Raw genomic sequence first — 70,828 nt, 5'->3', positions numbered from 1 at the left:
CAGCAGCACCTAGAGGAGAGTGTGAGAGGAGGACCCTGGGACAGTCAGCAGCACCTAGAGGAGAGTGTGAGAGGAGGACCCTGGGACAGTCAGCAGCACCTAGAGGAGAGTGTGAGAGGAGGACCCTGGGACAGTCAGCAGCACCTAGAGGAGAGTGTGAGAGGAGGACCCTGGACAGACAGTCAGCAGCACCTAGAGGAGAGTGTGAGAGGAGGACCCTGGGACAGTCAGCAGCACCTAGAGGAGAGTGTGAGAGGAGGACCCTGGGACAGTCAGCAGCACCTAGAGGAGAGTGTGAGAGGAGGACCCTGGGACAGTCAGCAGCACCTAGAGGAGAGTGTGAGAGGAGGACCCTGGGACAGTCAGCAGCACCTAGAGGAGAGTGTGAGAGGAGGACCCTGGGACAGTCAGCAGCACCTAGAGGAGAGTGTGAGAGGAGGACCCTGGGACAGTCAGCAGCACCTAGAGGAGAGTGTGAGAGGAGGACCCTGGGACAGTCAGCAGCACCTAGAGGAGAGTGTGAGAGGAGGACCCTGGGACAGTCAGCAGCACCTAGAGGAGAGTGTGAGAGGAGGACCCTGGGACAGTCAGCAGCACCTAGAGGAGAGTGTGAGAGGAGGACCCTGGGACAGTCAGCAGCACCTAGAGGAGAGTGTGAGAGGAGGACCCTGGGACACAGTCAGCAGCACCTAGAGGAGAGTGTGAGAGGAGGACCCTGGGACAGTCAGCAGCACCTAGAGGAGAGTGTGAGAGGAGGACCCTGGGACAGTCAGCAGCACCTAGAGGAGAGTGTGAGAGGAGGACCCTGGGACAGTCAGCAGCACCTAGAGGAGAGTGTGAGAGGAGGACCCTGGGGACAGTCAGCAGCACCTAGAGGAGAGTGTGAGAGGAGGACCCTGGGACAGTCAGCAGCACCTAGAGGAGAGTGTGAGAGGAGGACCCTGGGACAGTCAGCAGCACCTAGAGGAGAGTGTGAGAGGAGGACCCTGGGACAGTCAGCAGCACCTAGAGGAGAGTGTGAGAGGAGGACCCTGGGACAGTCAGCAGCACCTAGAGGAGAGTGTGAGAGGAGGACCCTGGGACAGTCAGCAGCACCTAGAGGAGAGTGTGAGAGGAGGACCCTGGGACAGTCAGCAGCACCTAGAGGAGAGTGTGAGAGGAGGACCCTGGGACACAGTCAGCAGCACCTAGAGGAGAGTGTGAGAGGAGGACCCTGGGACAGTCAGCAGCACCTAGAGGAGAGTGTGAGAGGAGGACCCTGGGACAGTCAGCAGCACCTAGAGGAGAGTGTGAGAGGAGGACCCTGGGACAGTCAGCAGCACCTGGGACAGTCAGCAGCACCTAGAGGAGAGTGTGAGAGGAGGACCCTGGGACAGTCAGCAGCACCTAGAGGAGAGTGTGAGAGGAGGACCCTGGGACAGTCAGCAGCACCTAGAGGAGAGTGTGAGAGGAGGACCCTGGGACAGTCAGCAGCACCTAGAGGAGAGTGTGAGAGGAGGACCCTGGGACAGTCAGCAGCACCTAGAGGAGAGTGTGAGAGGAGGACCCTGGGACAGTCAGCAGCACCTAGAGGAGAGTGTGAGAGGAGGACCCTGGGACAGTCAGCAGCACCTAGAGGAGAGTGTGAGAGGAGGACCCTGGACAGACAGTCAGCAGCACCTAGAGGAGAGTGTGAGAGGAGGACCCTGGGACAGTCAGCAGCACCTAGAGGAGAGTGTGAGAGGAGGACCCTGGGACAGTCAGCAGCACCTAGAGGAGAGTGTGAGAGGAGGACCCTGGGACAGTCAGCAGCACCTAGAGGAGAGTGTGAGAGGAGGACCCTGGGACAGTCAGCAGCACCTAGAGGAGAGTGTGAGAGGAGGACCCTGGGACAGTCAGCAGCACCTAGAGGAGAGTGTGAGAGGAGGACCCTGGGACAGTCAGCAGCACCTAGAGGAGAGTGTGAGAGGAGGACCCTGGGACAGTCAGCAGCACCTAGAGGAGAGTGTGAGAGGAGGACCCTGGGACAGTCAGCAGCACCTAGAGGAGAGTGTGAGAGGAGGACCCTGGGACAGTCAGCAGCACCTAGAGGAGAGTGTGAGAGGAGGACCCTGGGACAGTCAGCAGCACCTAGAGGAGAGTGTGAGAGGAGGACCCTGGGACAGTCAGCAGCACCTAGAGGAGAGTGTGAGAGGAGGACCCTGGGACAGTCAGCAGCACCTAGAGGAGAGTGTGAGAGGAGGACCCTGGGACAGTCAGCAGCACCTAGAGGAGAGTGTGAGAGGAGGACCCTGGGACAGTCAGCAGCACCTAGAGGAGAGTGTGAGAGGAGGACCCTGGGACAGTCAGCAGCACCTAGAGGAGAGTGTGAGAGGAGGACCCTGGGACAGTCAGCAGCACCTAGAGGAGAGTGTGAGAGGAGGACCCTGGGACAGTCAGCAGCACCTAGAGGAGAGTGTGAGAGGAGGACCCTGGGACAGTCAGCAGCACCTAGAGGAGAGTGTGAGAGGAGGACCCTGGGACAGTCAGCAGCACCTAGAGGAGAGTGTGAGAGGAGGACCCTGGGACAGTCAGCAGCACCTAGAGGAGAGTGTGAGAGGAGGACCCTGGGACAGTCAGCAGCACCTAGAGGAGAGTGTGAGAGGAGGACCCTGGGACAGTCAGCAGCACCTAGAGGAGAGTGTGAGAGGAGGACCCTGGGACAGTCAGCAGCACCTAGAGGAGAGTGTGAGAGGAGGACCCTGGGACAGTCAGCAGCACCTAGAGGAGAGTGTGAGAGGAGGACCCTGGGACAGTCAGCAGCACCTAGAGGAGAGTGTGAGAGGAGGACCCTGGGACAGTCAGCAGCACCTAGAGGAGAGTGTGAGAGGAGGACCCTGGGACAGTCAGCAGCACCTAGAGGAGAGTGTGAGAGGAGGACCCTGGGACAGTCAGCAGCACCTAGAGGAGAGTGTGAGAGGAGGACCCTGGGACAGTCAGCAGCACCTAGAGGAGAGTGTGAGAGGAGGACCCTGGGACAGTCAGCAGCACCTAGAGGAGAGTGTGAGAGGAGGACCCTGGGACAGTCAGCAGCACCTAGAGGAGAGTGTGAGAGGAGGACCCTGGGACAGTCAGCAGCACCTAGAGGAGAGTGTGAGAGGAGGACCCTGGGACAGTCAGCAGCACCTAGAGGAGAGTGTGAGAGGAGGACCCTGGGACAGTCAGCAGCACCTAGAGGAGAGTGTGAGAGGAGGACCCTGGGACAGTCAGCAGCACCTAGAGGAGAGTGTGAGAGGAGGACCCTGGGACAGTCAGCAGCACCTAGAGGAGAGTGTGAGAGGAGGACCCTGGGACAGTCAGCAGCACCTAGAGGAGAGTGTGAGAGGAGGACCCTGGGACAGTCAGCAGCACCTAGAGGAGAGTGTGAGAGGAGGACCCTGGGACAGTCAGCAGCACCTAGAGGAGAGTGTGAGAGGAGGACCCTGGGACAGTCAGCAGCACCTAGAGGAGAGTGTGAGAGGAGGACCCTGGGACAGTCAGCAGCACCTAGAGGAGAGTGTGAGAGGAGGACCCTGGGACAGTCAGCAGCACCTAGAGGAGAGTGTGAGAGGAGGACCCTGGGACAGTCAGCAGCACCTAGAGGAGAGTGTGAGAGGAGGACCCTGGGACAGTCAGCAGCACCTAGAGGAGAGTGTGAGAGGAGGACCCTGGGACAGTCAGCAGCACCTAGAGGAGAGTGTGAGAGGAGGACCCTGGGACAGTCAGCAGCACCTAGAGGAGAGTGTGAGAGGAGGACCCTGGGACAGTCAGCAGCACCTAGAGGAGAGTGTGAGAGGAGGACCCTGGGACAGTCAGCAGCACCTAGAGGAGAGTGTGAGAGGAGGACCCTGGGACAGTCAGCAGCACCTAGAGGAGAGTGTGAGAGGAGGACCCTGGGACAGTCAGCAGCACCTAGAGGAGAGTGTGAGAGGAGGACCCTGGGACAGTCAGCAGCACCTAGAGGAGAGTGTGAGAGGAGGACCCTGGGACAGTCAGCAGCACCTAGAGGAGAGTGTGAGAGGAGGACCCTGGGACAGTCAGCAGCACCTAGAGGAGAGTGTGAGAGGAGGACCCTGGGACAGTCAGCAGCACCTAGAGGAGAGTGTGAGAGGAGGACCCTGGGACAGTCAGCAGCACCTAGAGGAGAGTGTGAGAGGAGGACCCTGGGACAGTCAGCAGCACCTAGAGGAGAGTGTGAGAGGAGGACCCTGGGACAGTCAGCAGCACCTAGAGGAGAGTGTGAGAGGAGGACCCTGGGACAGTCAGCAGCACCTAGAGGAGAGTGTGAGAGGAGGACCCTGGGGACAGTCAGCAGCACCTAGAGGAGAGTGTGAGAGGAGGACCCTGGGACAGTCAGCAGCACCTAGAGGAGAGTGTGAGAGGAGGACCCTGGGACAGTCAGCAGCACCTAGAGGAGAGTGTGAGAGGAGGACCCTGGGACAGTCAGCAGCACCTAGAGGAGAGTGTGAGAGGAGGACCCTGGGACAGTCAGCAGCACCTAGAGGAGAGTGTGAGAGGAGGACCCTGGGACAGTCAGCAGCACCTAGAGGAGAGTGTGAGAGGAGGACCCTGGGACAGTCAGCAGCACCTAGAGGAGAGTGTGAGAGGAGGACCCTGGGACAGTCAGCAGCACCTAGAGGAGAGTGTGAGAGGAGGACCCTGGGACAGTCAGCAGCACCTAGAGGAGAGTGTGAGAGGAGGACCCTGGGACAGTCAGCAGCACCTAGAGGAGAGTGTGAGAGGAGGACCCTGGGACAGTCAGCAGCACCTAGAGGAGAGTGTGAGAGGAGGACCCTGGGACAGTCAGCAGCACCTAGAGGAGAGTGTGAGAGGAGGACCCTGGGACAGTCAGCAGCACCTAGAGGAGAGTGTGAGAGGAGGACCCTGGGACAGTCAGCAGCACCTAGAGGAGAGTGTGAGAGGAGGACCCTGGGACAGTCAGCAGCACCTAGAGGAGAGTGTGAGAGGAGGACCCTGGGACAGTCAGCAGCACCTAGAGGAGAGTGTGAGAGGAGGACCCTGGGACAGTCAGCAGCACCTAGAGGAGAGTGTGAGAGGAGGACCCTGGGACAGTCAGCAGCACCTAGAGGAGAGTGTGAGAGGAGGACCCTGGGACAGTCAGCAGCACCTAGAGGAGAGTGTGAGAGGAGGACCCTGGGACAGTCAGCAGCACCTAGAGGAGAGTGTGAGAGGAGGACCCTGGGACAGTCAGCAGCACCTAGAGGAGAGTGTGAGAGGAGGACCCTGGGACAGTCAGCAGCACCTAGAGGAGAGTGTGAGAGGAGGACCCTGGGACAGTCAGCAGCACCTAGAGGAGAGTGTGAGAGGAGGACCCTGGGACAGTCAGCAGCACCTAGAGGAGAGTGTGAGAGGAGGACCCTGGGACAGTCAGCAGCACCTAGAGGAGAGTGTGAGAGGAGGACCCTGGGACAGTCAGCAGCACCTAGAGGAGAGTGTGAGAGGAGGACCCTGGGACAGTCAGCAGCACCTAGAGGAGAGTGTGAGAGGAGGACCCTGGGACAGTCAGCAGCACCTAGAGGAGAGTGTGAGAGGAGGACCCTGGGACAGTCAGCAGCACCTAGAGGAGAGTGTGAGAGGAGGACCCTGGGACAGTCAGCAGCACCTAGAGGAGAGTGTGAGAGGAGGACCCTGGGACAGTCAGCAGCACCTAGAGGAGAGTGTGAGAGGAGGACCCTGGGACAGTCAGCAGCACCTAGAGGAGAGTGTGAGAGGAGGACCCTGGGACAGTCAGCAGCACCTAGAGGAGAGTGTGAGAGGAGGACCCTGGGACAGTCAGCAGCACCTAGAGGAGAGTGTGAGAGGAGGACCCTGGGACAGTCAGCAGCACCTAGAGGAGAGTGTGAGAGGAGGACCCTGGGACAGTCAGCAGCACCTAGAGGAGAGTGTGAGAGGAGGACCCTGGGACAGTCAGCAGCACCTAGAGGAGAGTGTGAGAGGAGGACCCTGGGACAGTCAGCAGCACCTAGAGGAGAGTGTGAGAGGAGGACCCTGGGACAGTCAGCAGCACCTAGAGGAGAGTGTGAGAGGAGGACCCTGGGACAGTCAGCAGCACCTAGAGGAGAGTGTGAGAGGAGGACCCTGGGACAGTCAGCAGCACCTAGAGGAGAGTGTGAGAGGAGGACCCTGGGACAGTCAGCAGCACCTAGAGGAGAGTGTGAGAGGAGGACCCTGGGACAGTCAGCAGCACCTAGAGGAGAGTGTGAGAGGAGGACCCTGGGACAGTCAGCAGCACCTAGAGGAGAGTGTGAGAGGAGGACCCTGGGACAGTCAGCAGCACCTAGAGGAGAGTGTGAGAGGAGGACCCTGGGACAGTCAGCAGCACCTAGAGGAGAGTGTGAGAGGAGGACCCTGGGACAGTCAGCAGCACCTAGAGGAGAGTGTGAGAGGAGGACCCTGGGACAGTCAGCAGCACCTAGAGGAGAGTGTGAGAGGAGGACCCTGGGACAGTCAGCAGCACCTAGAGGAGAGTGTGAGAGGAGGACCCTGGGACAGTCAGCAGCACCTAGAGGAGAGTGTGAGAGGAGGACCCTGGGACAGTCAGCAGCACCTAGAGGAGAGTGTGAGAGGAGGACCCTGGGACAGTCAGCAGCACCTAGAGGAGAGTGTGAGAGGAGGACCCTGGGACAGTCAGCAGCACCTAGAGGAGAGTGTGAGAGGAGGACCCTGGGACACAGTCAGCAGCACCTAGAGGAGAGTGTGAGAGGAGGACCCTGGGACAGTCAGCAGCACCTAGAGGAGAGTGTGAGAGGAGGACCCTGGGACAGTCAGCAGCACCTAGAGGAGAGTGTGAGAGGAGGACCCTGGGACAGTCAGCAGCACCTAGAGGAGAGTGTGAGAGGAGGACCCTGGGACAGTCAGCAGCACCTAGAGGAGAGTGTGAGAGGAGGACCCTGGGACAGTCAGCAGCACCTAGAGGAGAGTGTGAGAGGAGGACCCTGGGACAGTCAGCAGCACCTAGAGGAGAGTGTGAGAGGAGGACCCTGGGACAGTCAGCAGCACCTAGAGGAGAGTGTGAGAGGAGGACCCTGGGACAGTCAGCAGCACCTAGAGGAGAGTGTGAGAGGAGGACCCTGGGACAGTCAGCAGCACCTAGAGGAGAGTGTGAGAGGAGGACCCTGGGACAGTCAGCAGCACCTAGAGGAGAGTGTGAGAGGAGGACCCTGGGACAGTCAGCAGCACCTAGAGGAGAGTGTGAGAGGAGGACCCTGGGACAGTCAGCAGCACCTAGAGGAGAGTGTGAGAGGAGGACCCTGGGACAGTCAGCAGCACCTAGAGGAGAGTGTGAGAGGAGGACCCTGGGACAGTCAGCAGCACCTAGAGGAGAGTGTGAGAGGAGGACCCTGGGACAGTCAGCAGCACCTAGAGGAGAGTGTGAGAGGAGGACCCTGGGACAGTCAGCAGCACCTAGAGGAGAGTGTGAGAGGAGGACCCTGGGACAGTCAGCAGCACCTAGAGGAGAGTGTGAGAGGAGGACCCTGGGACAGTCAGCAGCACCTAGAGGAGAGTGTGAGAGGAGGACCCTGGGACAGTCAGCAGCACCTAGAGGAGAGTGTGAGAGGAGGACCCTGGGACAGTCAGCAGCACCTAGAGGAGAGTGTGAGAGGAGGACCCTGGGACAGTCAGCAGCACCTAGAGGAGAGTGTGAGAGGAGGACCCTGGGACAGTCAGCAGCACCTAGAGGAGAGTGTGAGAGGAGGACCCTGGGACAGTCAGCAGCACCTAGAGGAGAGTGTGAGAGGAGGACCCTGGGACAGTCAGCAGCACCTAGAGGAGAGTGTGAGAGGAGGACCCTGGGACAGTCAGCAGCACCTAGAGGAGAGTGTGAGAGGAGGACCCTGGGACAGTCAGCAGCACCTAGAGGAGAGTGTGAGAGGAGGACCCTGGGACAGTCAGCAGCACCTAGAGGAGAGTGTGAGAGGAGGACCCTGGGACAGTCAGCAGCACCTAGAGGAGAGTGTGAGAGGAGGACCCTGGGACAGTCAGCAGCACCTAGAGGAGAGTGTGAGAGGAGGACCCTGGGACAGTCAGCAGCACCTAGAGGAGAGTGTGAGAGGAGGACCCTGGGACAGTCAGCAGCACCTAGAGGAGAGTGTGAGAGGAGGACCCTGGGACAGTCAGCAGCACCTAGAGGAGAGTGTGAGAGGAGGACCCTGGGACAGTCAGCAGCACCTAGAGGAGAGTGTGAGAGGAGGACCCTGGGACAGTCAGCAGCACCTAGAGGAGAGTGTGAGAGGAGGACCCTGGGACAGTCAGCAGCACCTAGAGGAGAGTGTGAGAGGAGGACCCTGGGACAGTCAGCAGCACCTAGAGGAGAGTGTGAGAGGAGGACCCTGGGACAGTCAGCAGCACCTAGAGGAGAGTGTGAGAGGAGGACCCTGGGACAGTCAGCAGCACCTAGAGGAGAGTGTGAGAGGAGGACCCTGGGACAGTCAGCAGCACCTAGAGGAGAGTGTGAGAGGAGGACCCTGGGACAGTCAGCAGCACCTAGAGGAGAGTGTGAGAGGAGGACCCTGGGACAGTCAGCAGCACCTAGAGGAGAGTGTGAGAGGAGGACCCTGGGACAGTCAGCAGCACCTAGAGGAGAGTGTGAGAGGAGGACCCTGGGACAGTCAGCAGCACCTAGAGGAGAGTGTGAGAGGAGGACCCTGGGACAGTCAGCAGCACCTAGAGGAGAGTGTGAGAGGAGGACCCTGGGACAGTCAGCAGCACCTAGAGGAGAGTGTGAGAGGAGGACCCTGGGACAGTCAGCAGCACCTAGAGGAGAGTGTGAGAGGAGGACCCTGGGACAGTCAGCAGCACCTAGAGGAGAGTGTGAGAGGAGGACCCTGGGACAGTCAGCAGCACCTAGAGGAGAGTGTGAGAGGAGGACCCTGGGACAGTCAGCAGCACCTAGAGGAGAGTGTGAGAGGAGGACCCTGGGACAGTCAGCAGCACCTAGAGGAGAGTGTGAGAGGAGGACCCTGGGACAGTCAGCAGCACCTAGAGGAGAGTGTGAGAGGAGGACCCTGGGACAGTCAGCAGCACCTAGAGGAGAGTGTGAGAGGAGGACCCTGGGACAGTCAGCAGCACCTAGAGGAGAGTGTGAGAGGAGGACCCTGGGACAGTCAGCAGCACCTAGAGGAGAGTGTGAGAGGAGGACCCTGGGACAGTCAGCAGCACCTAGAGGAGAGTGTGAGAGGAGGACCCTGGGACAGTCAGCAGCACCTAGAGGAGAGTGTGAGAGGAGGACCCTGGGACAGTCAGCAGCACCTAGAGGAGAGTGTGAGAGGAGGACCCTGGGACAGTCAGCAGCACCTAGAGGAGAGTGTGAGAGGAGGACCCTGGGACAGTCAGCAGCACCTAGAGGAGAGTGTGAGAGGAGGACCCTGGGACAGTCAGCAGCACCTAGAGGAGAGTGTGAGAGGAGGACCCTGGGACAGTCAGCAGCACCTAGAGGAGAGTGTGAGAGGAGGACCCTGGGACAGTCAGCAGCACCTAGAGGAGAGTGTGAGAGGAGGACCCTGGGACAGTCAGCAGCACCTAGAGGAGAGTGTGAGAGGAGGACCCTGGGACAGTCAGCAGCACCTAGAGGAGAGTGTGAGAGGAGGACCCTGGGACAGTCAGCAGCACCTAGAGGAGAGTGTGAGAGGAGGACCCTGGGACAGTCAGCAGCACCTAGAGGAGAGTGTGAGAGGAGGACCCTGGGACAGTCAGCAGCACCTAGAGGAGAGTGTGAGAGGAGGACCCTGGGACAGTCAGCAGCACCTAGAGGAGAGTGTGAGAGGAGGACCCTGGGACAGTCAGCAGCACCTAGAGGAGAGTGTGAGAGGAGGACCCTGGGACAGTCAGCAGCACCTAGAGGAGAGTGTGAGAGGAGGACCCTGGGACAGTCAGCAGCACCTAGAGGAGAGTGTGAGAGGAGGACCCTGGGACAGTCAGCAGCACCTAGAGGAGAGTGTGAGAGGAGGACCCTGGGACAGTCAGCAGCACCTAGAGGAGAGTGTGAGAGGAGGACCCTGGGACAGTCAGCAGCACCTAGAGGAGAGTGTGAGAGGAGGACCCTGGGACAGTCAGCAGCACCTAGAGGAGAGTGTGAGAGGAGGACCCTGGGACAGTCAGCAGCACCTAGAGGAGAGTGTGAGAGGAGGACCCTGGGACAGTCAGCAGCACCTAGAGGAGAGTGTGAGAGGAGGACCCTGGGACAGTCAGCAGCACCTAGAGGAGAGTGTGAGAGGAGGACCCTGGGACAGTCAGCAGCACCTAGAGGAGAGTGTGAGAGGAGGACCCTGGGACAGTCAGCAGCACCTAGAGGAGAGTGTGAGAGGAGGACCCTGGGACAGTCAGCAGCACCTAGAGGAGAGTGTGAGAGGAGGACCCTGGGACAGTCAGCAGCACCTAGAGGAGAGTGTGAGAGGAGGACCCTGGGACAGTCAGCAGCACCTAGAGGAGAGTGTGAGAGGAGGACCCTGGGACAGTCAGCAGCACCTAGAGGAGAGTGTGAGAGGAGGACCCTGGGACAGTCAGCAGCACCTAGAGGAGAGTGTGAGAGGAGGACCCTGGGACAGTCAGCAGCACCTAGAGGAGAGTGTGAGAGGAGGACCCTGGGACAGTCAGCAGCACCTAGAGGAGAGTGTGAGAGGAGGACCCTGGGACAGTCAGCAGCACCTAGAGGAGAGTGTGAGAGGAGGACCCTGGGACAGTCAGCAGCACCTAGAGGAGAGTGTGAGAGGAGGACCCTGGGACAGTCAGCAGCACCTAGAGGAGAGTGTGAGAGGAGGACCCTGGGACAGTCAGCAGCACCTAGAGGAGAGTGTGAGAGGAGGACCCTGGGACAGTCAGCAGCACCTAGAGGAGAGTGTGAGAGGAGGACCCTGGGACAGTCAGCAGCACCTAGAGGAGAGTGTGAGAGGAGGACCCTGGGACAGTCAGCAGCACCTAGAGGAGAGTGTGAGAGGAGGACCCTGGGACAGTCAGCAGCACCTAGAGGAGAGTGTGAGAGGAGGACCCTGGGACAGTCAGCAGCACCTAGAGGAGAGTGTGAGAGGAGGACCCTGGGACAGTCAGCAGCACCTAGAGGAGAGTGTGAGAGGAGGACCCTGGGACAGTCAGCAGCACCTAGAGGAGAGTGTGAGAGGAGGACCCTGGGACAGTCAGCAGCACCTAGAGGAGAGTGTGAGAGGAGGACCCTGGACAGACAGTCAGCAGCACCTAGAGGAGAGTGTGAGAGGAGGACCCTGGGACAGTCAGCAGCACCTAGAGGAGAGTGTGAGAGGAGGACCCTGGGACAGTCAGCAGCACCTAGAGGAGAGTGTGAGAGGAGGACCCTGGGACAGTCAGCAGCACCTAGAGGAGAGTGTGAGAGGAGGACCCTGGGACAGTCAGCAGCACCTAGAGGAGAGTGTGAGAGGAGGACCCTGGGACAGTCAGCAGCACCTAGAGGAGAGTGTGAGAGGAGGACCCTGGGACAGTCAGCAGCACCTAGAGGAGAGTGTGAGAGGAGGACCCTGGGACAGTCAGCAGCACCTAGAGGAGAGTGTGAGAGGAGGACCCTGGGACAGTCAGCAGCACCTAGAGGAGAGTGTGAGAGGAGGACCCTGGGACAGTCAGCAGCACCTAGAGGAGAGTGTGAGAGGAGGACCCTGGGACAGTCAGCAGCACCTAGAGGAGAGTGTGAGAGGAGGACCCTGGGACAGTCAGCAGCACCTAGAGGAGAGTGTGAGAGGAGGACCCTGGGACAGTCAGCAGCACCTAGAGGAGAGTGTGAGAGGAGGACCCTGGGACAGTCAGCAGCACCTAGAGGAGAGTGTGAGAGGAGGACCCTGGGACAGTCAGCAGCACCTAGAGGAGAGTGTGAGAGGAGGACCCTGGGACAGTCAGCAGCACCTAGAGGAGAGTGTGAGAGGAGGACCCTGGGACAGTCAGCAGCACCTAGAGGAGAGTGTGAGAGGAGGACCCTGGGACAGTCAGCAGCACCTAGAGGAGAGTGTGAGAGGAGGACCCTGGGACAGTCAGCAGCACCTAGAGGAGAGTGTGAGAGGAGGACCCTGGGACAGTCAGCAGCACCTAGAGGAGAGTGTGAGAGGAGGACCCTGGGACAGTCAGCAGCACCTAGAGGAGAGTGTGAGAGGAGGACCCTGGGACAGTCAGCAGCACCTAGAGGAGAGTGTGAGAGGAGGACCCTGGGACAGTCAGCAGCACCTAGAGGAGAGTGTGAGAGGAGGACCCTGGGACAGACAGTCAGCAGCACCTAGAGGAGAGTGTGAGAGGAGGACCCTGGGACAGTCAGCAGCACCTAGAGGAGAGTGTGAGAGGAGGACCCTGGGACAGTCAGCAGCACCTAGAGGAGAGTGTGAGAGGAGGACCCTGGGACAGTCAGCAGCACCTAGAGGAGAGTGTGAGAGGAGGACCCTGGGACAGTCAGCAGCACCTAGAGGAGAGTGTGAGAGGAGGACCCTGGGACAGTCAGCAGCACCTAGAGGAGAGTGTGAGAGGAGGACCCTGGGACAGTCAGCAGCACCTAGAGGAGAGTGTGAGAGGAGGACCCTGGGACAGTCAGCAGCACCTAGAGGAGAGTGTGAGAGGAGGACCCTGGGACAGTCAGCAGCACCTAGAGGAGAGTGTGAGAGGAGGACCCTGGGACAGTCAGCAGCACCTAGAGGAGAGTGTGAGAGGAGGACCCTGGGACAGTCAGCAGCACCTAGAGGAGAGTGTGAGAGGAGGACCCTGGGACAGTCAGCAGCACCTAGAGGAGAGTGTGAGAGGAGGACCCTGGGACAGTCAGCAGCACCTAGAGGAGAGTGTGAGAGGAGGACCCTGGGACAGTCAGCAGCACCTAGAGGAGAGTGTGAGAGGAGGACCCTGGGACAGTCAGCAGCACCTAGAGGAGAGTGTGAGAGGAGGACCCTGGGACAGTCAGCAGCACCTAGAGGAGAGTGTGAGAGGAGGACCCTGGGACAGTCAGCAGCACCTAGAGGAGAGTGTGAGAGGAGGACCCTGGGACAGTCAGCAGCACCTAGAGGAGAGTGTGAGAGGAGGACCCTGGGACAGTCAGCAGCACCTAGAGGAGAGTGTGAGAGGAGGACCCTGGGACAGTCAGCAGCACCTAGAGGAGAGTGTGAGAGGAGGACCCTGGGACAGTCAGCAGCACCTAGAGGAGAGTGTGAGAGGAGGACCCTGGGACAGTCAGCAGCACCTAGAGGAGAGTGTGAGAGGAGGACCCTGGGACAGTCAGCAGCACCTAGAGGAGAGTGTGAGAGGAGGACCCTGGGACAGTCAGCAGCACCTAGAGGAGAGTGTGAGAGGAGGACCCTGGGACAGTCAGCAGCACCTAGAGGAGAGTGTGAGAGGAGGACCCTGGGACAGTCAGCAGCACCTAGAGGAGAGTGTGAGAGGAGGACCCTGGGACAGTCAGCAGCACCTAGAGGAGAGTGTGAGAGGAGGACCCTGGGACAGTCAGCAGCACCTAGAGGAGAGTGTGAGAGGAGGACCCTGGGACAGTCAGCAGCACCTAGAGGAGAGTGTGAGAGGAGGACCCTGGGACAGTCAGCAGCACCTAGAGGAGAGTGTGAGAGGAGGACCCTGGGACAGTCAGCAGCACCTAGAGGAGAGTGTGAGAGGAGGACCCTGGGACAGTCAGCAGCACCTAGAGGAGAGTGTGAGAGGAGGACCCTGGGACAGTCAGCAGCACCTAGAGGAGAGTGTGAGAGGAGGACCCTGGGACAGTCAGCAGCACCTAGAGGAGAGTGTGAGAGGAGGACCCTGGGACACAGTCAGCAGCACCTAGAGGAGAGTGTGAGAGGAGGACCCTGGGACAGTCAGCAGCACCTAGAGGAGAGTGTGAGAGGAGGACCCTGGGACAGTCAGCAGCACCTAGAGGAGAGTGTGAGAGGAGGACCCTGGGACAGTCAGCAGCACCTAGAGGAGAGTGTGAGAGGAGGACCCTGGGACAGTCAGCAGCACCTAGAGGAGAGTGTGAGAGGAGGACCCTGGGACAGTCAGCAGCACCTAGAGGAGAGTGTGAGAGGAGGACCCTGGGACAGTCAGCAGCACCTAGAGGAGAGTGTGAGAGGAGGACCCTGGGACAGTCAGCAGCACCTAGAGGAGAGTGTGAGAGGAGGACCCTGGGACAGTCAGCAGCACCTAGAGGAGAGTGTGAGAGGAGGACCCTGGGACAGTCAGCAGCACCTAGAGGAGAGTGTGAGAGGAGGACCCTGGGACAGTCAGCAGCACCTAGAGGAGAGTGTGAGAGGAGGACCCTGGGACAGTCAGCAGCACCTAGAGGAGAGTGTGAGAGGAGGACCCTGGGACAGTCAGCAGCACCTAGAGGAGAGTGTGAGAGGAGGACCCTGGGACAGTCAGCAGCACCTAGAGGAGAGTGTGAGAGGAGGACCCTGGGACAGTCAGCAGCACCTAGAGGAGAGTGTGAGAGGAGGACCCTGGGACAGTCAGCAGCACCTAGAGGAGAGTGTGAGAGGAGGACCCTGGGACAGTCAGCAGCACCTAGAGGAGAGTGTGAGAGGAGGACCCTGGGACAGTCAGCAGCACCTAGAGGAGAGTGTGAGAGGAGGACCCTGGGACAGTCAGCAGCACCTAGAGGAGAGTGTGAGAGGAGGACCCTGGGACAGTCAGCAGCACCTAGAGGAGAGTGTGAGAGGAGGACCCTGGGACAGTCAGCAGCACCTAGAGGAGAGTGTGAGAGGAGGACCCTGGGACAGTCAGCAGCACCTAGAGGAGAGTGTGAGAGGAGGACCCTGGGACAGTCAGCAGCACCTAGAGGAGAGTGTGAGAGGAGGACCCTGGGACAGTCAGCAGCACCTAGAGGAGAGTGTGAGAGGAGGACCCTGGGACAGTCAGCAGCACCTAGAGGAGAGTGTGAGAGGAGGACCCTGGGACAGTCAGCAGCACCTAGAGGAGAGTGTGAGAGGAGGACCCTGGGACAGTCAGCAGCACCTAGAGGAGAGTGTGAGAGGAGGACCCTGGGACAGTCAGCAGCACCTAGAGGAGAGTGTGAGAGGAGGACCCTGGGACAGTCAGCAGCACCTAGAGGAGAGTGTGAGAGGAGGACCCTGGGACAGTCAGCAGCACCTAGAGGAGAGTGTGAGAGGAGGACCCTGGGACAGTCAGCAGCACCTAGAGGAGAGTGTGAGAGGAGGACCCTGGGACAGTCAGCAGCACCTAGAGGAGAGTGTGAGAGGAGGACCCTGGGACAGTCAGCAGCACCTAGAGGAGAGTGTGAGAGGAGGACCCTGGGACAGTCAGCAGCACCTAGAGGAGAGTGTGAGAGGAGGACCCTGGGACAGTCAGCAGCACCTAGAGGAGAGTGTGAGAGGAGGACCCTGGGACAGTCAGCAGCACCTAGAGGAGAGTGTGAGAGGAGGACCCTGGGACAGTCAGCAGCACCTAGAGGAGAGTGTGAGAGGAGGACCCTGGGACAGTCAGCAGCACCTAGAGGAGAGTGTGAGAGGAGGACCCTGGGACACAGTCAGCAGCACCTAGAGGAGAGTGTGAGAGGAGGACCCTGGGACAGTCAGCAGCACCTAGAGGAGAGTGTGAGAGGAGGACCCTGGGACAGTCAGCAGCACCTAGAGGAGAGTGTGAGAGGAGGACCCTGGGACAGTCAGCAGCACCTAGAGGAGAGTGTGAGAGGAGGACCCTGGGACAGTCAGCAGCACCTAGAGGAGAGTGTGAGAGGAGGACCCTGGGACAGTCAGCAGCACCTAGAGGAGAGTGTGAGAGGAGGACCCTGGGACAGTCAGCAGCACCTAGAGGAGAGTGTGAGAGGAGGACCCTGGGACAGTCAGCAGCACCTAGAGGAGAGTGTGAGAGGAGGACCCTGGGACACAGTCAGCAGCACCTAGAGGAGAGTGTGAGAGGAGGACCCTGGGACAGTCAGCAGCACCTAGAGGAGAGTGTGAGAGGAGGACCCTGGGACAGTCAGCAGCACCTAGAGGAGAGTGTGAGAGGAGGACCCTGGGACAGTCAGCAGCACCTAGAGGAGAGTGTGAGAGGAGGACCCTGGGACAGTCAGCAGCACCTAGAGGAGAGTGTGAGAGGAGGACCCTGGGACAGTCAGCAGCACCTAGAGGAGAGTGTGAGAGGAGGACCCTGGGACAGTCAGCAGCACCTAGAGGAGAGTGTGAGAGGAGGACCCTGGGACAGTCAGCAGCACCTAGAGGAGAGTGTGAGAGGAGGACCCTGGGACAGTCAGCAGCACCTAGAGGAGAGTGTGAGAGGAGGACCCTGGGACAGTCAGCAGCACCTAGAGGAGAGTGTGAGAGGAGGACCCTGGGACAGTCAGCAGCACCTAGAGGAGAGTGTGAGAGGAGGACCCTGGGACAGTCAGCAGCACCTAGAGGAGAGTGTGAGAGGAGGACCCTGGGACAGTCAGCAGCACCTAGAGGAGAGTGTGAGAGGAGGACCCTGGGACAGTCAGCAGCACCTAGAGGAGAGTGTGAGAGGAGGACCCTGGGACACAGTCAGCAGCACCTAGAGGAGAGTGTGAGAGGAGGACCCTGGGACAGTCAGCAGCACCTAGAGGAGAGTGTGAGAGGAGGACCCTGGGACAGTCAGCAGCACCTAGAGGAGAGTGTGAGAGGAGGACCCTGGGACAGTCAGCAGCACCTAGAGGAGAGTGTGAGAGGAGGACCCTGGGACAGTCAGCAGCACCTAGAGGAGAGTGTGAGAGGAGGACCCTGGGACAGTCAGCAGCACCTAGAGGAGAGTGTGAGAGGAGGACCCTGGGACAGTCAGCAGCACCTAGAGGAGAGTGTGAGAGGAGGACCCTGGGACAGTCAGCAGCACCTAGAGGAGAGTGTGAGAGGAGGACCCTGGGACACAGTCAGCAGCACCTAGAGGAGAGTGTGAGAGGAGGACCCTGGGACAGTCAGCAGCACCTAGAGGAGAGTGTGAGAGGAGGACCCTGGGACAGTCAGCAGCACCTAGAGGAGAGTGTGAGAGGAGGACCCTGGGACAGTCAGCAGCACCTAGAGGAGAGTGTGAGAGGAGGACCCTGGGACAGTCAGCAGCACCTAGAGGAGAGTGTGAGAGGAGGACCCTGGGACAGTCAGCAGCACCTAGAGGAGAGTGTGAGAGGAGGACCCTGGGACAGTCAGCAGCACCTAGAGGAGAGTGTGAGAGGAGGACCCTGGGACAGTCAGCAGCACCTAGAGGAGAGTGTGAGAGGAGGACCCTGGGACAGTCAGCAGCACCTAGAGGAGAGTGTGAGAGGAGGACCCTGGGACAGTCAGCAGCACCTAGAGGAGAGTGTGAGAGGAGGACCCTGGGACAGTCAGCAGCACCTAGAGGAGAGTGTGAGAGGAGGACCCTGGGACAGTCAGCAGCACCTAGAGGAGAGTGTGAGAGGAGGACCCTGGGACAGTCAGCAGCACCTAGAGGAGAGTGTGAGAGGAGGACCCTGGGACAGTCAGCAGCACCTAGAGGAGAGTGTGAGAGGAGGACCCTGGGACAGTCAGCAGCACCTAGAGGAGAGTGTGAGAGGAGGACCCTGGGACAGTCAGCAGCACCTAGAGGAGAGTGTGAGAGGAGGACCCTGGGACAGTCAGCAGCACCTAGAGGAGAGTGTGAGAGGAGGACCCTGGGACAGTCAGCAGCACCTAGAGGAGAGTGTGAGAGGAGGACCCTGGGACAGTCAGCAGCACCTAGAGGAGAGTGTGAGAGGAGGACCCTGGGACAGTCAGCAGCACCTAGAGGAGAGTGTGAGAGGAGGACCCTGGGACAGTCAGCAGCACCTAGAGGAGAGTGTGAGAGGAGGACCCTGGGACAGTCAGCAGCACCTAGAGGAGAGTGTGAGAGGAGGACCCTGGGACAGTCAGCAGCACCTAGAGGAGAGTGTGAGAGGAGGACCCTGGGACAGTCAGCAGCACCTAGAGGAGAGTGTGAGAGGAGGACCCTGGGACAGTCAGCAGCACCTAGAGGAGAGTGTGAGAGGAGGACCCTGGGACAGTCAGCAGCACCTAGAGGAGAGTGTGAGAGGAGGACCCTGGGACAGTCAGCAGCACCTAGAGGAGAGTGTGAGAGGAGGACCCTGGGACAGTCAGCAGCACCTAGAGGAGAGTGTGAGAGGAGGACCCTGGGACAGTCAGCAGCACCTAGAGGAGAGTGTGAGAGGAGGACCCTGGGACACAGTCAGCAGCACCTAGAGGAGAGTGTGAGAGGAGGACCCTGGGACAGTCAGCAGCACCTAGAGGAGAGTGTGAGAGGAGGACCCTGGGACAGTCAGCAGCACCTAGAGGAGAGTGTGAGAGGAGGACCCTGGGACAGTCAGCAGCACCTAGAGGAGAGTGTGAGAGGAGGACCCTGGGACAGTCAGCAGCACCTAGAGGAGAGTGTGAGAGGAGGACCCTGGGACAGTCAGCAGCACCTAGAGGAGAGTGTGAGAGGAGGACCCTGGGACAGTCAGCAGCACCTAGAGGAGAGTGTGAGAGGAGGACCCTGGGACAGTCAGCAGCACCTAGAGGAGAGTGTGAGAGGAGGACCCTGGGACAGTCAGCAGCACCTAGAGGAGAGTGTGAGAGGAGGACCCTGGGACAGTCAGCAGCACCTAGAGGAGAGTGTGAGAGGAGGACCCTGGGACAGTCAGCAGCACCTAGAGGAGAGTGTGAGAGGAGGACCCTGGGACAGTCAGCAGCACCTAGAGGAGAGTGTGAGAGGAGGACCCTGGGACAGTCAGCAGCACCTAGAGGAGAGTGTGAGAGGAGGACCCTGGGACAGTCAGCAGCACCTAGAGGAGAGTGTGAGAGGAGGACCCTGGGACAGTCAGCAGCACCTAGAGGAGAGTGTGAGAGGAGGACCCTGGGACAGTCAGCAGCACCTAGAGGAGAGTGTGAGAGGAGGACCCTGGGACAGTCAGCAGCACCTAGAGGAGAGTGTGAGAGGAGGACCCTGGGACAGTCAGCAGCACCTAGAGGAGAGTGTGAGAGGAGGACCCTGGGACAGTCAGCAGCACCTAGAGGAGAGTGTGAGAGGAGGACCCTGGGACAGTCAGCAGCACCTAGAGGAGAGTGTGAGAGGAGGACCCTGGGACAGTCAGCAGCACCTAGAGGAGAGTGTGAGAGGAGGACCCTGGGACAGTCAGCAGCACCTAGAGGAGAGTGTGAGAGGAGGACCCTGGGACAGTCAGCAGCACCTAGAGGAGAGTGTGAGAGGAGGACCCTGGGACAGTCAGCAGCACCTAGAGGAGAGTGTGAGAGGAGGACCCTGGGACAGTCAGCAGCACCTAGAGGAGAGTGTGAGAGGAGGACCCTGGGACAGTCAGCAGCACCTAGAGGAGAGTGTGAGAGGAGGACCCTGGGACAGTCAGCAGCACCTAGAGGAGAGTGTGAGAGGAGGACCCTGGGACAGTCAGCAGCACCTAGAGGAGAGTGTGAGAGGAGGACCCTGGGACAGTCAGCAGCACCTAGAGGAGAGTGTGAGAGGAGGACCCTGGGACAGTCAGCAGCACCTAGAGGAGAGTGTGAGAGGAGGACCCTGGGACAGTCAGCAGCACCTAGAGGAGAGTGTGAGAGGAGGACCCTGGGACAGTCAGCAGCACCTAGAGGAGAGTGTGAGAGGAGGACCCTGGGACAGTCAGCAGCACCTAGAGGAGAGTGTGAGAGGAGGACCCTGGGACAGTCAGTCAGCACCTAGAGGAGAGTGTGAGAGGAGGACCCTGGGACAGTCAGCAGCACCTAGAGGAGAGTGTGAGAGGAGGACCCTGGGACAGTCAGCAGCACCTAGAGGAGAGTGTGAGAGGAGGACCCTGGGACAGTCAGCAGCACCTAGAGGAGAGTGTGAGAGGAGGACCCTGGGACAGTCAGCAGCACCTAGAGGAGAGTGTGAGAGGAGGACCCTGGGACAGTCAGCAGCACCTAGAGGAGAGTGTGAGAGGAGGACCCTGGGACAGTCAGCAGCACCTAGAGGAGAGTGTGAGAGGAGGACCCTGGGACAGTCAGCAGCACCTAGAGGAGAGTGTGAGAGGAGGACCCTGGGACAGTCAGCAGCACCTAGAGGAGAGTGTGAGAGGAGGACCCTGGGACAGTCAGCAGCACCTAGAGGAGAGTGTGAGAGGAGGACCCTGGGACAGTCAGCAGCACCTAGAGGAGAGTGTGAGAGGAGGACCCTGGGACAGACAGTCAGCAGCACCTAGAGGAGAGTGTGAGAGGAGGATTCTGGGACAGTCCGCAGCACCTAGAGGAGAGTGTGAGAGGAGAACCCTGGGACAGTCAGCAGCACTTAGAGGAGAGTGTGAGAGGAGGACCCTGGGACAGTCAGCAGCACCTAGAGGAGAGTGTGAGAGGAGGGCCCTGGGACAGTCAGCAGCACCTAGAGGAGAGTGTGAGAGGAGGATCCTGGGACAGTCAGCAGCACCTACAGGAGAGTGTGAGAGGAGGACCCTGGGACAGTCAGCAGCACCTAGAGGAGAGTGTGAGAGGGGGGCCCTGGGACAGTCAGCAGCACCTAGAGGAGAGTGTGAGAGGAGGACCCTGGGTCAGTCAGCAGCACCTAGAGGAGAGTGTGAGAGGAGGACCATGGGACAGTCAGCAGCACCTAGAAGAGAGAGTGAGAGGAGGACCCTGGGACAGTCAGCAGCACCTAGAGGAGAGTGTGAGAGGAGGACCCTGGAACAGTCAGCAGCACCTAGAGGAGAGTGTGAGAGGAGGGCCCTGGGACAGTCAGTCAGCAGCACCTAGAGGAGAGTGTGAGAGGAGGACCCTGGGACAGTCAGCAGCACCTAGAGGAGAGTGTGAGAGGAGGACCCTGGGACAGTCAGCAGCACCTAGAGGAGAGAGTGACAGGAGGACCCTGGGACAGACAGTCACCAGCACCTAGAGGAGAGTTTGAGAGGGGGGCTCTGGGACAGTCAGCAGCACCTAGAGGAGAGTGTGAGAGGAGGACCCTGGGACAGTCAGCAGCACCTAGAGGAGAGTGTGAGAGGAGGACCCTGGGACAGTCAGCAGCACCTAGAGGAGAGTGTGAGAGGTGGGCTCTGGGACAGTCAGCAGCACCTAGAGGAGAGTTTGAGAGGAGGGCCCTGGGACAGTCAGTCAGCAGCACCTAGAAGAGAGTGTGAGAGGAGGACCCTGGGACAGTCAGCAGCACCTAGAGGAGAGTGTGAGAGGAGGACCTTGGGACAGTCAGTCAGCAGCACCTAGAGGAGAGTGTGAGAGGAGGACCCTGGGACAGTCAGCAGCACCTAGAGGAGAGTGTGAGAGGAGGACCCTGGGACAGACAGTCAGCAGCACCTAGAGGAGAGTGTGAGAGGAGGGCTCTGGGACAGTCAGCAGCACCTAGAGGAGAGTGTGAGAGGAGGACCATGGGACAGACAGTCAGCAGCACCTAGAGGAGAGTGTGAGAGGAGGACCCTGGGACAGTCAGCAGCACCTAGAGGAGAGTGTGACAGGAGGGCCCTGGGACAGTCAGCAGCACCTAGATGAGAGTGTGAGAGGGGGGCCCTGGGACAGTCAGCAGCACTTAGAGGAGAGCGTGAGAGGAGGGCCCTTGGACAGTCAGCAGCACCTAGAGGAGAGTGTGAGAGGAGGGCCCTGGGACAGTCAGCAGCACCTAGAGGAGAGTGTGAGAGGAGGACCCTGGGACAGTCAGCAGCACCTAGAGGAGAGTGTGAGAGGAGGGCCCTGGGACAGTCAGCAGCACCTAGAGGAGAGTGTGAGAGGAGGACCCTGGGACAGTCAGCAGCACCTAGAGGAGAGCGTGAGAGGGGGGCCCTGGGACAGTCAACAGCACCTAGAGGAGAGTGTGAGAGGAGGACCCTGGGACAGACAGTCAGCAGCACCGAGAGGAGAGTGTGAGAGGAGGACCCTGGGACAGTCAGCAGCAGCACCTAGAGGAGAGTGTGAGAGGAGGACCCTTGGACAGTCAGCAGCACCTAGAGGAGAGTGTGAGAGGAGGGCCCTGGGACAGTCAGCAGCACCTAAAGGAGAGTGTGAGAGGAGGACCCTGGGACAGTCAGCAGCACCTAGAGGAGAGTGTGAGAGGAGGACCCTGGGACAGTCAGCAGCACCTAGAGGAGAGTGTGAGAGGAGGACCCTGGGACAGTCAGCAGCACCTAGATGAGAGTGTGAGAGGGGGGCCCTGGGACAGTCAGCAGCACCTAGAGGAGAGTGTGAGAGGGGGGCCCTGGCTTAGTCAGCAGCACCTAGAGGAGAGAGTGAGAGGAGGACCCTGGGACAGTCAGCAGCACCTAGAGGAGAGTGTGAGAGGAGGACCCTGGGACAGACAGTCATCAGCACCTAGAGGAGAGTGTGAGAGGAGGATCCTGGGACAGGCAGTCAGCAGCACCTAGAGGAGAGTGTGAGAGTAGGATCCTGGGACAGTCAGCAGCACCTAGAGGAGAGTGTGAGAGGAGGATCCTGGGACAGTCAGCAGCACCTAGAGGAGAGTGTGAGAGGAGGACCCTGGGACAGTCAGCAGCACCTAGAGGAGAGTGTGAGAGGAGGACCCTGGGACAGTCAGCAGCACCTAAAGGAGAGAGTGAGAGGGGGACCCTGGGACAGTCAGCAGCACCTAGAGGAGAGTGTGAGAGGAGGACCCTGGGACAGTCAGTCAGCAGCACCTAGAGGAGAGTGTGAGAGGAGGACCCTGGGACAGTCAGCAGCACCCAGAGGAGAGTGTGAGAGGAGGACCCTGGGACAGACAGTCAGCAGCACCTAGAGGAGAGTGTGAGAAGAGGATTCTGGGACAGTCCGCAGCACCTAGAGGAGAGTGTGAGAGGAGGGCCCTGGGACAGAGAGTCAGCAGCACCTAGAGGAGAGTGTGAGAGGAGGACCCTGGGACAGTCAGCAGCACCTAGAGGAGAGTGTGAGAGGAGGGCCCTGGGACAGTCAGCAGCACCTAGAGGTGAGTGTGAGAGGAGGATCCTGGGACAGTCAGCAGCACCTAGAGGAGAGTGTGAGCGGAGGACCCTGGGACAGTCAGCAGCACCTAGAGGAGAGTGTGAGAGGGGGGCCCTGGGACAGTCAGCAGCACCTAGAGGAGAGTGTGAGAGGAGGACCCTGGGTCAGTCAGCAGCACCTAGAGGAGAGTGTGAGAGGAGGACCATGGGACAGTCAGCAGCACCTAGAAGAGAGAGTGAGAGGAGGACCCTGGGACAGTCAGCAGCACCTAGAGGAGAGTGTGAGAGGAGGACCCTGGAACAGTCAGCAGCACCTAGAGGAGAGTGTGAGAGGAGGGCCCTGGGACAGTCAGTCAGCAGCACCTAGAGGAGAGTGTGAGAGGAGGACCCTGGGACAGTCAGCAGCACCTAGAGGAGAGTGTGAGAGGAGGACCCTGGGACAGTCAGCAGCACCTAGAGGAGAGAGTGACAGGAGGACCCTGGGACAGACAGTCAGCAGCACCTAGAGGAGACTGTGAGAGGAGGACCCTGGGACAGACAGTCAGCAGCACCTAGAGGAGAGTGTGAGAGGGGGGCTCTGGGACAGTCAGCAGCACCTAGAGGAGAGTGTGAGAGGAGGACCCTGGGACAGTCAGCAGCACCTAGAGGAGAGTGTGAGAGGAGGACCCTGGGACAGTCAGCAGCACCTAGAGGAGAGTGTGAGAGGTGGGCTCTGGGACAGTCAGCAGCACCTAGAGGAGAGTTTGAGAGGAGGGCCCTGGGACAGTCAGTCAGCAGCACCTAGAAGAGAGTGTGAGAGGAGGACCCTGGGACAGTCAGCAGCACCTAAAGGAGAGAGTGAGAGGGGGACCCTGGGACAGTCAGCAGCACCTAGAGGAGAGTGTGAGAGGAGGACCTTGGGACAGTCAGTCAGCAGCACCTAGAGGAGAGTGTGAGAGGAGGGCCCTGGGACAGTCAGCAGCACCTAGAGGAGAGTGTGAGAGGAGGACCCTGGGACAGTCAGCAGCACCTAGAGGAGAGTGTGAGAGGAGGGCCCTGGGACAGTCAGCAGCACCTAGAGGAGAGTGTGAGAGGAGGACCCTGGGACAGTCAGCAGCACCTAGATGAGAGTGTGAGAGGGGGGCCCTGGGACAGTCAGCAGCACCTAGAGGAGAGTGTGGGAGGGGGGCCCTGGCTTAGTCAGCAGCACCTAGAGGAGAGAGTGAGAGGAGGACCCTGGGACAGTCAGCAGCACCTAGAGGAGAGTGTGAGAGGAGGACCCTGGGACAGACAGTCTTCAGCACCTAGAGGAGAGTGTGAGAGGAGGATCCTGGGACAGGCAGTCAGCAGCACCTAGAGGAGAGTGTGAGAGGAGGATTCTGGGACAGTCAGCAGCACCTAGAGGAGAGTGTGAGAGGAGGACCCTGGGACAGTCAGCAGCACCTAGAGGAGAGTGTGAGAGGAGGACCCTGGGACAGTCAGCAGCACCTAGAGGAGAGAGTGAGAGGAGGACCCTGGGACAGACAGTCAGCAGCACCTAGAGGAGAGTGTAAGAGGAGGACCCTGGGACAGTCAGCAGCACCTAGAGGAGAGTGTGAGAGGAGGATCCTGGGACAGTCAGCAGCACCTAGAGGAGAGTGTGAGAGGAGGGCCCTGGGACAGTCAGCAGCACCTAGAGGAGAGAGTGAGAGGAGGACCCTGGGACAGACAGTCAGCAGCACCGAGAGGAGAGTGTGAGAGGAGGACCCTGGGACAGACAGTCAGCAGCACCTAGAGGAGAGTGTGAGAGGAGGACCCTGGGACAGACAGTCAGCAGCACCTAGAGGAGAGTGTGAGAGGAGGACCCTGGGACAGACAGTCAGAAGCACCTAGAGGAGAGTGTGAGAGGAGGACCCTGGGACAGTCAGCAGCACCTAGAGGAGAGTGTGAGAGGAGGACCCTGGGACAGTCAGCAGCACCTAGAGGAGAGTGTGAGAGTAGGACCCTGGGACAGTCAGCAGCACCTAGACGAGAGTGTGAGAGGTGGGCTCTGGGAGAGTCAGCAGCACCTAGAGGAGAATGTGAGAGGAGGACCCTGGGACAGTCAGCAGCACCTAGAGGAGAGTGTGAGAGGAGGGCCCTGGGACAGTCAGCAGCACCTAGAGGAGAGTGTGAGAGGAGGACCCTGGGACAGTCAGCAGCTCCTAGAGGAGAGCGTGAGAGGGGGTCCCTGGGACAGTCAACAGCACATAGAGGAGAGAGTGAGAGGAGTACCCTGGGACAGTCAGCAGCACCTAGAGGAGAGTGTGAGAGGGGGGACCTGGGACAGTCAACAGCACCTAGAGGAGAGAGTGAGAGGAGGACCCTGGGACAGTCAGCAGCACCTAGAGGAGAGTGTGAGAGGAGGACCCTGGGACAGTCAGCAGCACCTAGAGGAGAGTGTGAGAGGAGGACCCTGGGGCAGTCAGCAGCACCTAGAGGAGAGTGTGAGAGGAGGACCCTGGGGCAGTCAGCAGCACCTAGAGGAGAGTGTGAGAGGAGGGCCCTGGGACAGTCAGCAGCACCTAGAGGAGAGTGTGAGAGGAGGACCCTTGGGACAGGGAGTCAGCAGCACCTAGAGGAGAGTGTGAGAGGAGGACCCTGGGACAGTCAGCAGCACCTAGAGGAGAGTGTGAGAGGGGGGCTCTGGGACAGTCAGCAGCACCTAGAGGGGACAGTCAGCAGCACCTAGAGGAGAGTGTGAGAGGAGGGCCCTGGGACAGTCAGCAGCACCTAGAGGAGAGAGTGAGAGGAGGACCCTGGGATAGTCAGCAGCACCTAGAGGAGAGTGTGAGAGGGGGACCCTGGGACCGTCAGCAGCACCTAGAGGAGAGTGTGAGAGGGGGACCCTGGGACAGTCAGTCAGCAGCACCTAGAGGAGAGTGTGAGAGGAGGGCCCTGGGACAGTCAGCAGCACCTAGAGGAGAGAGTGAGAGGAGGACCCTGGGATAGTCAGCAGCACCTAGAGGAGAGTGTGAGAGGAGGGCCCTGGGACAGTCAGCAGCACCTAGAGGAGAGTGTGAGAGGGGGACCCTGGGACAGTCAGTCAGCAGCACCTAGAGGAGAGTGTGAGAGGAGGGCCCTGGGACAGTCAGCAGCACCTAGAGGAGAATGTGAGAGGAGGACACTGGGAGAGACAGTCAGCAGCACCTAGAGGAGAGTGTGAGAGGAAGTCCCTGGGACAGTCAGCAGCACCTAGAGGAGAGTGTGAGAGGAGGACCCTGGGACAGTCAGCAGCACCTAGAGGAGAGTGTGAGAGGAGGGCCCTGGGACAGACAGTCAGCAGCACCTAGAGGAGAATGTGAGAGGAGGACCCTGGGAGAGACAGTCAGCAGCACCTAGAGGAGAGTGTGAGAGGAGGGCCCTGGGACAGGCAGTCAGCAGCACCTAGAGGAGAGTGTGAGAGGAGGACCCTGGGACAGTCAGCAGCACCTAGAGGAGAATGTGAGAGGAGGACACTGGGAGAGACAGTCAGCCGCACCTAGATGAGAGTGCGAGAGGAGGACCCTGGGAGAGACAGTCAGCAGCACCTAGAGGAGAGTGTGAGAGGAGGACCCTGGGACAGTCAGCAGCACCTAGAGGAGAGTGTGAGAGGAGGACCCTGGCACAGTCAGCAGCACCTGGAGGTGAGAGAGAGAGGGGGGCCCTGGGACAGTCAGCAGGACCTAGAGGAGAGTGTGAGAGGAGGACCCTGGGACAGACAGCAGCACCTAGAGGAGAGATTGAGAGGAGGACCCTGGGAGAGACAGTCTGCAGCACCTAGAGGAGAGAGTGAGAGGAGGATCCTGGGTCAGGCAGTCAGCAGCACCTAGAGGAGAGTGTGAGAGGAGGACCCTGGGACAGACAGCAGCACCTAGAGGAGAGTGTGAGAGGAGGACCCTGGGACAGGCAGTCAGCAGCACATAGAGGAGAGTGTGAGAGGAGGACCCTGGGACAGTCAGTCAGCAGCACCTAGAGGAGAGTGTGAGAGGAGGACCCTGGGACAGACAGTCAGCAGCACCTAGAGGAGAGTGTGAGAGGAGAGCCCTGGGACCGGGAGTCAGCAGCACCTAGAGGAGAGAGTGAGAGGAGGGCCCTGGGACAGACAGTCAGCAGCACCTAGAGGAGAGAGTGAGAGGAGGGCCCTGGGACAGACAGTCAGCAGCACCTAGAGGAGAGAGTGAGAGGAGGACACTGGGAGAGACAGTCAGCAGCACCTAGAGGAGAGTGTGAGAGGAGGACCCTGGGGCAGTCAGCAGCACCTAGAGGAGAGTGTGAGAGGAGGGCCCTGGGACAGTCAGGAGCACCTAGAGGAGAGTGTGAGAGGACGACCCTGGGATAGACAGTCAGCAGCACCTAGAGGAGAGTGTGAGAGGAGGACCCTTGGGACAGGGAGTCAGCAGCACCTAGAGGAGAGTGTGAGAGGAGGACCCTGGGACAGTCAGCAGCACCTAGAGGAGAGTGTGAGAGGGGGGCTCTGGGACAGTCAGCAGCACCTAGAGGGGACAGTCAGCAGCACCTAGAGGAGAGTGTGAGAGGAGGGCCCTGGGACAGTCAGCAGCACCTAGAGGAGAGAGTGAGAGGAGGACCCTGGGATAGTCAGCAGCACCTAGAGGAGAGTGTGAGAGGGGGACCCTGGGACCGTCAGCAGCACTTAGAGGAGAGTGTGAGAGGAGGGCCCTGGGACAGTCAGCAGCACCTAGAGGAGAGTGTGAGAGGGGGACCCTGGGACAGTCAGTCAGCAGCACCTAGAGGAGAGTGTGAGAGGAGGGCCCTGGGACAGTCAGCAGCACCTAGAGGAGAATGTGAGAGGAGGACACTGGGAGAGACAGTCAGCAGCACCTAGAGGAGAGTGTGAGAGGAAGTCCCTGGGACAGTCAGCAGCACCTAGAGGAGAGTGTGAGAGGAGGACCCTGGGACAGTCAGCAGCACCTAGAGGAGAGTGTGAGAGGAGGGCCCTGGGACAGACAGTCAGCAGCACCTAGAGGAGAATGTTAGAGGAGGACCCTGGGAGAGACAGTCAGCAGCACCTAGAGGAGAGTGTGAGAGGAGGGCCCTGGGACAGGCAGTCAGCAGCACCTAGAGGAGAGTGTGAGAGGAGGACCCTGGGACAGTCAGCAGCACCTAGAGGAGAATGTGAGAGGAGGACACTGGGAGAGACAGTCAGCCGCACCTAGATGAGAGTGCGAGAGGAGGACCCTGGGAGAGACAGTCAGCAGCACCTAGAGGAGAGTGTGAGAGGAGGACCCTGGGACAGTCAGCAGCACCTAGAGGAGAGTGTGAGAGGAGGACCCTGGGACAGTCAGCAGCACCTGGAGGTGAGAGTGAGAGGGGGGCCCTGGGACAGTCAGCAGGACCTAGAGGAGAGCGTGAGAGGAGGACCCTGGGACAGACAGCAGCACCTAGAGGAGAGTGTGAGAGGAGGACCCTGGGACAGGCAGTCAGCAGCACATAGAGGAGAGTGTGAGAGGAGGACCCTGGGACAGTCAGTCAGCAGCACCTAGAGGAGAGTGTGAGAGGAGGACCCTGGGACAGACAGTCAGCAGCACCTAGAGGAGAGTGTGAGAGGAGAGCCCTGGGACAGGGAGTCAGCAGCACCTAGAGGAGAGAGTGAGAGGAGGGCCCTGGGACAGACAGTCAGCAGCACCTAGAGGAGAGAGTGAGAGGAGGGCCCTGGGACAGACAGTCAGCAGCACCTAGAGGAGAGAGTGAGAGGAGGGCCCTGGGACAGTCAGCATCACCTAGAGGAGAGTGTGAGAGGAGGACCCTGGGACAGTCAGCAGCACCTAGAGGAGAGTGTGAGAGGAGGACCCTGGGACAGTCAGTCAGCAGCACCTAGAGGAGAGTGTGAGAGGAGGACCCTGGGACAGACAGCAGCACCTAGAGGAGAGTGTGAGAGGAGGACCCTGGGACAGTCAGCAGCACCTAGAGGAGAGTGTGAGAGGAGGACCCTCGGACAGGGCAGTCAGCAGCACCTAGAGGAGAGTGTGAGAGGAGGACCATGGGACAGTCAGCAGCACCTAGAGGAGAGTGTGAGAGGAAGGCCTTGGGAGAGACAGTCAGCAGCACCTAGAGGAGAATGTGAGAGGAGGACACTGGGAGAGACAGTCAGCAGCACCTAGAGGTGAGTGTGAGAGGAGGATCCTGGGACAGTCAGCAGCACCTACAGGAGAGTGTGAGAGGAGGACCCTGGGACAGTCAGCAGCACCTAGAGGTGAGTGTGAGAGGAGGACCCTGGGACAGTCAGTCAGCAGCACCTAGAGGAGAGTGTGAGAGGAGGACCCTGGGACAGTCAGCAGCACCTAGAGGAGAGTGTGAGAGGAGGACCCTGGGACAGACAGTCAGCAGCACCTAGAGGACAGTGTGAGAGGAGGACCCTGGGACAGTCAGCAGCACCTAGAGGTGCGTGTGAGAGGAGGACCCTGGGACAGTCAGTCAGCAGCACATAGAGGAGAGTGTGAGAGGAGGGCCCTGGGACAGTCAGCAGCACCTAGAGGAGAGTGTGAGAGGAGGACCCTGGGACAGACAGTCAGCAGCACCTAGAGGAGAGTGTGAGAGGAGGACCCTGGGACAGACAGTCAGCAGCACCTAGAGGAGAGTGTGAGAGGAGGACCCTGGGACAGTCAGCAGCACCTAGAGGAGAGTGTGAGAGGAGGACCCTGGGACAGTCAGCAGCACCTAGAGGAGAGTGTGAGAGGAGGACCCTGGGACAGTCAGCAGCACCTAGAGGAGAGTGTGAGAGGAGGTCCCTGGGACAGTCAGTCACCAGCACCTAGAGGAGAGTGAGAGAGGAGGACCCTGGGACAGTCAGCAACACCTAGAGGAGAGTGTGAGAGGGGGGCTCTGGGACAGTCAGCAGCACCTAGAGGAGAGTGTGAGAGGAGGACCCTGGGACAGTCAGTCACCAGCACCTAGAGGAGAGTGTGAGAGGAGGACCCTGGGACAGTCAGTCACCAGCACCTAGAGGAGAGTGAGAGAGGAGAACCCTGGGACAGTCAGCAGCACCTAGAGGAGAGTGTGAGAGGGGGGCTCTGGGACAGTCAGCAGCACCTAGATGAGAGTGTGAGAGGAGGACCCTGGGACAGGGAGTCAGCAGCACCTAGAGGAGAGTGTGAGAGGAGGACCCTGGGACAGTCAGCAGCACCTAGAGGAGAGTGTGAGAGGAGGGCCCTGGGACAGTCAGCAGCACCTAGAGGAGAGTGTGAGAGGAGGACCCTGGGATAGACAGTCAGCATCACCTAGAGGAGAGTGTGAGAGGAGGACCCTTGGGTCAGGGAGTCAGCAGCACCTAGAGTAGAGTGTGAGAGGAGGACCCTGGGACAGTCAGCAGCACCTAGAGGAGAGTGTGAGAGTGGTGCTCTGGGACAGTCAGCAGCACCTAGAGGGGACAGTCAGCAGCACCTAGAGGAGAGTGTGAGAGGAGGGCCCTGGGACAGTCAGCAGCACCTAGAGGAGAGAGTGAGAGGAGGACCCTGGGATAGTCAGCAGCACCTAGAGGAGAGTGTGAGAGGGGGATCCTGGGACCGTCAGCAGCACTTAGAGGAGAGTGTGAGAGGAGGGCCCTGGGACAGTCAGCAGCACCTAGAGGAGAGTGTGAGAGGGGGACCCTGGGACAGTCAGTCAGCAGCACCTAGAGGAGAGTGTGAGAGGAGGGCCCTGGGACAGTCAGCACCTAGAGGAGAATGTGAGAGGAGGACACTGGGAGAGACAGTCAGCAGCACCTAGAGGAGAGTGTGAGAGGAAGTCCCTGGGACAGTCAGCAGCACCTAGAGGAGAGTGTGAGAGGAGGACCCTGGGACAGTCAGCAGCACCTAGAGGAGAGTGTGAGAGGAGGGCCCTGGGACAGACAGTCAGCAGCACCTAGAGGAGAATGTGAGAGGAGGACACTGGGAGAGACAGTCAGCAGCACCTAGAGGAGAGTGTGAGAGGAAGTCCCTGGGACAGTCAGCAGCACCTAGAGGAGAGTGTGAGAGGAGGACCCTGGGACAGTCAGCAGCACCTAGAGGAGAGTGTGAGAGGAGGGCCCTGGGACAGACAGTCAGCAGCACCTAGAGGAGAATGTGATAGGAGGACCCTGGGAGAGACAGTCAGCAGCACCTAGAGGAGAGTGTGAGAGGAGGGCCCTGGGACAGGCAGTCAGCAGCACCTAGAGGAGAGTGTGAGAGGAGGACCCTGGGACAGTCAGCAGCACCTAGAGGAGAATGTGAGAGGAGGACACTGGGAGAGACAGTCAGCCGCACCTAGATGAGAGTGCGAGAGGAGGACCCTGGGAGAGACAGTCAACAGCACCTAGAGGAGAGTGTGAGAGGAGGACCCTGGGACAGTCAGCAGCACCTAGAGGAGAGTGTGAGAGGAGGACCCTGGGACAGTCAGCAGCACCTGGAGGTGAGAGTGAGAGGGGGGCCCTGGGACAGTCAGCAGGACCTAGAGGAGAGTGTGAGAGGAGGACCCTGGGACAGACAGCAGCACCTAGAGGAGAGAGTGAGAGGAGGACCCTGGGAGAGACAGTCTGCAGCACCTAGAGGAGAGAGTGAGAGGAGGATCCTGGGTCAGGCAGTCAGCAGCACCTAGAGGAGAGTGTGAGAGGAGGACCCTGGGACAGTCAGCAGCACCTAGAGGAGAGTGTGAGAGGAGGACCCTGGGACAGGCAGTCAGCAGCACATAGAGGAGAGTGTGAGAGGAGGACCCTGGGACAGTCAGTCAGCAGCACCTAGAGGAGAGTGTGAGAGGAGGACCCTGGGACAGACAGTCAGCAGCACCTAGAGGAGAGTGTGAGAGGAGGGCCCTGGGACAGGCAGTCAGCAGCACATAGAGGAGAGTGTGAGAGGAGGACCCTGGGACAGTCAGTCAGCAGCACCTAGAGGAGAGTGTGAGAGGAGGACCCTGGGACAGACAGTCAGCAGCACCTAGAGGAGAGTGTGAGAGGAGGGCCCTGGGACAGGGAGTCAGCAGCACCTAGAGGAGAGAGTGAGAGGAGGGCCCTGGGACAGACAGTCAGCAGCACCTAGAGGAGAGTGTGAGAGGAGGACCCTGGGACAGTCAGTCAGCAGCACCTAGAGGAGAGTGTGAGAGGAGGACCCTGGGACAGACAGCAGCACCTAGAGGAGAGTGTGAGAGGAGGACCCTGGGACAGTCAGCAGCACCTAGAGGAGAGTGTGAGAGGAGGACCCTGGGACAGTCAGCAGCACCTGGAGGTGAGAGTGAGAGGGGGGCCCTGGGACAGTCAGCAGGACCTAGAGGAGAGTGTGAGAGGAGGACCCTGGGACAGACAGCAGCACCTAGAGGAGAGAGTGAGAGGAGGACCCTGGGAGAGACAGTCTGCAGCACCTAGAGGAGAGAGTGAGAGGAGGATCCTGGGTCAGGCAGTCAGCAGCACCTAGAGGAGAGTGTGAGAGGAGGACCCTGGGACAGTCAGCAGCACCTAGAGGAGAGTGTGAGAGGAGGACCCTGGGACAGGCAGTCAGCAGCACATAGAGGAGAGTGTGAGAGGAGGACCCTGGGACAGTCAGTCAGCAGCACCTAGAGGAGAGTGTGAGAGGAGGACCCTGGGACAGACAGTCAGCAGCACCTAGAGGAGAGTGTGAGAGGAGGACCCTGGGACAGGCAGTCAGCAGCACATAGAGGAGAGTGTGAGAGGAGGACCCTGGGACAGTCAGTCAGCAGCACCTAGAGGAGAGTGTGAGAGGAGGACCCTGGGACAGACAGTCAGCAGCACCTAGAGGAGAGTGTGAGAGGAGGGCCCTGGGACAGGGAGTCAGCAGCACCTAGAGGAGAGAGTGAGAGGAGGGCCCTGGGACAGACAGTCAGCAGCACCTAGAGGAGAGTGTGAGAGGAGGACCCTGGGACAGTCAGTCAGCAGCACCTAGAGGAGAGTGTGAGAGGAGGACCCTGGGACAGACAGCAGCACCTAGAGGAGAGTGTGAGAGGAGGACCCTGGGACAGTCAGCAGCACCTAGAGGAGAGTGTGAGAGGAGGACCCTGGGACAGGGCAGTCAGCAGCACCTAGAGGAGAGTGTGAGAGGAGGACCCTGGGACAGTCAGCAGCACCTAGAGGAGAGTGTGAGAGGAGGGCCTTGGGAGAGACAGTCTGCAGCACCTAGAGGAGAATGTGAGAGGAGGACACTGGGAGAGACAGTCAGCAGCACCTAGAGGAGAGTGTGAGAGGGGGGCCCTGGGACAGACAGTCAGCAGCACCTAGAGGAGAGTGTGAGAGGAGGACCCTGGGAAAGTCAGCAGCACCTAGAGGAGAGTGTGAGAGGAGGACCCTGGGACAGTCAGCAGCACCTAGAGGAGAGTGTGAGAGGAGGACCCTGGGACAGTCAGCAGCACCTAGATGAGAGTGTGAGAGGGGGGCCCTGGGACAGTCAGCAGCACCTAGAGGAGAGCGTGACAGGAGGGCCCTGGGACAGTCAGCAGCACCTAGAGGAGAGTGTGAGAGGAGGACCCTGGGACAGGCAGTCAGCAGCACCTAGAGGAGAGTGTGAGAGGAGGACCCTGGGACAGTCAGTCAGCTGCACCTAGAGGAGAGTGTGAGAGGAGGACCCTGGGACAGACAGTCAGCAGCACCTAGAGGAGAGTGTGAGAGGAGGGACCCTGGGAGAGGACAGTCAGCAGCACCTAGAGGAGAGAGTGAGAGGAGGGCCCTGGGACAGACAGTCAGCAGCACCTAGAGGAGAGTGTGAGAGGAGGACCCTGGGACAGTCAGCAGCACCTAGAGGAGAGTGTGAGAGGAGGACCCTGGGACAGTCAGCAGCACCTAGAGGAGAGTGTGAGAGGAGGACACTGGGAGAGACAGTCAGCAGCACCTAGAGGAGAATGTGAGAGGAGGACACTGGGAGAGACAGTCAGCAGCACCTAGAGGAGAGTGTGAGAGGAGGATCCTGGGAGAGACAGTCAGCAGCACCTAGAGGAGAGTGTGAGAGGAGGGCACTGGGAGAGACAGTCAGCAGCACCTAGATGAGAGTGCGAGAGGAGGACACTGGGAGAGACAGTCAGCAGCACCTAGAGGAGAGAGTGAGAGGAGGACCCTGGGACAGTCAGCAGCACCTAGAGGAGAGTGTGAGAGGAGGACCCTGGGACAGTCAGCAGCACCTAGAGGAGAGTGTGAGAGGAGGACCCTGGGACAGTCAGCAGCACCTAGAGGAGAGAGTGAGAGGAGGACCCCGGGACAGTCAGCAGCACCTAGAGGAGAGAGAGAGAGGAGGACCCTGGGACAGTCAGTCAGCACCTAGAGGAGAGTGTGAGAGCAGGACACTGGGAGAGACAGTCAGCAGCACGCTGCACCTAACATCACAGAAAAATCAGAAGTCCATTTGTTGCTGAGAAACTGTGTTTGGGAGTGTCATCAAGTAGCTGAGAGTTAGGAAAAATCTTCTTTTAAAAACCAGGGCTACCTAACTGGGATTTGGACTGCAGCGGTGGCTGGTGTCACTGTCGCCCCTTTGCGAGGCTCAGAGCTATCTGAATAGCACGTTCAGAGAGGACAGCTTCGGAAGCAGAAAGGGCCTGGGTCACTGCCTGGCAGTCAAATAAAATTAGGCAGGTGGTGCTGGAGTCCCACTCACCAATCAGTTTTCTGTTTTGGATACCAGCGAGGGTGTTGGTTCCTTGGAGGAGTGCAGTCAGAGCCAGGTTTGTGGCACCTCATGCAGCTCTGCTGTACAGGAGGGGAGAAAGAAGAGGGGAAGAGCAGTAGAAATAGGGGATTTGTTAGTTAGGGGATCAGACAGGTGTTTCTGTGATCATAGATGTGACTCCAGGATGGTATGTTGCCTCTCTGGTGCCAGGGTCAAGGATGTCACAGAGTGGCTGCAGGACATTCTTCTGGGGGATGGTGATCAGCCCGAGATTGTGGTCCACATTGGGACCAGTGACTTAGGTAGGAAGAGGGATGAGGTCCTTAAAGCAGGCTTTAGGGAGGTGGGAAGGAGATTGAAAAGCAAGACCTCGAAAGCAGTTATCTCAGGATTACTCCCAGTCCCACGTGCTAGAGAGTATAGAAATAAGAAAATTGAGTGAATTAACATGTGGCTGGAAAGCTGGTCCTGGAGGGAGGGCATCATATTTCTGAGGCACTGGGACCAGTTCTGGGGAATGTGGTACCTGTACAAGCTGGATGGTCTACGCCTGAACAGGACTGGGATGAATATCCTCACAGGGAGATTTGCTAATGCCAACGGGGGCGATTTAAAATAGATAGCCAGGGGAACAATATTCCAGCAATGTGCTGAAGATTTGTGCTCCAGAACTTGCCGGGCCCCTAGCCAAGCTGTTCCAGTACAGCTACAACACTGGCATCTACCCGGCTATGTGGAAGATTGCCCAGTATGTCCTGTTCACACAAAGCAGGATAAACCCAACCCAACCAATCGCTGACCCATCAGTCTACACTCGATCATCAGTAAAATGATGGAAGGGGTCATCAACAGTGCTATCAAGCAGCACTTGCTTAGCAATAACCTGCTCACTGATGCCCAGTTTGAGTTCCGTCTGGGTCATTCAGCTCCTGACTTCATTACAGCCTTGGTTCAAACATGGACAAATGAGCTGAACTCCTGAGGTGAGGTGAAAGTGACTGCCCTTGACATCAAGGCAGTATTTGACCAAGCATTGCATCAAAGAGACCGAGCCAAACTGGAGTCAATGGGAATCAGGGGAAAACTCTCCACTTATTGGAGTCATACCTAGCAGAAAGGAAGATGGTTGTGGTTGTTGGAGGTCAGTCATCTCAGCTCCAGGACATCACTGCAGGAGTTCCTCAGGGTAGTGTCCTAGGCCCAACCATCTTCAGCTGCTTCATCAATGACCTTCCTTCCATCATAAGGTCAGAAGTGGGGATGTTCGCTGATGACTGCACAATGTTCAGCACCATTCGCGACTCCTCAGATACTGAAGCAGTCCATGTCCAAATGCAGCAAGACTTGAACAATATCCAGACTTGGGCTGACAAGTGGCAAGAAACATTCGCACCATACAAGTGCCAGGCAATGGCCACCTTCAACAAAAGAGAATTCAACCCTTGATGTTCAATGGCATTACCATCACTGAATCCTGCACTATCAACATTGTGGGGGTTACCATTGACCAGAAACTGAACTGAACTAGCCATGTAAATACTGTGGCTACAAGAACAGGTCAGAGGCTAGGAATCCTGCGATGAGTAACTCATCTCCTGACTCCCCAAAGCCTGTCCACCATCTACAAGGCACAAGTCAGGAGAGTGATGGAATACTCTCCACTTGCCTGGATGAGTGCAGCTCCCACAACACTCAAGAAGCTTGATATCATCCAGGACAAAGCAGCCCACTTGATTGGCACGACATCCACAAACATTCACTCCCTCCACCACCAATGCACAGTAGCAGCAGTGTGTACCATCTACAAGATGCACTGCAGGAACTCACTAAGGCTCCTTAGGCAGCATCTTCCAAACCCACAACCACTACCAGCTAGAAGGACAAGGGCAGCAGGTACATGTGAACACCAACACCTGGAAGTTCCTCTTCATGTCACTCACCATCCTGACTTGGAAATATATCGCCGTTCCTTTACTGTCACTGGGTCAAAATCCTGGAACTCCCTCCCTAACAGCACTGTGGGTGTACCTACACCACATGGACTGCAGCGGTTCAAGAGGGCAGCTCACCACCACCTTCTCAAGGGCAACTAGAGATAGGCAATAAATGCTGGCCCAGCCAGTGAAGCCCACATCCCACAAATGAATAATTAAAAAAAATTGGGAACCTGAGGGTAAATTCAAACAGGGAACAGGAGATGGAGGATTAGTGAGTGACTCTGAAAGGCAGGAGCAGCACAGGTTAAGAAGTGTACAGCACAGGAATTTGGCAGTGTTAAAAGGTATATAGGTCAATGCAAGGAAATAAAGCCGCTGAGCTGAGGCCTCAGACAGACCCATGGCAAAATGATATCATCGCTACAGAAACAGAAACTAGGGAGAGACAAAAATGGCAGCTCAACATCCCTGGATATGGCATTTTAAGGCAGGATAGGGAGGGGGATAAAAAAGTGAGGGTGTGGCATTATTGGGTAAATAATCAATTACAGCTGTGAGGAGGGATGATCTACCAAATGAAGCATCATATGGGCTGAGCTCAGAAATAAAAAATAGGAGTGTATAATAGGCCCCCAAATAGTGAGAGGGAGTTAGAAGAGCAAACATAGAGGCACATTTCAGAGTGAAAAAACAATAGGGCAGTAATAGTTGCGGACTTGAATGACCCTAATATCAATCGGGCTATTAACAGTGTGAAGGGCACAGAGGGTGCAAAATTCTTGAACTGCGTTCAAGAGAACTTATCAGCCGGCATGTAACAAAGCCAATGAAAGGGGGACAAAACTAGAAAATGCTGGAAAAGCTCAGCAGGTCTAACAGCATCTGTGGAGAGAGAAACAGAGTTAATGTTTTGAGTCCGTATGACTCTTCTTCAGAGCTAAAGAGAAGTAAAACTGTAATGAAATTGATACTGTTTAAGGGGGGGTGGGGCAGGTGAAGCTGGATAGGAGGCCGGCGGTAGGTGGAGGCAAAGGAGGGATTGACAAAGATATCATGAACAAAAGGACAAAGGGAGTGTTAATGGTAGTGGTAAGGGCTAAAGGAGGTGCTGATGGTGGCATTAAGGTCAGAAAGCAGAATGTGGTAATAGCCGGGCAAGGGTAAGCACTCTGAAAAGAACAACATGAACATGTGACAGATGGCCCAAGTGGGCGTGGGTGGGGGCCGGGGACGGCAGTGGGAAAAACAATCGGAAATAGGATAAAAGGTGGGATAAAAGGGCCATCTGTCACTTGTTCATGTTGTTCTTTCCAGAATGCTTACCCTTGTCCTGCTATTGCCACATTCTGTTAGCTTTTTGTGATTCATGCACGAGGACCCCCAAATCCCTCTGTGCTGCAGCTTTCTGCAGTCTTTCTCCATTTAAATAATATTCAGCTCCTCTATTCTTCCTGCCAAACTGCATAACCTCACATTTTCCCACATTATATTCCATCTGCCAAGTTTTTGCCCACTCACTTAACTTGCCTATATCCCTCTGTAGACTACTTGCCTTCCCATCTATTTTTGTGTCATCCACAAATTTGTTGATAGTACATTCACTTTCCCATCATTAATATATATTGTAAATAATTGTGGCCCCAGCACTGATCCCTGTGGCACTCCACTAGTTACAGGTTGCCATCCTGAAAATGCCCCCCTTACCCCAACTCTCTGTCTTCCATTAGTTAGCCAATCCTCTATCCATGCTAATATACTACCCCCAACACCAGGGGCTCATATCTTATTAAGCAGCCTTATGTATGGTACCTTATCGAATGCCTTTAGGAAATCCAAATATATTGCATCTACTGGTTCCCTTTATCTATCCTGCTTGTTACTTCTTCAAAGAATTCTAATACATTTGTCAGGCATGATTTCCCTTTCATGCTGACTCTGCTTGATTATATTATGTATTTCTAATTGCTCTGCTGTTACATCCTTTATAATAGACTCCAACATTTTCCCAATGACAGATGTTAAACTAACTGGCCTATAGTTACCAATAATTTTTTTCTCCCTCCCTTTTTGAATAAAGGTGTTGCATTGGCAGTTAGTGATATTGCCTTGCTGGTTAGTGATGTTGCTAGTGTTGTTAATGATCTTTTCTGCTCTTCCAGCTCAGGTGTAGGCTGTATACGGACTCTGTTCTTTCTCATTTGCTCACCAGCTTAGTTCTCAATGATGTATGACCGTGGAATCTCGAGCTTCGCTGACAACTTTTGCTGGACTCCAGGTTTTCATGATTGGATCCTGTACCTGTGTAGTGTGTCCTTTCAACAGCTCAGGCTGGTTTTTAACATACTCGTTGAAGTCTTGATCTCTTTCTACCTGCACATCAGTGAGTTATTGTCTTCCTTCCTTCAGGGCACTCAGACGGAGTGTCTTGCTTGGCAGAGCTGTCTTATGTCTTCTTCCATTCTGCAACCCTCTAAGTGATCTCGTGTCAGCCTTGAGAGGTGTGAATCGAAGTGACAGTAAAACAAAGCTTGGGGCTTTCTTTGTCTCTTGGCATTTCATGAAGATTTTCTTGACCATCTGGACATATCTTTCCATAAACCCACGTCCCCTTGGTTGATGTGGTGATGGGGTATTGCTGTTGAATCCATACAGTTCAGTGAATTCCTTAAATTCTCTGGAGGTGAATTGGGAGCCATTGTCATGTTTCAGGAATCCCTTGCTCAGTGAACTGAATTTGTACAGCTGGCGTGAATGCTGCAGCTCTCAAAGCTTTCACTTTTTGTATAAATGGGAACTTTGAGTAGTAGTCAGTGACTACGAGATACCATTCTTGATTGTGTGTGAATGAATCAGCTCTCGCAGAATGCCAAGATAAAATCAAAACACTGCTGGTGCTGGAAATCTGAAGCAAACTCAGCAGGTCTGACAGCATCTGTGGAGAGAGAAACAGTTAATGTTTCAAGTCTGTTTGACTCTTCCTCTTCACAGGATGCCACATGGTTTCTGAATCAAAACGTTAACGCTGCATTCCTTTCCACAGATGCTGTCAGACCTGCTGAGTTTTTCCAGCAATTTTTGTTTTTGTTTCAGGTTTCCAGCATCCGCAGTATTTTGCTTTTATCTTTTATTTTGCCACATGTTCTTGGTGGTTCTTCAGTAGCTATCATCTCTTCCTTATGCTGTGTGTTTCTGTACTTCTGGCATACATTTTATGTAGACACTATTCTTTCAATGTCTTTGTAGATGCCTATCCAGCACACAGCTAATCTCAACATCCTTAGGGTTACCATTGACCAAAAACTGAACTGGACTAGCCATATAAATACTGTGGCTACAAGAGCAGGTCAGAGGCTAGGAACCTGCAGCAAGTAACTCCCCTCCTGACTCCCCAAAGCCTGTCCACCATCTACAAGGTACAAGTCAGGAGTGTGATGGAATACTCTCCACTTGCCTGGATGAGTGCAGCTCCCACAACACTCAAGAAGCTCAACACCAGGACAAAGCAGCCCCACTTGATTGGCACAACATTCAACACCTTCAACATCCACTTCCTCCATTACACACCACACACCATCCTGACCTGGAAATATATTGCCGTTCCTTCACTGTCGCTGGGTCAAAATCCTGGAACTCCCTCCCTAACAGCACTGTGGGTGTACCTACACCACATGGACTGCAGCAACTCAAGAGGGCAGCTCACCACCACCTTCTCAAGGGCAATTGGGATGGACAAGATAAATTTGGCCTAGCCAGCGACACTCACATACCCCTCAGCCATATCCCATGAAAGAATTAAAACAACAAGCTGGTGTTCTGAGAGCTAAATCTTCATGGATTCTGACTCGGTTCACAGTGTGTTATGTTTCAAGAATCCTATTTATTAGATTGAGTCATTAATGCACTGAAAGAGGTCAAGTAAATACAGAGCTTCCACATGGAGGGTTCTGTACTAGAGGCATCTTTTTAGTGACTCACACTGTGGTGACAGGAAATTAAACAAACACAGTGAATTACAATAACTCAGGGTCAGAGGCAAGGTCAAGAGTAGATTGATAAAGCAGGGATAATGGAAATCTCAGACACACTGGCTTGGATTATCCTTTCTCCTGATTAATCTTTTAGTCATTCTCTTTATATCCTGACCAATCAGCTGTCCTGCCACTCATCTTTGCGCAGTTATATGCTTTTTCTTTATGTTTCACAGAATCACAGTGCAGAAGAGGCCCTTCGGCCCATCGAGTCTGCACCAACACGTGAGAAACACCTCACCTACCTACCTAATCCCGCTTACCAACAACGTCTGATGCTTTCCCTAACTTCTTTAGTTAACCACGGGTGGTGGGTCCACTGTTTAGAATTTTTCTTTATAGTAGGAACATACTTATGCTGAGTATTCTGAAATATCCCCTTAAATGTCTGCTGTAAGATTTCTGACTTGGGGCCCACAGATACCTAACTAGGCAGTCGGCTATTCATATGAAATTTTAAGATAGTTTATTAAGAAACAACAGATATGATACATGAACTAATTAGACAGAGAAAGGCAGACAACCGGTAACAGCTTGTGATAACAGCACTCCGGTCTCCAGTCGAAGTGTTCAGAAACTCTGCCTTCGATCTCTCGATCCTCCTCCTCCTCCTCCTCTGATCCATCTTCCATCTGAAGAAGGCAGCTGTCCAATGAGCGATGTCACCTCACCGGCAGCTCACCAGACCCTCAGCCCCTACCACAGTATGACACCAACCTATATACCCTTTTTTGGGGGGGCTTGTGGTTTACCAGTGTGAATCATCTATCTAACTATTCTGACAAATGGATACAGGACAGGCACTCAAAACATCAGGATGCTTACCACCCCTCCTTGTACGTCACCCCACTTGAGGTCAGCTTTTTAGTTTACGTCTTGCTGAAGGTCATATCCTGGTCCTTTTTAAACAATTGCATAGATACGAGGGTACAGAAGACACCATCTTAACTTAGGAATGACAACATGAACTAAATGATCTTGCCTGTTTCCACAGACTTTTTAAAAGTTGTTGCCTCTTTAGAAAGCTTTTCAGGGGGTATTATACAGAAAATATCTATTCATTCAAGACCCCAATTTCTTACACTGCTACTGCTTCTCCATTGATCTATCCCCTGGCCTAGTATCCCAGTTCGCTTCAGCTAGCTCAGCCTTCTTGCCCACGTAGTTGCCCTTATTTAAGTTTAAAATGCCAGCCTTAGACCCAAACTTCTCCTTTTTAAACTGGATGTAAAATTCAATCATATTGTGGTCACTGCTACCTCGGGGTGCCTTCACTCTGAGGTCATTATTAATCCTGTCACATTACACAATACCAAATCTAATATAACCTGCTCTCTGGTTGGTTCCAGAACATGCTGCCCTAAGAAGCTTTCTATTCTATGAACTCCTCATCCAGGCTACTACTGCCAATCTGATTTTTCCAGTTTATATGTAGATTAAAGTCACTCATGATTATTGCCAGCACTTTATCACAAGCACCAGGTATTTCTTCTTGTATACTTTGTCCTACATTGTGGTTACTGTTAAGGGGCCTGAAGATGACTCCCCACTAGTGACTTCTTTCCCCTACTATTCCTCACCTCCACCCAAACCTATTCTACATCCTGATCTCCTGAACCAAGGTCACCTCTAACTATTGCACTAATGCCCTCCTAGATTAACAGTGCTACCCCTCCACCTTTACCTAGTTTCTCATTCTTCTTGAATTTTATATACCCTTCAATATTCAGGACCCAATCCTTGTCATTCTGCAGCCACGCCTCTATAATGACTATCATATTATATTTATTTACTTCAATATGCACTATCAATTCATTGACTTTGTCATGAATGTGATGTATCATGACTCACTGGGGATAGTGCACTGCAATATCAAGCCTCACTACTCCCCGAGCCCCGACAAGTGTGAAAAGTTTGATCAACCCACCTAATTGTTGAATTTAGATTAACAAAATACAAGCACCAGGTTTGTAAACTTGATAAGTAAATAACTGTTTATTGAACAAACTGTCGTTAACCAGTGGCAAAAGAAAGAAATATGAACTGGAAAAACTCAGCAGGTCTGGCAGCATCGGTGGAGAAGAAAAGAGTTGATGTTTCGAGTCCTCATGAACCTTCAACAGAACTGATTTTTCTTTACAAGGAAAGGGGTGAAATATAAGCTGGTTTAAGGTGGGGGGGGGGGGGGGTGGGGGAGAGAAGTGGAGGGGAGGGTGTGGTTGTAGGGACAAGCAAGCAGTGAAAGGAGCAGATAATCAAAAGATGTCACAGACAAAAGAACACAGAGGTGTTGAAGTTGGTGATATTATCTAAATGAATGTGCTAATTAAGAATGGATGGTAGGGCACTCAAGGTATAGCTCTAGTGGGGGTGGGGGGGGGCATAAAAGATTTAAAAATAATGGAAATAGGTGGGAAAAGAAAAATCCATATAAATTATTGGAAAACAAAAGGAAGGGGGAAGAAACAGAAAGGGGGTGGGGATGGAGGAGAAAGTTCAAGACCTAAAGTTGTTGAATTCAATATTCAGTCCGGAAGGCTGTAAAGTGCCTAGTCGGAAGATGAGGTGCTGTTCCTCCAGTTTGTGTTGGATAAGTAAATAACTGTTTTTAAATAACACATTCCAACATGCTGCAGCCTCGACACGTCACCTGTCCTACCAGCATTACCGTGTTTTAAATAATTATTAATTATATTATTCACTTATTTATGTCGCTTATTTATATATAATATTAACTTTGCCACCAATTTGTATACTATTGTAAACTTTAGGAATAGAATAGACCTTAGCCACTCAGCAGATACTCACCAAACAACTATCTCCTTTCCCTGTGGTAGAGCAAGAATCAGTTCCTGCAGGGTGAGAAAGATAGAGAGAAGAAGTGAATACAGTCAGGTTGGGAGGGTCCAAACATCAGCAAAAAAATCTAAAGATTTGTTGTGTAAAATGTTATCATTGGAAATAAAAACGTTCTCCATGGTTCCTCTGGCTCCATCTAAACTTTATTATCCCTCCCCCCACCACCATCTCCTCTTCACTACCCCTCCCCCCACCACCGTCTCCTCTTCACTACCCCTCCCCCCACCACCGTCTTCTCTTCACCACCCCTCCCCCCACCACCATCTCCTCTTCACTACCCCTCCCTCCACCACCGTCTCCCCTTCACTACCCCTCCCCCCACCACTGTCTACTCTTCACCGCCCCTCTCCCAACCACCGTCTACTCTTCACTATCCTTCCCCCCACCACCGTCTCCCCTTCACTACCCCTCCCCCCACCACTGTCTACTCTTCACCACCCCTCTCCCAACCACCGTCTACTCTTCACTATCCCTCCCCCCACCACCGTCTCCCCTTCACTACCCCTCCCCCCACCACCGTCTACTCTTCACCACCCCTCCCCCCACCACCATCTCCTCTTCACTACCCCTCCCTCCACCACCGTCTCCCCTTCACTACCCCTCCCCCCACCACTGTCTACTCTTCACCACCCCTCTCCCAACCACCGTCTACTCTTCACTATCCCTCCCCCCACCACCGTCTCCCCTTCACTACCCCTCCCCCCACCACTGTCTACTCTTCACCACCCCTCTCCCAACCACCGTCTCCCCTTCACTACCCCTCCCCCCACCACTGTCTACTCTTCACCACCCCTCTCCCAACCACCGTCTACTCTTCACTATCCCTCCCCCCACCACCGTCTCCCCTTCACTACCCCTCCCCCCACCACTGTCTACTCTTCACCACCCCTCTCCCAACCACCGTCTACTCTTCACTATCCCTCCCCCCACCACCGTCTCCCCTTCAATACCCCTCCCCCCACCACCGTCTACTCTTCACCACCCCTCCCCCCCACCACCATCTCCTCTTCACTACCCCTCCCTCCACCACCGTCTCCCCTTCACTACCCCTCCCCCCACCACTGTCTACTCTTCACCACCCCTCTCCCAGCCACCGTCTACTCTTCACTATCCCTCCCCCCACCACCGTCTCCCCTTCACTACCCCTCCCCCCACCACTGTCTACTCTTCACCACCCCTCTCCCAACCACCGTCTCCTCTTCACCACCCCTCCCCCCACCACCATCTCCTCTTCACTACCCCTCCCTCCACCACCGTCTCCCCTTCACTACCCCTCCCCCCACCACTGTCTACTCTTCACCACCCCTCTCCCAACCACCGTCTACTCTTCACTATCCCTCCCCCCACCACCGTCTCCCCTTCACTACCCCTCCCCCCACCACTGTCTACTCTTCACCACCCCTCTCCCAACCACCGTCTACTCTTCACTATCCCTCCCCCCACCACCTTCTCCCCTTCAATACCCCTCCCCCCACCACCGTCTACTCTTCACCACCCCTCCCCCCACCACCATCTCCTCTTCACTACCCCTCCCTCCACCACCGTCTCCCCTTCACTACCCCTCCCCCCACCACTGTCTACTCTTCACCACCCCTCTCCCAACCACCGTCTACTCTTCACTATCCCTCCCCCCACCACCGTCTCCCCTTCACTACCCCTCCCCCCACCACTGTCTACTCTTCACCACCCCTCTCCCAACCACCGTCTCCTCTTCACCACCCCTCCCCCCACCACCGTCTCCTCTTCACCACCCCTCCCCCCACCACCGTCTCCTCTTCACCACCCCTCCCCCCACCACCGTCTACTCTTCATCATCCTTGCACGCTCCACCTGCTCCTCTTTGTTCCCTCACCCCCCTCTGAATCCCCGACCTCTAGACTGAGACGGTCAGTGGCGTGGACGGATGGAGAGAGAGAGAGAGAGACAGTCAGACGGACAGGCAGAGAGTCAGATTTCCAGATGGATGGAGAGATGGATGGATGGATAGAGAAAAAGATGGAGAGTGGAATAGTCCGCTCCTGCCAGCCGGGGCAGTCTTGGGGGCTGGGAGTGTACGATTCAGCGCGTTGGCAAAAATAATTTATCTGCTGGAATAAGTTGGAATTTTCTCCTCTGGAATTGAATCGTGGGTAGAGTTTCCCGCTGCTCCTTGTTGGGAGCCACATTTGCATCCCTTTGCACTGTAATAATTCTCATTACAATCTGTCATGTTTACACCCCGAATCTAATTGCCCCAGCAGCGGGCAATGCGACCAGTCCGACTCGCAACCCGACATAAGTGGCGTGCGCCTGGCAACCTGCTCTTCACTCGTGTCTTCGAGGGATTGTCCTCACAGCATTCGCCAGCCTCTCGCTGAGCTGCTCCCCTCGGGCTGCTCAGGTGAGACCACCGAGAAGGGAAGGTCTTGAAGGCAGACACTCGACTTGGGGAGGGGGATTGACTGGTCTTGGTTGGTGACAGGCCAGGGTTGGAAGCTGGCTTCAAAATGGAATGGGAGGTGCACCATCTGGACAGCCGATGGAACGACGCAGTTCAAAATAACCTTGGATAGACATCACGAGGGGAGGGGGCCTGAGGGCTGTTGGGAGGAGTTGGCCTTTGGGCTGATTGCAGGGGCACCCTGATCATTACATTACTGCTCAGGACATGGAGAGCAAGGTTCAGTGCAGACTGGTTAGGAACATTCAAAGCCAATGGAAGGATTTAGGCACCTTCCCTCATGGCGCGCTTTCTTGTGAGAATCCGTTAGAGTTTGAGCAACGTTTGGTTTGGTCTGATTGGCCATTTGTCCCTCAGAGAGGGATGTGGAAAGGTCAGAAGGATTGAACTATTCAGGGGCCACAGCCACAGGACATTTATGACCTGCTCCAGACAACCCTACACATTGCAGCTGAGGGGTTCAGGTCTTACCCAGCCCAGCGCTTGCTGGGCATTAGAGCCAGGCTGGGCTCCAGTCTACTTCAGAGAAGGCAGCCTGGCAGTACCCTGACTGAGGCTGTACTCACCCAGACCCAACCCCCTTTGTCAATGCGCTGTCATGTTTGGGGCGTTGAGGGGGGGGGTTGATGGGTGGGTGTGGGTGAGGGGGAGGGGAGCCTGGCCGGTGGGGGGGGGGGCTTGTCGTTGGTGAGGTGGGGGGGTGGGGGGTGAAGCTCAGCTACCTGTGATCCCCCAGGATCTGCTTCAGCTGCAAGGGAGGAGCTGGGGATGCAACGTCTGGAATGAGAGCAGCCCCAGCGTTTCACAATGACTCTCTAGCTTGGTGATGGTAGGTGACCATCGCAGGGTAAGGTCCCATCATATCCCTCAGCTGTTCTTTCCCAGTCACGAGGAGGAGTGCAGAACGCAGGCAGCAGGTAACTCTGCCCTCTTCGTGGCTGAAGAGGAGAAGATGGGCCCATCACCGTCTGGCCGGGCAAAGGCAAGAGCCACATCCTGAGGAACATGGGCTAGTGGGGCCCCATGAAGAAGCTGAGGAGAAGGCCAACTCCATGGAGACACTTGGCATGACGCAGGGTATGCAGAAGATGCCCCTCATACTTGGAGATGAGGAGAGACAGTGCAGCAGACGCCTTCGCTTGTCAAGGGATGTGGTGTCTCACACCTGCTACGTTCTTCAGGAGGATCTGATGCTGTTCAGCCTGGGAGGCCATCCATTGCCAGTGGTTCGACAGGTGACTGCTGCGCTGAACTCTTTTGCAAGTGGCCCATCCCAGGGCTCCACTGGGGACAGAGCAGTGGAATTTGCAATGATCTCTGGTTTTCCACAAATGCAGAGCACCGTCAACTGCACACATGTGGCCTTGAGAGCTCCTTGGCAGCAGCCAGTAAGATTTATCGATAGACTTATTAATCCTGAAGGGATGAGCAAAAAGCGGGCGAGGATGTTGAAGATCTCACACAGGAAGAGGCCGTTGCATGGGCCAAGTAGAGTAGACATGCCCCATGAGCGCCTTACAATACCAAGGTTCCAGGATGATGAAGACTAGTAGCAAGCTAGCTCATATGAGTGCATTTCACCTGTCCCTTCGATGCAGGGTAGACAGCAACACATTCTTTATTATCCTCAACATCTCAATGAAGGGCATCAATCTCAGAATGACGATAGCCGCATCCTTGGAAAGCTAGGCAGACTGTGGAGCATGCGGCTGTTCTGTAATGGGATAAGAACTCTCCTGCTGCTCGCTTTGAAGTAAGTAGACATGGTGCAGTCTTTACAAGCATCGCGCCAACGTCTCACTGCCTCAGGCAGCCTTCAAGAAGCAGGAACAGCACCGCAAACCTCGGTTGCACTCACGGCAGTATGCCTGGGGCTTTGCAAGGTACCCCAAGGAGGAGAATCATCGATCACTGGTTCTCGTATGACTGTCCGAGGACTGATCTAAATCCGGACAGTGACAACTCTCCAAAGGCCGTCTCTCATGCATGAGTGATGTTCAGTCCTCATCCCCGTACTGAGTCCCCAGCATGAGCTCGCTCTTCAGGACAATGTGATCGGTCACTCTCAGTCATGGATGTGAGCCTGCCAGTCAGGTGACCTTTGTGCACACAGAGGGAGATTCAGCAGCACCAGTGTCTGAACATTAAGCAGCCCTCATCCGGAGCTTCCCAAGTTTACATCCAGCATTGCCATGGCATCTGGGGGTGACGTTGCTGGTCAGTCTTAACACAGCGTTTAGGCAGTAATTAGTAACTCTGTTGATAATAAGGCGCACACAACAGATTTACTGGAACTTCACTCCAATCCCATCAGAGGCCTCCACATGTTCATTCCCACAGGATGAGATATGCACCAGGAAGCCTGGGCGTCTGACAGCACTGAGAATCCTGTCGATTAGCCTTCGGAGAGAGAGCACAGAGACTCCATGAAACCGCATTAGCCAGAGCTTCAGGTTCAAACCAGCATCCTCCCATGTAATAGGCTGGCAGCACCGGACCTGGCACAAACCTAGAACATGGCATAGTCATGGCCGGCTTTTCCAGAGTCACCCAACGCTTGCTAAGCCCATTGCTCTGCATCGTGCAGGTGAAGGGTGGGAGCTGCTATAGGGGTAATGTTTAACGTTAAGCATGCTCACGACATTAAACTGCAGCTCACCATGGAAACTGAGTGGAGTTTAAAACCAATAACATCCACAGAGAACAGACTTCAGTACAGCAGCATCAGGAGAATAAAAAACTGCAAAATCTGTACTCATGAGGTCACATGATATGATCCTCTGACACAACGATTGCACAATGTTCAGCACAGTGTTTGTGACTCTTCAGATACTGAAGCAGTCCATGTCCAAATGCAGTAAGATCTGGACAATATCCAGACTTGGGCTGACAAATGGCAAGTAACATTCACACCACACAAGTGCCAGGCAATGACCAACCCCAACAAGAGAGAATCCAACCACCCAACCACCCAACCATCCAACCATCCAACCATCCAACCATCGCTCCTTGATGTTCAATGGCATTACCATCACTGAGTCCTCCATCATCAACATCCTGGGGGTTACCTTTGACCAGAAACTGAACTGGTCTAGCCATATAAATACGGTGGCTACAAGAGCAGGTCAGAGGCTGGGAATCTTGCGATGAGTAACTCACCTCCTGACTCTCCAAAGCCTGTCCACCATCTACAAGGCACAAGTCAGGAGTGTGATGGAATACTCCCCACTTGCCTGGATGAGTGCAGCTCCCACAACACTCAAGAAGCTTGACACTGTCCAGGACAAAGCAGCCCCGCTTGATTGGCACCACATCCACAAACATTCTCTCCCTCCACCACCGACGCACAGTAGCAGCAGTGTGTACCCTCTACAAGATGCACTGCAGGAACTCACCAAGGCTCCTTAGACAGCACCTTCCAAACCCACAACCACTACCATCTAGAAGGACAAGGGCAGCAGGTACATGGGAACATCACCACCTGGAAGTTCCCCTCCAAGTCACTCACCATCCTGACTTGGAAATATATCGCCGTTCCTTCACTGTCGCTGGGTCAGAATCCTGGAACTCCCTCCCTAACAGCACTGTGGGTGTACCTACACCACATGGACTGCAGCGGTTCAAGAAGGCAGCTCACCACCACCTTCTCAAGGGCAATTAAAAGTGGGTAATAAATGCCCATACCCCATGAAGGAATAAAATAAAACAAGGCATTGTCAAACCACTAGGTCCATAGAGCAACTGGCTTAATTTGTTCATGTTGTTCCTGTGGACAAAAAGGTGAGTGACTGAGCTGAGATCGAGTGAGACACCATTGACCTGAGGGACACGATGGGGGATATGTGAGGGGAGAGGGGCTTCTGTTACATCTGGATGACCTCAGAGCATCATTGCATCCCTTAGAGGAGCTAGTCACTAGCTGAGACTTTGAGGTGGAAAAGCAAAATATATTTACACATATGCAAAGTATATACAGAGTGAACACCCGTGCCACCATTATGCTCTCAGTATTTCTTAATTCTTCCAACCCTACTGCTACAACTTGGTGCATCACCGACATCTGCAGCAGGGGTGGAGGCAACCTGTTGCCTGTTGAGCCCTGTTTTCTGTGATAACTTTGGTGGACTTCCTCTGGAGGCCAGAAGCCTGGGGAGGCCCCAGCCTGAAAAGGGTCTCCTTCTGTGGGTCAGCTGCACCCTCCTCGGCCTGACCTGTTTGAGTCGATGGGATGACCGGCTGCGGGGGTCTCGAGCGGCTGGGCACCCTGTGTGGTGGTCCCTGGGGCTTGCGACTGATGCTCCTCCTCCCTGTGGGTGCCCAAGGGCCCCTCCCTGACCCCTTGAGGGGAAGGGTCACTCAGCGAGAAATTGAGGTGGCTCATCGCCCTCTCGCCCAGCCACTGCTGGATCCCACTCCTGGCTGCAGTGATGGTGTGTAAGTCCGAGTGCATATCCAGCACAAACTGCTGGACCAGGGTCTCCATGACAGCCAACACCCTTCCAATGGTGACCTCAATGTGCTTGTGTGCCGGAGCCATGACTTCAGACAGAATGTGGATGGTCTCTAATCTGCAGACAGCCTCTGACAGCCCTGCCTAGTCTTCCCCTGCCCGTCTTCGGGTCTCCAACATCTCTCTGAGGGCTGATTCCAGAGGCTTGTTCATCGGACTCAGACTCAGCAGCAAGCTGGCCTCCAGCAGTCCTCCGAGTGTCGGTGACCTTGGCTGTCACTGCCTCTGCCTGCTGTGGACCAGAACCTGTGCCCTGCTCACCAGAGGGTGACCCCCGAGCCTGCTAGTACAACTAGCTCCCACCGAGGGGTGTGTACCTGCGCTGGTGGAGGGTGTGGGTGAGCGCAGCGATGGGTCTTCCTCGAGTGCTTCCTCAGGATTCTTCTCTGAGGTGCTCTGGGGCCTGGGGCTGATGGGCTGGCTAGTCTTGCCCCTCCAACCTTTCTTGCTGGTGTCTGGAACAGAGGAAACAGATCATTAGTGATTGGTTGGAGAGTCACTTACATTAAAGTTCACTCACAGAGTCTGCGGCTCCTGGTGACTACTGCATGGACCCTCACTGACTTATTGGGAGATGCCGATCTTGTCTCTGCAGGGGAACGATCCCTTTCCTCTCCGGCCAGTTCTGTCGCTGGCTCCCCGTAGAGGGTGACTGGCCTCAACTCCAGCAGTCCCTCCCCAGTCTGGGATCCCTTCCTCTTGTCCTGCAGAAAGACAGATGGATTGACTGTCAGCACCACAGATGAAAGAGCCAATCGGAAGGATGCCTGCCAGCTGTGGGTGCTGAGTCCTCCCCAGTACGGGCTGGAGATGTGAATTGTGCAGGATGTTACTGGCGTTGGCGATGTTGAAGTGTGTGGGAGAGAGTCAGTGGTGATGTCCCTTCTGCTGGGGATTTGTGAGATTCCCTGTGGACTGTAGCCCTTAGACTGCCTGATGGCCTTGTCAGAGTGTGAGTTGGGAGTGAGGGGAAGGTTGACTCACCCCGGCGGAGAAGAGGGGATCATTCATCCTCCTCCTGCATTTCAAGGCACTCCAATTCCCTGGCCCACATGACCTCCCTGACCTCCCGCTAACCTCCCTGGTGACCTCCTGTTGAGCCGGTGTGGCAGGGTTGGTGGACCGGTGACTTATATCAGGACCACCCGCCGGTCCTGGTCTACCTAGAGGGGTTTGCAAGGGGCTGTTACTGAACTTGGTGGGGTCGGGGGGCAGAGGAACTGTTACTTCCGGGCGTCATCACTCACCACAACGAGCCTGTCCAGCAGAGAGTGACTCCATGTGTGGGAGCCGTTCACACACAGGTAGCTGGACCTTCAGACTCAGGAGGTAACAACGGGGCAGGCGAATCCCAGCGTGTCCACGCCACGAGACTCGATGGTCTGCTCGTTGCCGCATGAATAAGGAGCTGAAAAGTGGATGAGCTGGCGTGAGACCCCTGCCCACTGACCAGCAGGAATCCTGTCGACATTCCCACCTGTCACTTCACTCCCACCCCAGCAGGGAAAACTCTGCCCGGAGAGAGAGGTGAGAGGGAGGCGGTCAGGAGGTTACAGAGAGAGGGGGAGGGGTGGGACCATGGCTGAATCTGAAAGTAACGGCGAGAATTTTAAAGGCGTGGCTTTACTAGATCGAGGGGTCAGCACCAGGGATGGTGGGAGAATGGGATTTGGTGCAATTTAGGACATGGACAGCAGAGTTTTAGGTGACCTCAAGTTGGGCCTAGAGGTGACAAATGCTTACATGAGGGTTCCAGCAGGAGACAAGGCAGGTTCGGTGTTTACTAAGGTCCCTGTGAAAAGAGTTTGGAGGCTTGTGGGGGAGGTGGGGTGACACTTGGGGAAAATGATGGGGAGGCAGTCATTTTGGGATGAATCCCCCATGTATCGCTGCCTCAGTGGGACTTCCTCAAGGTCAGGCTGGGACCTTGATTAACCTCTGCTCAACCTGGGCGATCATTAATGCAGTTAAAACTCCACCTCAGGGCCATGTAGTGACGGTGCTGGGGTTTTATCGATGCCGGGGTGGGTCCTGGTGAGTGCGGAAGCTGCCGACTCAATCGCGGCGCCCTCCTGTTGGCAGGTCAGGATGCATCAGAGCCGGAGGCTCCACACGCCAACAGCGGGCCCTGGGAACAAAAGGCCACAGTCCATGAATGGTCAGATGGAGGGGGTTTTCCCTCCAAGCCAATGGTCAGCCCAGCTTCAGGCCTCGTTCATTAATCACCTCCACGCAGCCAGAGGGCACCACCATGTGGAGGTCAGTCTGGGCAGTGACCACCGCCTGCACTGTGAGGAGTGGTCTGCAGTGTGAGGAGTGGTCTGCAGTGTGAGGAGGGGTCTGCAGTGTGAGGAGGGGTCTGCAGTGTGAGGGAGGGTCTGCAGTGTGAGGAGGGTCTGCAGTGTGAGGGAGGGTCTGCAGTGTGAGGGAGGGTCTGCAGTGTGAGGAGGGGTCTGCAGTGTGAGGAGGGTCTGCAGTGTGAGGAGTGGTCTGCAGTGTGAGGGAGGGTCTGCAGTGTGAGGAGGGTCTGCAGTGTGAGGAGGGGTCTGCACTGTGAGGAGGGTCTGCAGTGTGAGGGAGGGTCTGCAGTGTGAGGAGTGGTCTGCAGTGTGAGGGAGGGTCTGCAGTGTGAGGAGGGTCTGCAGTGTGAGGAGGGTCTGCTGTGTGAGGAGGGGTCTGCTGTGTGAGGAGGGGTCTGCTGTGTGAGGAGGGTCTGCATTGTGAGGAGGGGTCTGCAGTGTGAGGGAGGGTCTGCTGTGTGAGGAGGGGTCTGCAGTGTGAGGGAGGGTCTGCAGTGTGAGGAGGGTCTGCAGTGTGAGGAGGGGTCTGCAGTGTGAGGGAGGGTCTGCAGTGTGAGGAGGGGTCTGCAGTGTGAGGGAGGGTCTGCAGTGTGAGGAGGGTCTGCAGTGTGAGGAGGGGTCTGCAGTGTGAGGGAGGGTCTGCAGTGTGAGGAGGGTCTGCAGTGTGAGGAGGGTCTGCAGTGTGAGGAGGGGTCTGCAGTGTGAGGAGGGTCTGCAGTGTGAGGAGGGGTCTGCAGTGTGAGGAGGGGCCTGCAGTGTGAGGGAGTGTCTGCAGTGTGAGGAGGGTCAGCAGTGTGAGGGAGGGTCTGCAGTGTGAGGAGAGTCTGCAGTGTGAGGAGGGGTCTGCAGTGTGAGGAGGGGCCTGCAGTGTGAGGGAGTGTCTGCAGTGTGAGGAGGGGTCTGCAGTGTGAGGAGGGGCCTGCAGTGTGAGGGAGTGTCTGCAGTGTGATGAGGGGTCTGCAGTGTGAGGAGGGTCTGCAGTGTGAGGAGGGTCTGCAGTGTGAGGAGGGGTCTGCAGTGTGAGGGAGGGTCTGCAGTGTGAGGAGGCTCTGCAGTGTGAGGAGGGTCAGCAGTGTGAGGGAGGGTCTGCAGTGTGAGGAGGGTCAGCAGTGTGAGGGAGGGTCTGCAGTGTGAGGAGGGTCTGCAGTGTGAGGAGGGTTTGCAGTTTGAGGAGGGTCTGCAGTGTGAGGAGGGTTTGCAGTGTGAGGAGGGGTCTGCAGTGTGAGGAGGATCTGCCGTGTGAGGAGGGTCTGCAGTGTGTGGTGGGTCTGCAGTGTGAGGGAGGGTCTGCAGTGTGAGGGAGGGTCTTCAGTGTGAGGAGGGTCAGCAGTGTGAGGGAGGGTCTGCAGTGTGAGGAGGGTCTGCAGTGTGAGGAGGGTCTGCAGTGTGAGGGAGGGTCTGCAGTGTGAGGAGGGTCTGCAGTGTGAGGAGGGTCTGCAGTGTGAGGGAGGGTCTGCAGTGTGAGGAGGGTCAGCAGTGTGAGGGAGGGTCTGCAGTGTGAGGGAGTGTCTGCAGTGTGAGGAAGGTCTGCAGTGTGAGGGAGGGTCTGCAGTGTGAGGAGGGTCAGCAGTGTGAGGGAGGGTCTGCAGTGTGAGGAAGTGTCTGCAGTGTGAGGAAGGTCTGCAGTGTGAGGGAGGGTCTGCAGTGTGAGGGAGGGTCAGCAGTGTGAGGGAGGGTCTGCAGTGTGAGGAAGTGTCTGCAGTGTGAGGAAGGTCTGCAGTGTGAGGGAGGGTCTGCAGTGTGAGGGAGGGTCTGCAGTGTGAGGAGGGGTCTGCAGTGATGGACACCAGTTCAAAGGTCAGTGTAAGATTTGTCCTTGACCTCAGTCACTGGCGTTACCCCCTGAACACGAGGGTCCAATCAGCATCAGATAAAGAGAGAGAAATGGGTCCAACTATTGCTCTTGACTTTGTCAACAAGGTTCATGTATTCAATCTTCATATGATTCACACTAAGGTAGTCTTGAGGTCAAACTCATTTGAGTGGATTTGGGACAGAAGCAAGAGGAGGCTATTCAGCCCATCGAGCCTGCTCTACCATTGAAGATTCATGTATTTATAATCAGCTCCCAATCTCCTCAGTGTATTGGAGTCAATGCACTGACAATACTCCATTCCTGGAAACCAACATCTGAGACCCACCCCCTTTGCTTAATCCCCTTGTTCCTCGTATCTACAGACATCTAAATCTCAGGCTGGTGTTCTAACTTTCTACTGCATCCTATGTCCCACTTATTCCACAGTGATATCTTTAATGTGGGATTTGCTGCTTTTGATTGAGATTTATTGAGTGAACACATGGTTTTATTTTGAAGGGTTTTATTAGCCTCTCTGGAGGTCCCACTTGCCGTGTTTTGGATCCTCACTAAGAGAGGTTTATCCAGCAGTCTCCAAGATGCAAAAATATCTTGGCCCTTCGGAATGCCTCGCTGATTGATATGTTTCTCTTGGCTTTGTTTCTGGGAAATCTTTCCCTGCAGTGGATCCATGAACTCCGATTGACAAAGTGAAGCCAGGAACTGTCCAAGAGTTGATGTAAACAGGCATTGCTCAAACTATTCAGTGGAAGAAACATATTGTTTGATTGGGGAGATCCAGAGGGCAGTAATGTCAGGGGTTATAGTCAGTGGACGAGTAACACAGAGTACATGAGTTTAAGTTCTGCCATATCTGACAAGTTTAACACAGCTTTTAAAAATCTGGAAATAAAGAAGGCTGAATTATAAAACGCAACTGGTTCACAAAAACCCTTCAGGGTAGGAAATCTGCCCCCCTTACCCAGTCTGGTCTACAAGTAACTGCAGGCCCACAGTAATGTGGTTGACTCTTAATGCCCTTGAAAGCGGCCAAAGGAGCTACTTTGTTGTGATGTCCCTACTGCAGCAGTTAAAGACCACAGCTCACCCACCTTCTCAAGACAACCAGTGATAAACAATCAATGCAGCCTCGCAAGCAATGCCTACATCCTGCGGATAGGTGTTTACAAAAGAAAAAATGAACTTTTATCCCAAGCTGGGCTGATGTTCCATGAAACAGACATGTCCCAGATTTCCGTTAGTCTGTATGTGTGTGTATGTGTATGTGTGTGTATGGGTGTGTGTGTGTGTGTGTGTGTGTGTGTGTGTGTGTGTGTGTGTGTATGTGTGTGTGTGCGAGTGTGTGTATGGGTTTGTGTGTGCGTGTGCATGTGTGTGTGTATGTGTGTGTGTGTGAGTGTGTGTATGTGTATGTGTGTGTATGGGTGTGTGTGTATGGGTGTGTGTGTGTGTGCATGTGTGTATGTGTATATGTGTGTGTGTGAGTGTGTGTATGTGTGTGTGTGTGTGTATGTGTATGTGTGTGTGTGTATGGGTGTGTGTGTGTGTGTGTGTGTGTGCATGTGTGTGTCTGTGTGTGTGTGTGTTTGTGTATTTGTATTTGTGTGTGTGTTTGTCTGTGTGTCTGTGTGTGTTTGTATGTGTGTGTATGTGTGTATGTGTATGTGTGTATCTGTATATGTGTGTATGTGTATGTGTATGTGTGTATCTGTATGTGTGTGTATGTCTGTGTGTGTGTGTGTTTGTGTGTGTATTTGTGTGTGTGTTTGTGTGTGTTTGCGTATGTGTGTGTCAGTGTGTGTGTGTGAGTGTGTGTTTGTGTGTGTGTGTATGGGTGTGTGTGTGTGTGTGCATGTGTGTGTGTATGTGTATGTGTGTGTGTATGTGTAGGTGTGTGTGTGTATGGGTGGGTGTGTGTGTGTGTGTATTTGTATGTGTGTGTGTGTGAGTGTGTATATGGGTTTGTGTATGTGTGTATATGTGTATGTGTGTGTATGTATCTGTATGTGTGTATGTCTGTGTGTGTGTGTGTGTGTGTGTGTGTCTGTGTGTGTGTGTATGTATGTCTGTGTGTGTATTTGTGTGTGTGTGTATATGTATTTGTGTATGTGTGTGTATATGTATGTGTGTGTGTGTGTCTATGTGTGTTTGTATGTGTGTGTTTGCATGTGTGTGTTTGTGTGTGTGTGTATGTGTATTCGTGTATGTGTGTGTGTGTCTGTGTGTGTTTGTATGTGTGTATGTATGTGTGTGTGTGTATGTATGTGTGTGAGTGTATGTGTGTGTTTGTGTGTGTAGCTCTTGCAACATAAAAATCCAATTGCTCCATAAATGGCCCTGAAGGACCTGACCTGTGCACTGTCCTCATCCAGTCTGGAAGTCAGTTTGACATCAGTCTCACACTCTCCTGACCGCCCTTAGGGATTTCAGGATCTGCTCTCACCCCAAGTAAAACAAGATTTTAAAGAATGTTGATGTAAAGACTGGATGATTCTCTCTCGGGGTTCTCTAACCATCACCCCTTGACATTCAATAGCATCACCGTCACTGAATCCCCCACTATCAACACCCAGAAACTGAACTGGACTAACCACATAATACTGTGGCTGCAAGAGCAGGTCGGAGACTGGGAATCCTGCAGCAAGTAACTCACCTCCTGACTCCCCAAAGCCTGTCCACCATCTACAAGGCACAAGTCAGGAGTGTGATGGAATACTCCCCACTTGCCTGGATGAGTGCAGCTCCCACAACACTCAAGATCAACAACATCCAGGACAAAGCAACCCACTTGATTGGCACGACATCCACAAACATTCACTCCCTCCACTACTGACGCGCAGTAGCAGCAGTGTGTACCATCTACAAGATGCACTGCAGGAATTCACCAAGGGTCCTTCGACAGCACCTTCCAAACCCATTACCACTACCATCTAGAAGGACAAGGGCAGCAGATAGATGGGAACACCAACACCTGGAAGTTCTCCTCCAAGCCACTCATCTTCCTGACTTGGAAATATATCGCCGTTCCTTCACTGTCGCTGGGTCAAAATCCTGGAACTCCCTCCCTAACAGCACTGTGGGTGTACCTGCACCACATGGACTGCAGCGGTTCAAGAAGGCAGCTCACCATCACCTTCTCAAGGGCAATTAGGGACGGGCAATAAATGCTGGCCCAGCCAGCGACACCCACATCCCATGAAACATAAAATGTTTTTGTAAAGGCCAAGGAGATTGAGGTTCCAAGCTTTCTCAAGGGAGCTGATGTTAGGCCCCTGCTGGGCAGAGCCATTTACAGGAAGGTGTCACCCATTGTACATTACCAGCCGGCTCAAGGGGCTTACTGACACCCATTCGGAAGGAAAGGATTTGCATTTACATGACACCTTTCAGAACCTCTGGACGCCTCAAAGCCAATGACGTGGTTGCTCTTTTGAGGTGTAGTCACTTGTTGCACTGAAGGAGAAATGTGTCATTCAATTTATGCACAGCAAGATCCCACAAGCAGCAGTGTGACAATGCACCCCCAGCAGTCCATCGCTCCGAATTCATGATTGCGATCCTTCCCCACCCGTGACCCTCCACCCTACACCCCTCCATACACAGCTGATTTTAACATGGTTAACCCCCTTGAAGTAGCTTTCTGTGCACCAGGTACTCAGAGTAACATTATAAGGAGCCACTGTCCATCCTGTTATTCAAGACAGCTGCAGAACCTTGAGCCTCAAAGGCTGTGAAGAGTTTGAGCAGCAGCAACTGGAAATGGCTATAGTTAGGAACATGGAGACTGCGGGACATAAAGAGGGCAAAGCTCCTCTCATTCTCCCACTATCCTATCAGTCTCATGGCATAACATTAATGAAGCTGTTGATTAATCAGAATGACCAAATCTCTATTAATAGTTGTAGATTTGGAATTTAAACAAATAAATCTAAAAACATTCTTCCAAGGAATGGCAAATGGCTACATGTCACTGCCAATTAGCCAGCTGACCTGTGACTGGGAGACTGACATCTATCTCAGGGTGAACTATGTCCTGTATTCCTTGCCTGTTACGCACTATAGCAACAATGAGCAGTTACTGATTCTCACCATAATGTGAAACCTGGCCGCAAGCGATCCCCCCCCCCCCCCCCGCCCCCCCAACCCCCACCTCTCATCCAAACCACACTCTCCGGGCACCCCTTGGGTCAACCTAAAAACCAAATCTACAGCAGACTCAGGCACAAGGTGAGGGAAACTCCCAGTGGCAGAGAGCACTGAGATCTCAATAGAGAGGGAGCGGGGGAGATTTACGGGAATATTGCCAGGAATATGAACTTTAATTGTGGGGAACGATTTGACAAGCTGGCGTTGTTTCTTTAGACAGAGGAGGCTGAGGGGGGATCCAACTGAAGTGGATAAAATTATGAAGGGCCTAGATAGAGAGGGTAGGAAGGAGTTTTTCACTTTAGTTGAGGAGTCCACAGCTAGGGGCATGGATTTAAGGCAGTAGGTAGGTGGTTTAGAGGAGTGGTGAGGTTCTGGAATTCACTGCTGGAAAGGATGATAGAGGCAAACCCACAAAACCTTTAAAAGGTACTCGATGGGCAGACAGTCCTCCTTCTGTGCTTGGGTTAATGGCTCTTGATCTATGACTCCAGATGTACTTAAAGCAATGTAACCTGCAAGGCTATGGACCAAGAACGAGTAAGTTGGATGTGGCTAGATAGCTACATGCCGACGATGGACTGAGTAGCCTCCTCCTGTGATGCAAATAGCTATGCTTCTGTGAAGCAAAGTCATCTATTCCTCTAGTTTAGTGATTGGTTTACACTTTGCTTTAAGCCTAGACAATGTTGAGGTTTGGACTGTGTTTGGATTAATGAGTATGTTAGCGGTATAGAAGCTATCTTACTGAACTGTAACCCTGAGCCCAAGTCCCACAACCACAGATTGTGAATTTGAATGTGGTTCAAAAAAAAAACTTGGTATCATTAAGCGAGAGTCCCAAAAACCAAGCTGGTTCACAAATGTTCCTTTAGGGAAGGAAATCTGCTGTCCTTACCCGGTCTGGGTCAGACCTACAGGTGACTCCAGACCCGCAGCAATGTGGTTAACTCTTAACTGCCCTCTGAAATGGTTTAGCAAGTCACTCAGTCCTGTGGATCTATGTGCCAAATTTCCTTTCTCTGTCTAAATTGTATAGATTGTTTAACTTGTCAAAAATGCCTGGATCTACTGACCTGGATTGCTATTCAACAGCCCTGTTGGAGTTTCTGATTTCAGGGAGATGTGTCCTCATTTCAATGCGGCTCTCACACATCCATCTTCTATTGGCCTGCAGTGCAGAGTGAATATTTAAGTGAGGGGACTGAGAAAAGTCAAGGAAGAAAAAATATGATATTTTCGCCAGCGCTGACCAATAACAGGAGAACCTGATCCAGCTCCAATCCGTCAATGTTAGAATAATGAGAGGTGACTGATTGGAACGTCAAAGATTCTGGGAGTGCTTGACAAGGTGGATGCAGAGAAGAAGATTCCCCTTAGCGGTTTATCTAACACACGGGGATCAACTCTCGGAATAAGGGGTTGGCTATTCAGGACTGAGATGAGGAGAAATCTCTTCACTCGTAGGGTTGTGAATCTCTGGGATTCGGATAAGCGAATTGGACAGGAAAGTGGGGTTGAGGTTGGAAATCAGTCATGATCTTTTGAGGGGCTGAATGGCCTCCTCCTGATGTTATTCTTTCTGGTGTCATGGTTTGGTTTGTGCCTCTGCCCCATGGGTTGAGGACAATGCCTCACAATTTCCCTCAGGTGCTGGTATTATTTGGGGAGGGAGCGAATATTCCAGCCCCAGCGGTGGCCCTGCTAATATGGCAGACGAGGCCAAAGCCGAGCCTAATGGTCAGGCCATGATCTGTACTGGGCTCACAGTGGGAGAGTGACAGAAAGGGGAACAAATCCTTGGCCTTGCTGTAGCTGATGAAATGCAGAAAGCCATGCGTCTAATACTGGGGAGATGGTGATGTATTACTAACGTCACCAGAGGCCCAGGCTAATGCTCTGGGGACACAAGTTCAAATCCCACCAAAGCAGCTGTGGAATTTAAATCCAATGAATAAATCTGGAATATAAAACGAGCCTCAGTGATGGTGCCCATGTAACTATCATCGAATGTCACAAAAACCCCGTCAGTGTCACTAACGCCCTTTAGGGAAGGAAATCTGCCATCCTCACCCGGTCTGGCCTACACGTGACTTCAGACCCACAGCAACGTGATTGACCCTTAACTGCCCTCCGAAATGGCCCTAGCAAGACACTCAGTTCAAGGGCAATTAGGGATGGGCAACAAATCCTGGTCTTGTCAGCAATGCTTGCACCCCATGAGAAAATTGAAAAAGCAGAGGCTTTGTCCATCTTGTGGGAGACACTCCCATGTAAAAGACCCAAGGGGGTGCCTGGAGAGTGTGATTTGGATGAGAGAAGCGGGGTGGGGGTTGCCAGGGGCGGGGGTGGCGATCGCTTGCGGCCAGGTTTCACATTATGGTGAGAATCAGTAACTGCTCATTGTTGCTATAGTGCGTAACAGGCAAGAAATACAGGACATAGTTCACCCTGAGATAGATGTCAGGCTCGCAGTCACAGGGTCACAGGTCAGCTGTCTAATTGGCAGTAACATGTAACCATTTGCCATTCCTTGGAAGAATGTTTTTAGATTTATTTGTTTAAATTCCAAACCAGTTACATTTATTTGTGCCCTGGCGTAGGAGAGAGAGTCAGTCCCCTGGAGCTGCCATAGTCACATCTCACAGTGAAGACTGGGGCCACATCCACTCAGCAACCACTGAGAGCTGGAGAGAATCACAACCCATATCAGAAACCAAACAATATCAACAAGGATAGGCATGCCAGTGCGAGAGGGGGCAACACCCAGTGGGTGAGCCAGTGGTGAGAGGGGGCAACACCCAGTGGGTGAGCCAGTGGTGAGAGGGGGCAACACCCAGTGGGTGAGGCAGTGGTGAGAGGGGGCAACACCCAGTGGGTGAGGCAGTGGTGAGAGGGGGCAACACCCAGTGGGTGAGCCAGTGGTGAGAGGGGGCAACACCCAGTGGGTGAGGCAGTGGTGAGAGGGGGTAACACCCAGTGGGTGAGGCAGTGGTGAGAAAGGGCAACACCAGTGGGTTACCCAGTGGTGAGAGGGGGCAACACCCAATGGGTGAGGCAGTGGTGAAAGTTGGAAACACCCAGTGGGTTAGGCAGTGGTGAGAGGGGCAACACCCAGTGGGTTAGGCAGTGGTGAGAGGGGCAACACCCAGTGGGTTAGGCAGTGGTGAGAGGCGGCAACACCCAGTGGTGAGAGGGGCAACACCCAGTGGGCTAGGCAGTGGTGAGAGGGGGCAACACCCAGTGGTGAGAGGGGCAACACCCAGTGGGTTAGGCAGTGGTGAGAGGGGGCAACACCCAGTGGTGAGAGGGGCAACACCCAGTGGGTTAGGCAGTGGTGAGAGGGGGCAACACCCAGTGGTGAGAGGGGCAACACCCAGTGGGTTAGGCAGTGGTGAGAGGAGGCAACACCCAGTGGTGAGAGGGGCAACACCCAGTGGGTTAGGCAGTGGTGAGAGGGGGCAACACCCAGTGGTGAGAGGGGCAACACCCAGTGGGTTAGGTAGTAGTGAGAGTTGGAAACACCCAGTGCCTGTTGTGAGAGGAAGACAGGGTTAATTGTTTCAGCTTGATGACTGCTTGTGCAGAGAATTCCCTCCCAGTTTCTGTTGACTCTGATGTTCTCTTACATTCTCTTTAAGGCACTGACCCTGTCAGGGGAGCAGCCACCACTTTCACTCACCTCCCTGAGCACTGGAATGTCCTCCCACTGCGCACTGGATACTCTCTGTGTCCCACCACTGGATGCACCTCCATCCCCACCCCCCCCCACAAAAATACCACAGATCCTCCCTTCCCCCCATCCCCGAGCACTGAATACCCTCCCCCTGAATCACAGACTACGGTTTATGCTAGCTGCAGACAGAACAACAGGAGGCCATTCAGCCCATTGTGCCTGTGCTGGCTCTTTGAAAGAACTAGCTAACTAATTCCACTCCCATGCTCTTTCTCCTTGGCTCTGAAGATTTCTCCCTTTCAAGTATTTATCCAATCCCCTTTTGCAAGTTACTTTTGAATCTGCTCCACCAGCCTTTCAGACAGGGCAGTTCAGATCACAGCAAATCACTGTGTAAAAAAACAAAATCCTCTCAGCTCTGCCAGTCTTTTAAATCAATCACCTTAAATCTGTGCCCTCTGGTTGTCAACCTTCCTGCCACTGGGGACAGTTTCTCTTTCTTTCCTCTGTTAATTCCCTTCATGATTTTAAACACCTCCATTAAATCTCCCCTTAACCTTCTGTGCTTCAGAATGAACAACCCCAGCTTCACCAATCTCTCTGCCTGTCTGGGGTAGCAACTGAAACATGATCGCACCATGTAGCGTATGTTTGGTATCTCAGATCTATGCAGAGATGGCACTAGTTTCTATGTGTGGAACAGGTTTTACTCATGGCACTTTAAAATGTCTGCTCCTTGCTCCCGGTCTAGCTGCCAGCTCTTTCTAACGCTTTGTTCACTTTCCTCTGAGTCTACACCCAGACTCAACCAATCAAGCACAACGCGCATAGATCAGTTAACAGGCGCACATGTTAAAACACAGAACAATTGAACCATTGAACAATACAGCATGCGGGGCACTCAAGGTGATGCTTGGACACTGCTCTTGGACAGTGTTTACTCTGTTCACATACAGGCGCAGAGACACTGAGTAGCGAGATGGTGATTAAAAGGTGAAACTGGACCACCTAGGGTAAATTACAGCTTGATGACTGTTGTGGGGTTTTGGGGGGGGTGGTGTGTCAGCTGTTTTCTAAATCATAAGGTTGTGGGTTCAAGTCCCACTCTGGCCACTGACTACTAAATCCCAGCTGGCTCTCCCAGTGCAGTACTGAGGGAGTGTTGCAGTGTCAGTGCGCTGTTTCAAAGAAGATCAGGGGAGTTCTGGCCAATGTTTTTCCCTCAACCAACTTGACCACAGAGAAGGCAGATTACCTAACCATTACCACACTGCTGTTTGTGGTACAACTGGGCGGTTGCATTCCCTGTATTGCAACAGTGACGACGCTCCCAGAGAACTCTATGGGCTGTAGAGAATGGGCTCAGACTGTGAAAGGAGTGAGATCATTGCAGGGGTAATGGATCCACAACCTTGTGGTTCAGAGGGAAGAGTCCTGAGTTGCTGCTAACACCTGATACCTCAGAACGTTCAGGGAGCGGAGGAATTCGCCAGGGGAAGAATTCATTAGATTGCGACACCATGTCATGACTCTTAATTCCAATAGAATGAGGAAGTAGGGGGCGAGATGAGGAACAAAAAAGCACTGTTTATTTATAGAACTCATGTGCCTATTGACCAACAGACTGTGTCCTGGGAAACTCCCTTGTAGCTATTAACTGCCTTGGAGATAGCCGAGAATTGCTTCACATTCCAGCCACTGCAAGGCTGAAACAATGTGCTTGAAATCCAGCCACGTCTGATCTCTGCAGCACTCCAAAACACCAAATCCCCACCTATAACACCACAACATAATAGTTAAAGGAATATTGGAAACTGGATAGGAGGCAGGAAACCTGTAAAATTAGGAAGAAAGCCAAAAAATGCCCCTCTGCCATTCTGACTGTACCCCCCCCCCCCCGCCACTCTGACTGTATCCCACTCCCCGCCCCCCACCACCCTGACTGTATTCCCCTCTGCCAATCTGACTGTATCCCCCTCTGCCATTCTGGTTGTATCCCCCTCTGCTATTGTGACTGTATCTCCTTCTGCAACTGTGATTGTATCTCCCTCTGGTATTCTGACTGTATGTCCCTCTGATGTTCTGACTGTATGTCCCTCTGGTGTTCTGACTGTATGTCCCTCTGGTGTTCTGACAGTATCCCCCTCTCCTATTGTGACCATAAGGCCATAAGATGTAGGAGCAGAAGTAGGCCATTCAGCCCATCGAGTCTGCTCTGCTATTCAATGAGATCATGGCTGATCTGATAATCCTCAACTCCACTTCCTGCCTTTTCCCCATAACCCTTGATTCCCTTACTGATTAAAAATCTGTCTATCTTAGTCTTGAATATACTGAATGACCCAGCCTCTACAGCCCTCTGCGGTAAAGAATTCCACAGATTGACTACCCTCTGAGAGAAGAAATTCCTCCTCATCTCTGTCTTAAATGGGTGCCCCCTTACTCTGAGATTATGCCCTCTGGTCCTAAACTCTCCCACAAGGGGAAACAACCTCTCAGCATTTACCCTGTCAAGCCCCCTAAGAATCTTATATGTTTCAATAAGGTCACCTCTCATTCTTCTAAACCCCAATGCGTACAGCCCCAACCTACTCAACCTCTCCTCATAAGAAAATCCCTCCATACCCGGGATCAACCTAGTGAACCTTCTCTGGACTGCCTCCAATGTCAGTATATCTTTCCTTAGATAAGGGGACCAAAACTGTTCACAGTATTCTAGGTGTGGTCTAACTAGTGCCTTGTATGGTTTTAGCAAGACTTCCCTATGTTTATACTCCATTCTCTTTGAAATAAAGGCCAACATTCCACTTGCCTTCCCTATTACCTGCTGAACTTGTATGTTAGCTTTTTGTGATTCATGCATGAGGACCCCCAACTCCCTCTGTGCTGCAGCTTTCTGCAGTCTTTCTCCATTTAAATAATATTCAGCTCCTCTATTCTTCCTGCCAAAGTGCATAACCTCACATTTTCCCACATTATATTCCATCTGTCAAGTTTTTGCCCACTCACTTAACCCGTCTATATCCCTCTGTAGACTCTTTGTGTCACCCTCACCATTTGCCTTCCCACTTATTTTTGTGTCATCTGCAAACTTAGTGATAGTACATTCATTTCCCTCATCAATCCCTCTGGCATTGTGACTGTATCTCCCTTTAGCTCTATGACTGTATCTCTCTCTGGTTTTGTGACTGTATATCTCTCTGTTATTGTGACTATACCTATCTCTGGCATTGTGACTTTATCTCCACAGCCCCCACCCCACCACCTCCCCCCACCCCCCCAGCGTGACTGTATCTCCCTCTGGCATTGTGACTATATCCCTCTGCTATTTTGACTGTACCTCGCTCTCAGAAGCTGTTCCATTCCAGGTTTTATTGACTATTTTCTGCTCTCTGTAATATAAATAATAAATATCCTGGCTGGAGAGAGTGAAGGGCAGTAAACATTACGAGCTATAGATGCTTCTCTCTGTAAAAACCCAATTACTTCCTGTGCTCTATTACTCTAATGTCAGTTGAATGGATGGATTTCTGTCTCTGATTCTTGTCTCCTTGTCACCTACCCTCTGCTGAACACAGGAAATTCCAAACAGGGCACGTTATCTGTTAACACGACTAATCTGACCCATGCATCAGCGAGGTAGTCAATGGCTTGAGTGAGTATTCATATCGACATGTCCTGGGACTATTTCAGCTCCTACAGAGAGCAGCGTCGGGACCCCACTCTACACTTCCAAAGTCAATGAAACACTATCAGGTCCAGCAGACAGGGGGTCCAGCAGGAGCTTCTCTCACACACAGTCCTGTCACCTTCCCCAGTGGGACAGCCACTGTGGTGTTCCGGCAAGTCTGCGACACCAAATAACCCCAGTATCATCCAGCAGCTCCAGCTCTCAGGCAAAAACACCCACATCAGTACCAGGGCCAAATAATCTGCGTGCTGCAAGATCGGAAATAAAAACAGAAAATGCGGGAAACACTCTGTAGGTCTGGCAGCATCTGCGGAGAGGGAAGGGTCATCGACCTGCAGCAATAACCCTGTTTCTCTCTCGACAGAAGCTGCCAGACCTACAGAGCGTTTCCAGCATTTTCTGTCCCTAAACAGAATTTAAACAGGTCTGAATTAAACAGGGGAATTTTCACACCCACCTCTGCACCCCCCTCCAGCCCACACCCCCCACAGCCCCCCACCCCCAGCCCACCCACCCCCCCTCCCCCAACACTCCCCTCCCACAGCCCCCCCACCCCCAGCCCACCCACTCCCCCCTCCCCCAACACTCCCCTCCCACAGCCCACCCACCCCCTCCCTCCACCCCCCACCCCCCAGCCCACACCCCCCACAGCCCCCCACCCCCAGCCCACCCACTCCCCCCTCCCCCAACACTCCCCTCCCACAGCCCCCCACCCCCAGCCCACACCCCCCACAGCCCCCCACCCCCCAGCCCACCCACTCCCCCCTCCCCCAACACTCCCCTCCCACAGCCCCCCACCCCCAGCCCACACCCCCCACAGCCCCCCACCCCCAGCCCACCCACTCCCCCCTCCCCCAACACTCCCCTCCCACAGCCCCCCACCCCCAGCCCACCCACTCCCCCCTCCCCCAACACTCCCCTCCCACAGCCCCCCACCCCCAGCCCACACCCCCCACAGCCCCCCACCCCCAGCCCACCCACTCCCCCCTCCCCCAACACTCCCACCTCCCTCCACCCCCCACCCCCAGCCCACCCACTCCCCCCTCCCCCAACACTCCCCTCCCACAGCCCACCCCCCAGCCCACACCCCCCACAGCCCCCCACCCCCAGCCCACCCACTCCCCCCTCCCCCAACACTCCCCTCCCACAGCCCACCCCCCAGCCCACACCCCCCCACAGCCCCCCACCCCCAGCCCACCCACTCCCCCCTCCCCCAACACTCCCCTCCCACAGCCCACCCACCCCCTCCCTCCACCCCCCACCCCCCCAGCCCACACCCCCCACAGCCCCCCCACCCCCAGCCCACCCCCTCCCTCCACCCCCAACACCAACCCCCCTCCCTCCACCCCCCACCCCCCAGCCCACACCCCCCACAGCCCCCCACCCCCAGCCCACCCACTCCCCCCTCCCCCAACACTCCCACCTCCCTCCACCCCCCACCCCCCAGCCCACACCCCCCACAGCCCCCCACCCCCAGCCCACCCACTCCCCCCTCCCCAACACCAACCCCCCTCCCCCAACACTCCCACCTCCCTCCACCCCCACCCCCCAGCCCACACCCCCCACAGCCCCCCACCCCCAGCCCACCCACTCCCCCCTCCCCAACACCAACCCCCCTCCCCAACACTCCCCTCCCACAGCCCACCCCCCACCCCCCAGCCCACACCCCCCACAGCCCCCCACCCCCAGCCCACCAACTCCCCCCTCCCCCCACAGCCCCCCTCCCACAGCCCACCCACCCCCTCCCTCCACCCCCCACCCCCAGCCCACACCCCCCACAGCCCCCCGCCCCCAGCCCACCCACCCCCCCCTCCCTTTCTGGTGTGGCCTTGGGACCTGCAAATGGTTCCGGAATTGGGTCCCCAACCCCAAGTGCAAATTCCTGCTCCACGTCAGGTTCTAAGCCTCCATCTGGGTGGGGGGGCAGGGGGGGTGCGGGACAAGGTGAAATGCTGCTGCAGAGAGGCAGCATGGACATGATGGGCCGAACATGCTCCTTTGGTGTTGTAGTGAATCTATGATTCTAGGTGGCGGGCTGCTTGTTGGGGAGCTGGGTTTCACACCAGCGATGTGATAGTAACCAGGGCTCCTGTTTCCCTGGTGCTGATTGAGGACAACATGCCTCTGCTCTTCCTCGAAGCAGCGCTGCTGAATTGTTTACACCCCCCACTCGGATGTTTTAAGGGCAGAATTTTGCTGCCCCTCCCCCTGGAAGGGTTTTGCCAGTCCTGCCAAAGTCAACTGACTTTTGAACGGCCCGCCCCATTTGACAGCTTTGCCCCCACCGGAGCCGGGCTGCAGAATCCCACCCCAGGTTACATCTGACAGCCGGTGGCTCCAGTGGGACAGCACTGGGACTTTGTGCTCTCTCTGGAGTGGGACTCGAACCCACAACCTCTGCGATTTAGAGGTGAGTGCGCTAGTCATTGAGCCACTGCTGACACACCCATCCCCACCTCCCCCCACCCCACAGCCTGCCACATTCACTGTATTATAACTGACGGTACACTTCATGAAAGTATTTCATTCTCTGTAAAGCACTTCTAGGATGTCCAGAGGATGGGAAAGGTGCTCCAGAAATGCAAATTCCTCTTTCTGCCACTTCCTCTTCCAATCTGCACCCTCTCCCCACCCCCCCCACAAGTTTCACCATCTGGGTGTAATTTACTCCACGTGAGACAGTGTTTTCCCTTCAGCCCACCAGCTCCCTGTTTGGTATCTCCATACCAGGATGTGAACACAGTAAATACTGTCCGAGAGTGGGAACAACCTCAGCCCAGCTGCCTATCATAATACAATGTTCATTGTTTCTGTTGTTCTATGTTTCATTATGTGCGTCAAGCTCACTGTATTTGATTGGTTAGCTCTTTGTGTAGACCCAGAGAGAAGTAAACAAAGCAGTAGAAAGATCTGGAAGCTAGAGCTAGAAGCATGGAGCAGACATTTTAAAGCACTGTAAATAAAACCTGTTGCATAGTGTCATCTCTGCATAGATCTGAGAAATCAAATATACGATGCATGGTGCGATCGTCTTTCAATTATTACCCCTGGTAGCTGGAGAGATTGGTGAAATTGGGATTGTTCTCCTTACAGTAGAGAATGTTAAGGGGAGATTTAATGAAGGTGTTTAAATTCATGAAGGGATTTAGTGAACAAAAGAAGGAGAAACTGTTCCCAATTGCAGCACTCCCTCAGTACTGACCCTCCAACAGTGCAGTGCTTCCTTAGTACTGACCCTCTGACAGTGAAGCACTCCTTCAGCACTGACCCTCTGACAGTACAGCATTCCCTCAGTACTGACCCTCCAACAGTGCAGCACTCACTCAGTACTGATCCTGCGACAGTGCAGCAGTCCCTCGGTAATAATGCTCTAACAGTGCATCACTCCCTCAGTAATGATGGTCTAACAGTGCAGCACTCCTTCAGTAATGATGCTCTAACAGTGCAGCACTCCCTCAGTAATGATGCTCTAACAGTGCAGCACTCTCTCAGTAATGATGCTCTAACAGTGCAGCACTCCCTCGGTAATGATGGTCTAACAGTGCAGCACTCCTTCAGTAATGATGCTCTAACAGTGCAGCACTCCCTCAGTAATGATGCTCTAACAGTGCAGCACTCTCTCAGTAATGATGCTCTAACAGTGCAGCACTCCCTCGGTAATGATGGTCTAACAGTGCAGCACTCCCTCAGTAATGATGCTCTAACAGTGCAGCACTCCCTCAGTAATGATGCTCTAACAGTGCAGCACTCTCTCAGTAATGATGCTCTAACAGTGCAGCACTCCCTCGGTAATGATGGTCTAACAGTGCAGCACTCCCTCAGTAATGATGCTCTAACAGTGCAGCGCTCCCATGGCACTTTATGAGGAGTGTCGAGTCTAGACTTGGTGCTGAACTCTCTTGCAAGGTGACTCAGAGGGTGGGAGTGCAATCAGCCAAGGACTGACTGCTCTTTGGTGTGTTGTGTGAGATTACCTTTGTTCTTTGGCAAAGTTACACACAGATGTCTGAATGTAATCAAAACTCATCGATCATTGAAAGGAAATTCTATCCTAAACTGATTTCTGTTTAAACTTCCTGTTGGGCAGGGTCACATCTCAGGCCGCTGTTTACTAATGTAAGATTCTCTGCCAGGCTGCTGTTCACAGGTGGCGGTGTCAGTCACTGTCTTACATCTGAGTCAGAAGATAATAGGTTCAAATCCCACTCCAGAGTCTGCAGCACAGAGCCCTGACTGATGCTCACAGCAGAGTACAGAGAGAGTGCTGCACCATCTTTTGAATGAGATGTTAAACCAAAGCCTTGTCTTCTCTCTCAGGTGGGTTCAAAAACTTCCATGGTCGCTATTTGAAGAAGAGTAGAGGAGTTATCTCTGGTCTCCTCGCCAATGCTTATCTGGGGTCTGGATCTTCTCCATGCAGCTGAAGACTGGTCTTGGTGGCATGTCTGCTCTGAATGTTGACAGGACAGCACTCCCTCAGTCCTGTACCAGATTCAAATGCTCAGGTCAAAGAAATGATTAACTCACATAAAAATAATTAGACCCACAGAATGAGCCAGAGAGAAAAAAAACAAGAAAAAATTCCTTGCTTTAAAAAATTGGAATCATAGTAAGACAGAGCACAGAAGGAAGTCTGACAGCCTGTGCTGGCTCCTGGAAAGAGCTGTCCAATTAGCCCCACTCCTCCGGTTCTTGTCCAACAACTCTGTAAACTTTCCCTTTTCAAGTATTGCTGTTTGTAGGAGCTTGCTGTGCACAAATTGGCTCAAAGGAAGTCCATCACTGGCTGTGAAGCTCGTTGAGGTGTCCAATGGTTGTGAAAAGCGAAGTACTGTATAAGGAGAAGTCTTTCCTTCGTCCCTAACAGCACTGTGGGTGTACCTACACCACATGGACTGCAGCGGTTCAAGGAGGCAGCTCACCACCACCCTCTCAAGGGCAACTAGGGATGGGCAATAGATGCTGGACCAGCCAGCGACACCCACATCCCATGAATGAATAAAAAAACAAGATTATGGTCAGAGATGTGG

Source organism: Carcharodon carcharias, chromosome 4 (assembly GCF_017639515.1).
Source record: "Carcharodon carcharias isolate sCarCar2 chromosome 4, sCarCar2.pri, whole genome shotgun sequence".
Classification (NCBI taxonomy): Eukaryota; Metazoa; Chordata; class Chondrichthyes; order Lamniformes; family Lamnidae; genus Carcharodon; species Carcharodon carcharias.
The sequence above is the reverse complement of the archived record's forward strand: the minus strand, read 5'-3'. Positions refer to the sequence as shown.